Source organism: Phyllobates terribilis, unplaced genomic scaffold (assembly GCF_046119375.1).
Source record: "Phyllobates terribilis strain yellow unplaced genomic scaffold, ASM4611937v1 Scaffold_6__1_contigs__length_29720123, whole genome shotgun sequence".
In the NCBI taxonomy this organism is placed as follows: domain Eukaryota; kingdom Metazoa; phylum Chordata; class Amphibia; order Anura; family Dendrobatidae; genus Phyllobates; species Phyllobates terribilis.
The window spans coordinates 24,275,915-24,348,003 of NW_027362766.1; the positions used below are offsets into that span (position 1 = coordinate 24,275,915).

The 72,089-nt window shown below is 48.0% G+C and overlaps 2 protein-coding genes across 2 annotated transcripts; both read left to right on the forward strand.

Moving 5' to 3' along the window:
• Positions 1 to 17,805: 17,805 nt before the first annotated feature.
• Positions 17,806 to 35,168, forward strand: LOC141152599 (olfactory receptor 10A2-like). Its single transcript, XM_073637154.1, has 5 exons — positions 17,806 to 17,890; positions 20,278 to 20,484; positions 20,846 to 21,180; positions 33,267 to 33,299; positions 34,314 to 35,168. Exons 1-5 carry the CDS (start codon positions 17,806 to 17,808, stop codon positions 35,166 to 35,168), a joined length of 1,515 nt encoding a protein of 504 aa, XP_073493255.1.
• Positions 35,169 to 70,707: 35,539 nt separating this feature from the next.
• LOC141152600 (olfactory receptor 2C3-like) lies at positions 70,708 to 71,652 on the forward strand. The gene has a single exon (XM_073637155.1). It carries the CDS (start codon positions 70,708 to 70,710, stop codon positions 71,650 to 71,652), a length of 945 nt encoding a protein of 314 aa, XP_073493256.1.
• Positions 71,653 to 72,089: the final 437 nt, after the last annotated feature.

The following is a 72,089-nucleotide window of genomic DNA, read 5'->3' on the forward strand; positions in this document are numbered from 1 at the left end:
TCTGAGGTGGAAGGTGGAGATGTGTGAATGTTTATTGGGGCCTCTTGTGGAGGATTCCATCAATACACTCTTCTAGGATCTGTGATACCAAGCGCAGCGGGGCGTCACAGATGCTATTGACGACGAGGTTAGGTTGCGCCTTCCTGGACAGAGACGGAGTACTGGAAGCACGTCAACAACTGCATCCTCAACCACAACTCCGCCTCTGACCACAAGTCGTAGTGGCTCTTCAGGTCGCATGGGCTCTAAGCCTTGCATAGCCTGGGCATTTATTCAGATCGATAAGGATGACCCAACTCGTGTTATCTGTAATATTTGTCACCAAAAGCTAAGTAGAGGCCAAAAAATCCATAGTTTGAGTACTTCATGCATGTACCGTCACATGGATATGATGCATAAGTTGCAGTGGGAAGCTCACTGTGCTACAATGCGGCCTAGCAGGCTGGGCCAACCACCGTCTGCCCCATCTTGTGCATCCGCGGCCTCTTCATCCTCTGTGACTGGGGGGACAGCAGTCACACATGTTTTTGGACGCAGACCTGCCACCTCTTTACCTGCAACAGCCAGTGTGATTGGCAGGTCGTCAGTTCATTGGGAAGTGGAAACACCTGCTGGTGTTGAGAGCTCTCTGACATCGAGAGCACCACCTTTGGATCAAGGCAACCTAACATGTCCGCCTGCATCTTCCTCACAGACCGGCAGTTTGCCAGGGACACCCTACTCAACCCCGTCAAAGCACAACAGCCAGCCCTCGGTCCCTCAGATGTGGACAAGTAAAAGACCATTTCCTCCTAGCCATGAGAAAGCTAAGAGGTTGAATTTCACCATCTGCAAGCTCTTGGCTACAGAAATGCTGCCTTTCCGCCTGGAGGACACAGTGGATTTTTGAGACCTTATGTCCGTCGCAGTGCCCCAGTACCAGATGCCCAGTCGGCACTACTTCTCAAAGAAAGGTGTGCCTGCGCTCCACCAGCATGTCGCACACAACATCACCGCTTCTTTGAGAAACTCTGTGTGTGACAGGGTGCATTTCACCACAGACACTTGGACGAGTAGGCATGGACAGGGGCGTTACATGTCGCTGACAGGGCACTGGGTAACTATGGTGACAGCAGGACAAGGGGCTGCTGTCCAAGTCTTGCCGTCCCCGCGAGTTGTACGTCAATCCTCTTTATCTAGAAGTTCCTCCACTGCTTCTGCCTCCTCAACCTCCTCTCGGTCCTCCACCTGCACCCAAAGCCTGTCTGGTAATGCCACCTGCTTTCTAACTGCGCACCTCCTTACTATGCTGGCAGCAGGGCTCAACGGCATCAGTGTTTACTTTGAAATGTCTGGGAAATGTGAGTCACACAGCTGAGGACTTGTGGTCAGCTCTGGAGACTCAGTTTCATGAATGGTTGTCTCCACTGGACCTGCAACCAGGGAAGGCCGTGTGCGACAATGCTGCAAACCTGGGTGCGGCCCTTCGCCGGGGCAATGTTACACACGTGCCTTGTATGGCTCACGTGTTGAACCTGGTTGTCCATAAATTTTTTGCCCACTATCCCGGACTAGATGGCCTTCTGCAGAGGGCACGGTCGCTGTGTGCTCACTTCTGCCGTTCGCATCCCGCAGCTCAATGACTTACATCTCTACAGAAGTCGTTGGGCCTGCCAGTTCACCGGCTGAAATGCGATGTGTCGACACGGTGGAATTCAACTCTGCACATGTTGCAGCGACTGTGGCAGCACCGACAAGCCCTGGTGCAATAGTTTCTGACGTATAGCCTGGGCCAACGAGATCCAGAGGTGGGGCAAATCACACAGCAGGAGTGGTCTCAGATCAGGGACCTATGAAGTTGACACGCCCCCTGGGCCGTGATGTACCCGGAGCCGGGCCGGTAGACGCTGGGGGTTGTAGTCACTGTGGCGGTGACCCGGTCCGTGACCCAGGGCAGTCAATCCAACGGTAATTTGTATATATGGATTTTATAATGTCCGACTACGCCACCTGTGGAGTGCGGCCAAAGGGGCCGCCGCTGCGGAACAGTCCTCTGAAGCTGGTGGTTTTGCTGCAATGGTATTATTACTCACCACAGGAAGAGTGTAGCTTCAGGGCAGTGTGGGTGGATGATGGTGGTTGTAGTGCAGGGAGTCAGTAATGAACACAGAGTCCGTGTGATGCAGTCCCAAGATCTTTACTCACAGTTGTTGCAGTCCAGATTACAGGTACCAGAGCTATCTCACCCGTCGTGCTGTGCGTACTCAGTGAGGGGCTCAGTCCACCCCCAGATAGCTCCGGAGTACTTAGCAGGACCCCCTTCTGTGTGTCCTTTCTCTGGCCTTCTCCCTGCACCTCACACCCAGTGACACTTCTATCCGGTATCCTCGGGCCTTGGCGGGCGACTTGAGTTCCGTCCCCTGGGTCCTATGTGGCTACCTTCTTAGTGAGACTGGTGTGGACTTTTGCCTGCAGTACATGAAATGCTGCAGCCTCCGGTTTCTAGTTGAGCCTTGCTGTTTCTCCTCTAGTTGAGGGACCGGTTCCCCTTATCTGGCCTGACCCCTCTACCTCCTGGTAGCAGCGGGAGTACAGGTGGCCTTCTGCACGGCCCGTAGCCCTAGGGTCCCTTCGGTTCCTGGAGCCTTCCTGCTCCCACTCCTCTCTTCTCTCCTTCAGTCCTGGGCCTCCCAGGCTAGGCTCGCCTCCGGAGCAGAGCTCATGCCGAGCCTCTGCTCCTGTCACTTTTCCCCCTCTGACTGGCTTGCTCTTTCTAAGATGGCTTCCTATTTATACTCTCCCTGTCATGTGCTCCCCTAAGCTGCTCCCCTAAGCACCCACTACATAGGATCCTCCCACCAGCTAGGGACCTGGGACTGTGCTCTCCCTTAGGAGCAATCTCGCCCTAACCCCACTGCGGGTATGTGTTGGATGCAGGTGTTAGGGTCCCGAGCCATACGCCTTCCTTACCTGAGGGTGAGATACCACACCTCTGGTTGAGATGCAGTAACTCTGTGGTGACTGCACCCTCAGGGGCGCCACACACCTTTCTGCACAGTTTTGAAATGGCGACGAAGATGTTTAGTGCTGACGACGATGCCATTATCAGCATAACTATTCCGGTGATTTACATGCTGGAGCACACATTAAACAGAATTCAGAGTCAGGTGGTCGGACAAGAGGAGGTGGAGGAAGTAGAGGAGGAGTCGTATGCAGAAGGGATAACATCTCCAAGGTCCAGACGGTTGGCAGCACCAAGGAGGCAGGCATGGGAGGGTGGGGGAGAGGGATTAAACAGGGCGCATGGTAGCAGCCAAACTGTTGAGGAAGGTGCAGGAGCCGAGGAAGAAGTGGAGGATAAACTGGCGATGGGCATGGAAGACTCATCAGATGAGGGAGACCTTGATCACATTTCTGTTGTGCGAGGTTGGGGGGAGAGGGCAGAGGAAAGAAGCATGATTCTTACCTCGCTACCAACACAACAAGGACTTGGTCCTCCTGGATGCGCAAGACACATGAGTGCCTTCTTGCTGCACTACCTGCAACATGACCCTCAGATTGCAGAATTCGAAGTAATCTCGACTACTGGGTTGCCACACTCTTAGATCCCCGGTACAAAAGTAAATTTGCCGAAATAATTCCTGCCATAAAAAGGGATTGACGCATGCAGGAGTATCTGCAGACGCTGTTGCAGAATCTTACATGTGCTTTTCCACAAAACACCAGTGGTGCACGAAGTGAATCTCACAGTTCTAACTTGCCAACCGCGGGACTGTCGAGTCTTCATCACTCAAACCGTAACAGTAACACAGTATCTGCTGGTAACAGCAATTTTGTGAAATCGTTTCACCACTTTTTTAGACCATCCTTTGCAAGGCCACAGGAGACAAGAAGTCTGACACATAGTCAATGCCTAGAGAGGATGGTGCAGGAGTATCTCCAAGTGAACATCGAAGCCATGACTGTGTCACTGGACCCTTGCTCATTTTGGTATTCCAATCTGGAAAAATGGCCGGAGCTCGCCACTCACGCCTTGGAGATCTTGTCATGCCCTGCAGCCAGTGTTCTCTCTGAACGTGTGTTCAGCGCTGCTGATGGTGTGCTGACAGATAAGCGCACGCGGCTGTCCACTGAGAATGTAGACAGACTCACGTTCATAAAGATGAACAAATCATGGATTCGCAAGGACTTTTCTAATCCTGTGTTATCCTTGGGAGGCTAAAAGCTTGAGGATTTGGTAATATCACCTCACCAACCATTTTAAGCAACTGTGGGGCAATTGATGCCACTTAACCCTAGAACGCATGACCATAAAAATCTACACTTTCATATACCTGGGGCCTTTTAGGCCCGTGTGCAAATAACATTGAATAACTCAAACTCAAATGACAAACAACTATATACATGAAGAATACCTAGAGTTTCAAAATTCTAACTAAAGTAATCTTGCAGAAAATAGAAAACAATTAACAGGGCGGGACTGCGAGGCCCCAGGTATGCGTTCTAGGGTTAAGTGGTGTCTGTGCCACAATTTTGGGAAAAAATGGAAACTCTTTTTGGAGTCCCCTTGCTGTGTCTTACGTGACGTTGGCATCGTCAATTCCAGGTGGGTTGGGTCACTCCCCCCCCCCTTATAACTGTAAGAAACTACATACACTATGGCTTGGGGTAACACAGATGATTGAGTCTGAAGAGCTGTTTACTCAGAGGTCTGCTCCAAATCTTCAGTGTCTGCTAGTCAGCGTAGAATTTTTAACTGCATCTAGCTTAGGCAATACTTTGGGCGTAGTAGCCCAGCTGCGAAGCAAGCTGCACCGCCTGTGTATCTAATAAGAATTTTTAAATGCATCTAGCCTAGGCAGACTGTGGGGACCCCCAACCAAACCCAGACGCTCAGCCCCCCTACCGCCCCCCTTTCCTTGACAATACAATAATGTAACTCTTACAACTGGATGGGTGAGGATCGGTCACAGCTTTATTAACTCTTTATACTCATTCCATTAGAAAGACATTTTATTTCTAAAATAATTCAGCTTGTTGCAGCATGCCCTGGGTCTCCACTCCGGCAACTTGGCCAACAAGTGTAACTCTCCAACATGTCCTTTCTATTTCCAGGCCACGGAGGATCCTGCGTACTCGTATGCAGGACTCTGACCCCCACCCATCACTCTTAACGCTTGTTCCACTCTACGTCCTGGAGTCCTGACAGGAATATGTCCAGTCCAATATCCATTAAGTGAACACCGTCGGGCCGTATGAGGCCTGCTTTATCTCCTTCCAGTTGTCGGTGTCGTACCACTACACCGCCTCTGTCTCTTCTAAATTTTGCCATCCGAATATTTATTACCCGCCTTGTCCGTTCGATGGCCGTGATGTCTCGCGCACCTTGCCATACCGCTATCGGCACAATCTCTGACCATACTATAGCTAGTTTTGTGAAAAATTCTCTGAAGCGCTCAGTGTCTAGTTTCATTATTGCCATTAGTTATGCGCTCTTGTGATGACCTAGGTTGTTTCCCCCGGCCTGTATAACTAAGATGACCAGACATCTTGCCTCTCTCCCTACCTTGATTACCTCCATTAGTACCTGTGGCCATAGCAGGCCTCTAATACCTCTCCAGTTGAAATATGTGTTATGAAACTCTAATTTCCTCCCGCCTGGGCGGACTTTCGCCCTTTAATCTGCCCAATATATATACGAGTGGCCTATCACCCACACTGTTGGCTTAGCGTCACCTGTAAAAGAAACAAACCACGTTAGGATAACAAGTCCGGTCTTATGTATCTTGCCAAACACGTGGATCACCATCTCTCTATCCTCTGAACTTCCGTTTCTGACAGTCCTGCTCTTGCTGCTTCTGTGGCCGCGCCTATGCGGAATGAGTGTGTCCCGTAATCTTTGGGGTGGTTCCCTGCCGATGTTATGCATTTATTAAATATAGCTTGGAACTGGTATCTTGATAATGGCGTCCCATCAATGTGTGATAGGAACAAATTACTTTGTGATCTGATGGTTAGATATGGTTTTACTATTGTTACCCGACTCAGTGTACCGTTTGTGGGTTGCAGAAGTACCCAAGTGCCCCTGCCCGCTGGAACCATTTTCGATTTGTGTATGCGTAGACGTATTGCATTATTGCATATGACTACGTCCTGGTGTAATAAGCCTCCACTGGTGCTAATTTTGGATTGAGGGACTAATTCGCTTATGCATAGCGCCCCGAAGAAGGCGATCACAAATGCAGTAGACAGTAGTGTTGCTTCAAATTGTGAGTGTCATGTTAATGGTGTTAGGGATATGATGTGAGAAATCAGTTTTAGTGACACGGGACGGGACGTCTACACTCCTGACTTGGCTGACCCCTTTTCCACCCTTTTATGGATTGTCTGATGATGAATCTTTGTCACATCTCCCCAATTCAGTAGTTGGAAGTGAAATGCTACTCCGGTCAGACACCGCTGCGCTGACGCCCCTGATATGCCCCTCATCATTAGCTGGTGGAGAAATTCTATGGTGACTTGTGATCTGGCTTGTTCACATTGGTCAACCCGTCTGCCTGCTACTAGTCGTGTCCACTCTTCCCATGCCTTACCGTATGCTTGCCACGTCGACGGGGCAACTGACGCTCTGATTAATGGCATCAACTATTCGCCACTAGATCCCATAGGGAAGGTGGGCAACTGTTGTCCCGATGGGTGGGCATTGTGGAAGAGCTCTGTGAAAATCTGCCAATTGAATTGTTATAAAGCGTTAGCAGCAGCTTTAGACCCCTCAGCAGAGTGGCTAGCGCGTACCCATACATTGTGTTTTAGGCACAGGAATGCTAGCCTGGGTAGTAGGCCTAGCACTGGGAGAGACGATGATGCCATCTTATTAATGCAGTGCGCTAAGCTGGTGTTTTTTGTTATGAAGCGTATATTTTTGTAAGCCAGGAGCGCGCCCCATATTTCTATTGCTACCACTATTGGGAAGAAAAATTATTTTCAGGGCTAGATGCAGTGAAAAATTTTTATTAATTGAAAAGCTGGTGGAGCTTGGTATAGATGGCCTAATACAATGAGACCCACACACTGCTAGAAGGCCAAATATTTTTTCAGAGTTAGATGCAGAAAAAAATTATATTCAGTTTGCAACCTGATGGAGGTCAGTATAGATGGACTAATAGAACAAGTCCCACACACTGCTAGAAGGCCAAATATTTTTTCAGAGGTAGATGCAGGCAAAAAATTATTTTGAATTTGCAACCTGATGGAGGTCAGTATAGATGACTAATAGAACAAGTCCCACACACTGCTAGAAGGCCAAATATTTTTTCAGTGCTAGATGCAGAAAAAAATTATATTCAGTTTGCAACCTTATGGAGGTCAGTATAGATGGACTAATAGAACAAGTCCCACACACAGCTAGAAGCCCAAATATTTTTTCAGAGGTAGATGCAGAAAAAAATTATATTCAGTTTGCAACCTGATGGAGGTCAGTAGACATGGACTAATAGAACAAGTCCCACACACAGATAGAAGGCCAAATATTTTTTTAGAGCTAGATGCAGACAAAAATATATTCAGTTTGCAACCTGATGGAGGTCTGTATAGATGGATTAATAGAACAAGTCCCACACACAGCTAGAAGCCCAATATTTTTTCAGAGGTAGATGCAGAAAAAAATATATTCAGTTTGCAACCTGATGGAGGTCAGTATAGATGGACTAATACAACAAGTCCCACACACAGCTAGAAGCCCAATATTTTTTCAGAGGTAGATGCAGAAAAAAATATATTCAGTTTGCAACCTGATGGAGGTCTGTATAGATGGATTAATAGAACAAGTCCCACACACAGCTAGAAGCCCAATATTTTTTCAGAGGTAGATGCAGAAAAAAATATATTCAGTTTGCAACCTGATGGAGGTCTGTATAGATGGATTAATAGAACAAGTCCCACACACAGCTAGAAGCCCAATATTTTTTCAGAGGTAGATGCAGAAAAAAATATATTCAGTTTGCAACCTGATGGAGGTCAGTATAGGTGGACTAATAGAACAAGTCCCACACACAGCTAGAAGCCCAATATTTTTTCAGAGGTAGATGCAGAAAAAACTATATTCAGTTTGCAACCTGATGGAGGTCTGTATAGATGGACTAATACAACAAGTCCCACACACAGCTAGAAGCCCAATATTTTTTCAGAGGTAGATGCAGAAAAAACTATATTCAGTTTGCAACCTGATGGAGGTCTGTATAGATGGATTAATAGAACAAGTCCCACACACAGCTAGAAGCCCAATATTTTTTCAGAGCTAGATGCAGAAAAAAATATATTCAGTTTGCAACCTGATGGAGGTCTGTATAGATGGATTAATAGAACAAGTCCCACACACAGCTAGAAGCCCAATATTTTTTCAGAGCTAGATGCAGAAAAAAATTATATTCAATTTGCAACCTGATGGAGGTCAGTATAGATGGACTAATAGAATGATGCTATGCCCAAAAGATTTTACTTCACTAGGTGCAGTAAAAAAATTGGTATTCTATACACAGGTGGTATATCTTGCAACACAGATAGGCTACTCCACTGACTAACACACTCTGCAATAGGCCAAAAAGGATTAGCTTTGCTAGATTCAGCCAAATGCTGTGAAAAAACTTGCACAGCACTGGCACAGACCTGCCTGGCAAAAACTGATAGGAACTGATGTAACCTAGTCCTGAAAAGGACTCCAATTACAATTAGTCTTTACTCCCACAATCTATCTATTTAAGAGCACAGACCTCCCTGATAAAAGTCGTAGGAAATGCTGTAACCTAGTCCTTAAAAGGACTGCAATCACAACTATTCCCTACTCCCAAGCTATCTGTAGATTTGTGCGAAAATTGGCTTGAAATTAACAAGGTATAGCGCACACAGCAACAGCGGTGCCGTCTAACACGCAGCTGCAGCAGTGAGAAAATGGTGGCGACGGGGAAAATGGCTTGGTCTTATAGGGCAAGGACATGTGACATACACTGCCAATGACACATGCCCTTGCTTGTGTGAAAAAAAGCACTTTGCTCAGTGTGTGCGCTGCTGATAGGCTGACAGATTGCACCTCCCCACTGCAAATGCGGGAAAGAGAAAAAAAAATGGAGATCTTCATTGTTCCTGCAGAGATCCATCCCCTGCCCCTCCCCCCACCCCGCTGTACACTCAAACTGCGTATTAACATTAATTTTCATCATTACTGAGAAAAAATCCAGTTATGATTTTGGTGCACGAACAGTTATCGAACATAACCTCGAACAGCCGAATTTTTCTCAAATTGTTTTGTTCGCCGAACGGCTCGAACACCGCCCAAAACAGCTCGAATTTGAGATTGGCGAACAGTTCGAGTAGAACAACGCTCATCTCTAATCATCAGACATGACCCTATATTACTGCTGTAATAATCCTGACATTTTTGGGAACGTGACAAATATTCTACTCTATTTTAAGTCTGCCAGTTGTGTGTTTAAACCTATTCACACTTGGTCGCTGATCAATACTATATCTATTAGGCCCCTGTCTAAAACCGTGGTCATCAGACGTGATGCTATATTACTGCGGTAATAATCCTGACATTTTTGGGAATGTGACAAATATTCTACTCCATTTAAAATGGGCAAGGCACGTGGCAAGTGACTGGGAAGTGGACATGATGGTGCACGCTGAGGCCGAGTCCATGGGCAAGCTGAAATTGTGCCTGCTGAGGGAGCACAACAAGCACCCATATTATGTCGCCCTACCTTCCTGTCTCACTTTGTAGGGGGCCGCGGAACACCACTCTTGAAGCCAGAGCAGTGTGAAAAGTTTGTTGGTTGGATAGCAGATAATGCTTCCAGTCAGTTTGATCCCACTACCACCACCCTGTCTTCCACACGGTCCAGTCTCAGTAGCCGTGAGTCTGGACCACATATATCTCACCCTGATCCTCCTTTATCCCACCAAGCCGAGTGCCCAGAGAAAAGTGATCCCACACTTGGACACTCTGAAGAGCTGTTCACCTTTTCATTTACACACTGCTCAAAAAAATAAAGGGAACACTCAAATAACACATCTTAGATCTGAATGAATGAAATATTCTCATTGAATACTTTGTTCTGTACAAAGTTGAATGTGCTGACAACAAAATCACACAAAAATAATCAATGGAAATCAAATTTATTATCCAATGGAGGCCTGGATTTGGAGTCACCAACAAAATGAAAGTGGAAAATCACACTACAGGCTGATCCAACTTTGATGTAATGTCCTTAAAACAAGTCAAAATTAGGCTTAGTATTGTGTGTGGCCTCCACGTGCCTGTATGACCTCCCTACAATGCCTTGGCATGCTCCTGATGAGGTTGCAGATGGTCTCCTGTGGGATCTCCTCCCAGACCTGGACTAAAGCATCCGCCAACTCCTGGACAGTCTGTGGTGCAACATGACGTTGGTGGATGGAGCGAGACATGATGTCCCAGATGTGCTCAATCTGATTCAGGTCTGGGGAACGGGCAGGCCAGTCCATAGCTTCAATGCCTTCATCTTGCAGGAACTGCTGGCACACTCCAGCCACATGAGGTCTGGCATTGTCCTGCATTAGGAGAAACCCAGGGCCAACCGCACCAGCATATGGTCCCACAAGGGGTCTGAGGATCTCATCTCGGTACCTAATGGCAGTCAGGCTACCTCTGGCGAGCACATGGAGGGCTGTGCGGCCCTCCAAAGAAATGCCACCCCACACTATTACTGACCCACTGCCAAACCGGTCATGCTGAAGGATGTTGCAGGCAGCAGATCGCTCTCCATGGTGTCTCCAGACTCAGTCACGTCTGTCACATGTGCTCAGTGTGAACCTGCTTTCATCTGTGAAGAGCACAGAGCATCAGTGGTGACTTTGCCAATCCTGGTGTTCTATGGCAAATGGCAAGCGTCCTGCACGGTGTTGAGCTGTGAGCACAACCCCCATCTGTAGGCGTCGGGCCCTCATACCACCCTCATGGAGTCGGTTTCTAACCATTTGTGCAGACACATGCACATTTGTGGCCTGCCGGAGGTCATTTTGCAGGGTTCTGGCAGTGCTCCTCCTGTTGCACAAAGGCGAGGGTAGCGGTCCTGCTGCTGGGTTGTTGCCCTCCTACGGCCCCCTCCACGTCTCCTGGTGTACTGGCCTGTCTCCTGGTAGCGCCTCCAGCCTCTGAACACTACGCTGACAGACACAGCAAATCTTCTTGCCACAGCTCGCATTGATGTGCCATCCTGGATGAGCTGCACTACCTGAGCAACTTCTGTGGGTTGAAAAGTCCGTCTCATGGTACCACGAGTGTGAAAGCACAGCCAACATTCAAAAGTGACCAAAACATCAGCCAGAAAGCATTGGTTCTGAGATGTGGTCTGTGGTCCCCACCTGCAGAACCACTCCTTTATTGAGGGTGTCTTGATAATTGCCAATAATTTCCATCTATTGTCTATTCCATTTGCACAACAGCATGTGAAATTGATTGTCAATCAGTGTTGCTTCCTAAGTGGACAGTTTAATTTCACAGAAGTTTGATTTACTTTGAGTTATATTCTGTTGTTTAAGTGTTCCCTTTATTTTTTTGTGCAGTGTAGATTTTGGCCTCTCACTTAGTCCGCTTCAAGTGAGGCAAGAGGAGATCACATGTAGCGATGTCAAAATATTTGAGTAGCCACGGTCACACGAAGGCGACGGTGGGAATGTGCAATTACTGTCGCAAGAAGTGGATGATAATGATGAGACACAATTGCCAGCAAGTCAGGAGGAATCCAAGGGTGCGTACGTGGATGACAAGGTGGTGGACGATGAAGTCACATACCCAACCTGGCAAGGTGACATGCATAGTGAGGACAGCAGCGCAAAGGGGGAGGAAGGAATAGCACCACAACAGGCAGGAACAAACAGTAGGTTGGCCACAGACACAAGGTGGGCAACTGTTCCCCAGAACACCAAATCGAGGGAAATTGCCAGTCCAACTGTTAGGTCTTCCAGAGTCTGGCTCTTTTTTAAAGACTGTCCAGTTAACTCAAAAAAGGCCATTTGCAACATCTGCCATGCCAGCATCAGCAGGGGCAGCAAAACTACCAGCCTGACCACCACTAGAATGCTCAGGCACACTAAGCAAAGCACCTGACTAATTGGGCCGAACGTCAGGGTCCAGAAAGAGTGTCTGCTGGTGCGTGTGACACTATGCCTGTTTTGCTGCTGTGCATGCATGCCAAACCCCTGTCCATGGCACAGGCAAACAGGCCTCCCACCCTGCATCTGTCATTGCACACTTGCAACCACCACCATCAGCAACCACGTTATTGTCACAGTGCAGCATTCAGTTGTCCCCTCCCCAGTCCTTTGAACGCAAGCACAAACACACAGCCAGCCACCCATAGTCCACAATAATAAACTGCCACATTTCTCGACTGCTTGCACTGGAAATGTTTACTTTTAGGCTCGTGGAGATGGAGGCTTTCCGCAACCTGATGGCGGCGGTCGTCCATCTGTACTCAGTCCCCAGCCACCACTAATTCTCCCGGTGCGCAGACCATGCTTTACACAAGCACGTGTCTTAGAACATTAGCCATGCCCTCAACAAGGCAGTTAATGGGAAGGTCCACCTAACTATGGACACGTGGACAAGTGCTTGTGGCCAGGGACGGTACATTTCACTGATGGCACACTGGGTTAATATTGTGGAAGTCGGAATCCAGTCAGACCCTAGGACGAAATCCTCCCGACGCCGAGGATTGCGGTCCTTGGTCGATCAGGATTTCCCCCACATTCTACAGCTCCTGCACCTTGTCTTCCTCCTCCTCGTCTGCCTCCATCTCTGAAATGACCACATCAGTCAAAAGCTGGAAGCACTGTAGCACTGCCTCAGACAAGAGGCAACAGGCTGTGCTGAAGCTAATATGTTTAGGTGACAAACCGCAAACCGCTGCAGAGCTGTTGAAGCTGTAACAGATCCGTGGCTCTTATTGATGAACCTACAGCCAGGCATGGTCATGTGTGCCAATGGCCGGAACCTGGTGGCGGCTGTGAAGCTTGGCAACCTTGCGCACATACCATGCCTGGACCATGTGCTCAACCTAGTGGTTCTGATGTTTCTCAAAATCTACCCAGATCTGCCTGAGCTGCTTGTGAAAGTATGCCACATGTGTGCCCATTTCAGAAAGTAAGCTACAGCTTCCGCCAACCTCGCCGTGCTTCAGCAGAGTTTGCAGCTTACAGCTCACCAACTGGTGATGTTCCCACGCGTTTGAACTCAATGTTGCAGATGTTGGGAAGGATTTGTGAGCAGCAGAGGACAGTTGTTGAGTACCAGCTTCAACACACCCGACAGTATTCAGGTCAGCCTCCGAACATAAGAGCTGCTGATTGGGCATGGAAGTCTGATGTCTGTGGCGTCCTCCAAAACTTTGAGGACTCGACCAAGATGGTGAGCAGCGATGACGCCATAATTAGTGTCACCATCCCGCTTCTCTGTCTACTGAAATACTGGCTGCTCACAATTAAAGAGAAGGCATTCCAGGCAGAGCACGATCAGATGGAGCAAGGAACTAATCCGGGTTGATGCTACACAGTCCAGCCTCATCTCAATGCGGATTGAGTGATAATGAGGAGGAGGAAGAGGAGGAGGAGGAACAGGATCTGTTTTCCTGCACTACAGATGGTACTACCCACACAACATGCTTAGTGCCTGTTCAGCGTGGATGTCCTGAGGAGAGGGAAAATGAAGGAGGTCCAGGAAGAGTATGAGGAGGAGGAGAGCATGAACAGTCGTCTTCTTGGTCGGGACAGGGAAGTCTTGGCTGTTGGCAGTCTGGCACACATGGCTGACTTTATGTTACGTTGCTTTTCCCAAGACCCTCGCGTTATACGCATTTTGGGCAACAGTAGTTACTGGTTGGTCTCACTTCTAGACCCACACTACAAGGAGAACTTTCTATCTCTCCTTCCCATGGCGGAGAGGTCTAATAAAATGTTGCAGTACCAGAAGGCCCTTGTTGAAGAATTATTAAAAAAAATTCCCATCTGAAAATGCTGGGGGCAGAGGTCACAGTTCCTTGGACAATCAAGGAGTACAGGCTAGGGAGACACAAATCAGATGCGGCAGAGGCAGGGGAACACTACTGTCAAAGAAATGGGAACGTTTTCTCAGACCCTCCCAGCGCCCAAGCCCTGATTCATGGGGTACCCTGACAAGGAGAGAAATGTTTTGGAAGATGCTGGAGGAGCATCTTGCTGACCGTACCAGCATCCTCTGTGATTCCTCTGTGCCTTATAACTATTCGGTATCCAAGCTGGGCAAGTGGCATGAACTGGCTCTGTACGCCATGGAGGTCTTGGCCTGCCCTGCAGCTAGCATTTTGTCAGAGCGGGTTTTTATGCCGCCGACGGTATTATAAATGATAGGCGCATCTTACTGTCAATTGAAAATGCTGACAAGCTGACTCATCAAAATTAACAAAGACTGGATTGTGCCAGACTTCTTGACAACACCGGATGAAAGCAGCGGAACATAAAGTCAAATCCAGTGTTTTTTGGGAGTAGTCTATTCCCATGCACCTCTTCACACCCAGACATAGGTATATGCTTCATGATTTTGTCTATTTTATGTCACCCTCCTCCTTCTCCTTCTCCTCATCCTCCACCACCATATCAACAGGGTGACCATCATGCAACACCCGCATAATATTTTTTTACTGGTGTTTTTGATGCCCGTAGGAAATATTTTTAGAGGTCTACCTCAAATATTCTGTATGTTATACAGTATGTTCATGCATACAGTATGTTCATGTATACCCCCTAGGGGTAAATGTTTTTCAGCCCATGCACTTAGTGCATGGGCATTATCAGCATAGAAGACCCACTCCTTAATAATGGGAACAATTTTTTTAATGAGGCCCTCCTCTACGTCTCTTTAAAGAGGTATTGGAGTGTGTCCTAATTTTTTGCAGCCCTTGCAGTCACTGCATACGTAATAATAGTTTAGGAGACCCACTCCTTTATAATGGGAACATTTTTTTAATGAGGCCCTCAACTATTTGGCTTCAAAGGAGTATTGGAGCGCCTCCTCATTTTTGAGAGCCCTTGAACTTGCTGCATATGTAATAACAGTATAGACCCACTCCTATGTTGTATGTTGCAGTACCCGATGGCCCTTGTTGAAGAATTATTAAAAGAAATCTCATCTGACAATGCTGGTGACAGAGTTCACAGTTTCTTGGACAACCAAGGAGTACAGGCAAGGGAGTAAAAAAGCAGATGCAGCAGAGGAAGTGGAATGCTCTTGTGGCACCCCTGAGGGTTCAGTCGCCACAGGGGTACTGCACCTCAGTACGGGGTGTGGTATATCCTCTCCCAGGAAAGGATGGAGTGCTACACAGGACCCCAACCACACACTCAACACTACACCACTCCAGTTCTGAAGGGGGCCTAAAGCACCATAGTGCTGCCTGAATGGAGGAGTAGGGGGGAACCAAAGCTAGGGGCAATCACGTAGTGAGTGAGGGTGGAGGAAGCATTTACCTAAGCACTTTACTAGAATTATATATAACTGGAGGCCATTTTAATAACAGGGTCTTTGGTCGTGGGTCTTTGGGACGGCAAGTCGGCACAAAGCTGCAGCCGGCTGAGGGTCCACGGTTCCCGGTCTAAGGCCTCGAGATGGGGGGTCGGGGCAGTGTTATAACCGGCTCTGTCCCTGGTCAGGGTCCAAGCAAGAAGGCTCAGGAGGGGAGCAGAGGAGATAGGCTCCACAGGCGAAAGGATCTCAGGGGGTGCAGACGGAGCGGAGTCGCCACCTGCATACCTTATTCTGGCCTAGCCAGAGAGACCCTGCCGTAAGAGGGGGTACCGGTCTCCGATTATCTGACTTTGCACTTCACGTCTCTGTCGGAAAAGTCCGGAGGCTTATGTGGATCCCAGGGGGATATGGACGGAGCGGAGTCACCACCTGTATGTGTAGCGCCCCTGAGGGTTCGGCCGTCACAGGGATGATGCACTTCTTTAATGGAGTGTAGTGTTCCTCCTCTGAGGTAAGAACAGTGTGATGGTCAGGACCCAACCTCCACATCCAACACCACACTTCTCCGACCAGAGGGGGCTATTACGCACCAGCTGCTGCCCCTACTGGAGTTGGGAGACAGGGGAACCAAAAGATAGGGGAACCAACTAGTGGGTGAGGGTGGAGGATTCACATTTTAGTGACACTTAATAATTGATATATAATACACAGCCATTTTGTGGCTTGGTCCCTCTTTTATGATGGTTCTTTGACTGTTCTTATCGTGACCTGCCTCCCTGAGCGTGGATCCTGTGTGGACCTGCGGAGGATGGAGGCACGGCCCTTGAATCCCGGCCTTGGGTCGAGGGGCAGGCTGCAGACGATGTATGTCTCAGCCCGGTCAAGGACCATGACCAAGAAGACCCGGAGCTCAGGAGTGTAGCTCCACTGCAAATGGATCCCGGGGAGGATGCAGACGGAGCGGTATATGCCACCTGTCCTTGCCTAGCTGATCTATTCAGAGGGATTCCGGCTGCAAGAGGGGTATCGGTCCCAGACACCTGGCCTTGCTACTTCTCGTCCTGGTCAGGAAAGCCCGGTAGGCCCAGAGGATCCCACTGGGTAACGGAAGGAGCGGAGCTGCCACCCGTACCCTTTTTCTGAGTGAAGTTCAGAGGGAGATCCGGCCTATCTACACACACATAGACAGGAAAGGACCCAGTCTGAAGTCTAGGAACACTCCGGTGCAGGGTCCTAATTGAACACTTCACTTACTTGGAGATTGTCGGACCCCCGTTCCTGGTGACCGCAGAAGTCCGTGAGGAGCAGGGAGAAACCTTGCAGCTGTACTCTACACCGTGAGTAAAAACCCTGGAAGTTGACCCCTATGGCCTCCGGACTCTTTATTCTGCACTACACCGCATTACGCAGCACAGGACCTCCTAGACTACAACCCCCTCCATCCTGTCTCTCTGCCCTGAGGCCCTGCTCCGCCTGTGGGGAGTAGTAACAAAGACGGCTGTCACAACATCCCGCCTCAGAGAACTGCAGCAGTGCTGGTGGCCTTCACCAGGTACCACAGGTGGCGTAGTCGATAGCAACCACTCAACCCTGATAGCCCTTACATCCTTTTTAATGTGACGGCCCTGGGCACAGAACGGGTCCAGGCCACGACTGCTTCCCCTCAACATCTGACCTGGCTCCGAGTACCCCCATCTCCCAGGGTAGGGTTGTGAGTGTCACATACTTGGCGCAGTCGGCAGGATCGCGTGCCCGTAGCAAAGGAAGGAATTACCCATTGCTACCGGGTACTGTGTGCCTTACACCTTGGACTGTCATTTTCCACTTAAAATGGCGCCCGCCCAAGAAGAACAGACGTCATAGTGTATCAAAAAGACAGTCTCCTAGCACCTCCTAGCGTGGGCCAGGCTCCCACATGGCGCCAAAAGTGCGGCCCGCCCCTTCCATCAGAAACTGTCCGCGGGGTAATGCCCGTCAAAATGGATGGGCTGAACGAAGGCGTGCCTGTCAGCATACCGCCCTGGAGCCGCACCGAAAGAGGAGGAAGAAGAAAACAACAAGGTGCGGCCATTGCAGTAGGAGTTTGGCGACCTTCAGGAGCGGACATGGACGCTGCTGGAGCGCAACAAACGGAGCCTTCCGGACCCGGTCCAGGTCCTTCCCCCGGCAGGGAGCGAAGCGGCACCAGACTTACAACGGGAGATATTGCATTTCTCCACCAGGAAGCCCCGGGTCTTGCACGGAGACTGGATGAGGCCCAGAAGGAGGCGTCTGCTGCGTGGCGCGAAGAAATGCTGCTGCACATCCGGACCCGTCGCCAAGGAGCCGAAGCTCAGGGAGAAACGGTGAAAGACGTCGTGAGCTGCCAAGAGGCGGGTGAGTGTGCTACCCCTGCCCCGGCTGCTGAACCTACCGTACCCGTACTGGACCTCATGACCGAGTATCTCCTGCCCGGCGCGGTCACCTGGGAGCAGGTCTTTGCCCCGGAGCTGCAAGCTTCAGCCATAGGCGGAGATCTGCATTGCCGCCCAACTCCCGAATCGGAAGCGCCAGAGGCTGCTGGGGTATTCACCGACCCCAACCCGGACTGGTCCGCACTTGCAGAGGACCCGCAGCAACCCCTGCTGACACCGCTACCCGCACCAACAGTCACCTGGCCGGAGGCTGAGGAGTTGGCCTGTGACAAACAGGGGGGGGACCAGATGGGCTTCCCCCGGGAGACCCGGGCTGAAGCGCAGAGGAGGAACGAGTGGTGCCGTGAGCAGATTCTCCAACTCAGCCGGGAGCAACGCCAGAGGGAGATTCGCTGCTAGCGCCTCGAGGTGCGCACCAAGGCTGCAAAGTCCCGGGCCCGACAGGAGGAAGCTACCTGTCCAAGCCCCCGTGTGGAAGGGCAAGTTGTCCTCTTCCACCATGAGGCGGGGTGGGGGTTCATAAGGAGTCCCCAGTATCAGGATGGCGTCTTCGTCAGCAGGCGGGACATCGAGCCACGGCTGAAAAAGGACACCCTGGCCGGAACCTTTTCCCAGGTGACATAGTTACTTACACCCGCCACCATGGGGTGCAAGGGTAGTACGCCCTGGATGTCCACAAGGTGTCCGGGAGCGATGCCCCCTCGCGCTCAGCTTCAGGGGACCAGTCAGCCTCCGTCGGGAGGAATGAGCCTATTCCCAAGAGGGAACCTGAGAGTTAAGCAGCCCCGGCGGCTGTAACTTGTTTAAAAGTTGTACTGTTTATGTTATGTTCTAATTTAAATCCCCGGTTTCTAGAGACATTTGTCCCTGGGGACTTGCAGCAGACAGACTCCTACCCTGTAAATAGTTTGCATCTCTTTAGGTGCTCCTTATTGGTTTTATATAAAACCGCGGCTATTTCTACCTCAGACCTCAGAAGAAAAACCTGTCTGGAGTGGCTCTCCTGGAGGTCCAACTCGGGATCTTCTTGCCCTGCAGCCACCCCAGGGCCTATGTTGAGGGTTTGGGACAGGTCCCTCATCCTTCTGAACAGACTCCTAGTCCTTGCACTTTAACCCGTCTGTCTATGCATAAATGTCTCTGGATGATTATTGTATTTTTATATTTTTATACCTTTGTACTTTTATATTGTTATATTATGTTTGAAACGTTTAAGAAGAAGTGCCTCTCATAAAGGGAAGATAGTTTATTGTTATATATAAAAGAAAACTGTAGCAGGTATTGCTCTTTTGCAGCCCGCGGACGTGCTGTGTTTCACCAGGGGGGAATGTGGCGTCCCTGAGGGTTCGACTGCCACAGGGATGCTGCACTTCTTTAATGGAGTGTAGTGTTACTCCTCTGATGTAAGAACAGTGTGATGGTCAGGACCCAACCTCCACATCCAACACCACACTTCTCCCACCAGAGGGGGCTATTACGCACCAGCTGCAGCCCCTACTGGAGTTGGGAGACAGGGGAACCAAAAGATAGGGAACCAACTAGTGGGTGAGGGTGGAGGATTCACATTTTAGTGACACTTAATAATTGATATATAATACACAGCCATTTTGTGGCCTGGTCCCTCTTTTATGATGGTTCTTTGACTGTTCTTATCGTGACCTGCCTCCCTGAGCGTGGATCCTGTGTGGACCTACAGAGGATGGAGGCACGGCCCTTGAATCCCGACCTTGGGTCGAGGGGCAGGCTGCAGATGATGTATATCTCAGCCCGGTCAAGGACCATGACCAAGAAGGCCCGGAGCTCAGGAGTGTAGCTCCACCACAAATGGATCCCGGGGAGGATGCAGACGGAGCGGTATACGCCACCTGTCCTCGCCTAGCTGATCTATTCAGAGGGATTCCAGCTGCAAGAGGGGTACCTGCCTCTGACACCTGGCCTTGCTACTTCACGTCCTGGTCAGGAAAGCCCGGTAGGCCCAGAGGTTCCCACCGGGTAACGGAACGGGCGCCATTATGTGCAGGGAAAATAACAACAACTTAAGACCTCCCATCATGGGCTAGGTTCTCCAATGACGCCAAAAACACAGACCGCCCCTTACATCAGAGACTGTCCGCATAGTTGTGTCCATCAAGATGGATGGGACGTCCCAAGGAGTGACCGTCTACGAGCAGCCACTGAACTGCCCCCGAAAGAGGAGGAGAAAGAGAGGGAGACAAGGTGTGGTCTGGGCAAGTCTAGACAGACCACACCTGGCAGCCGCAATGGAAGGAGAACAGGATATGCACTCCGTCGCTGGCCCACCAGCAGCCACCTCCCTCACCCTGGAGGGATACAGAATTCATTTAACAGCGGAGGAGGCCGAGTTCCTCCGCGGCGAGACGCAGGACCTGACCCGTCGAGTTGAGGAGGCCCAGCAGAAAGCGGTCGCGGAGTGGAGAGAGGACCTGCTGGGGAAGCTTGCGGCCCGACGCCAAGATACGTTGCGCCCCACCAGCGATGCCCCAGCCCAGGTGGAAAAGGAAGAAAACCAGGAGGCTGCATGCAGCCTAGGAGCTGGTAAGAAAGAAACCCCTGTCCCGGGCGCTGAGTGCACCGACCTGCTCCTGGACCTCCTACGTCACCTCCATCCCCGGGCGCCACTGTTTGGGAGCAGTTATTGGCCCCAAAACCTGAGGCCCAAGCCACCGCAGCCTCCGGAGGCCTGCTACCCCTCACGCTCCCGGAACCTCCAGCACCTGCCCTCGCCTGGGTGTACAGTACATGCACCCGAACCCGGACTGGTCCGCGAAGGTGGAGGACCAACAGCGGCCCCCGTTAACGCCGTTGCCAGCACCCCCGGTTGCTTGCCCAAGAGGGGAGGAATTTAGATGGGACAACCAGGGGCGGGATCTAATGGGGTTTCCCCGGGAGACCCAAGCTGAAGCTCGACAGCGGGAGGAGTTTTGTGAACGTGAGCTCCTCCAGCTAGAGAGGGAACGACGTGCCCAGAGGGTCCGCTGCGAACAACTGGAGGTGCGGTCAAAAGCCGCCAAGGCCAAAGCCAGACAGGCGGAGGCCTCCCGTCCCAGCCCCCTGGAGGATGGACTTATCGTCCGGTTTCACCAGGAAGCGGGATGGGGCTTCATCCGCAGCCCCCAGTTCAAACATGATGTTTTTGTTAATCGGCGGGACGTTGAGCCCCACTTGGAGCAAGGCCACCCTGACCGCAATCTCTACCCTGGAGACTTGGTCTCATACACCCACCACCACGGGGTACGTCGGTGGTACGCCCTAGAGGTGCACTGGGTGTTTAAGCCACGGGTGACCGGTCAGGATCCGTGGGCAAGCACGAGCCGTACCCCCGGTGGGGATACCTTCACTAGTGCGGCACCGGAGGCTGGACTTCCTTACCTCCCAGTTATCAGCATGTTTTATTAAGACATTGTACCTGCGGACAGTGAGCAGTCAACAAACTCAATTGTATATAGTTTGCACCTATTAAGGTGCCCACTATTGGTTTTATACGCACAACATCAGACCTCAGAACAAAAACCTGTCTGGTGTGGCACAAGTGGAGGTCCAACTTGGGATCGCCGTGCCCTGTAGCCACTCCAGGGCCTACGTTGAGGGTTTGCTTTGGACAGGTCCCTCATGCTGCCGAACTTGCACTTATATAATATTTTCTACTGTTTCCTATATATACAATGTTTTTATATTTCTCACATATAACCTGTAACATTTAAGAAAAGGGCCTCCCATAAAAGGAAGATTGTTATGGTTTAAAATTTTTGAATGTCTGAAATATACAATGTCTTTGCTCTATTGCAGCCCGCGGACGTGCTGTGTTTCACCAGGGGGAATGTGGCACCCCTTAGGGTTCAGTCGCCACAGGGGTACTGCAGCTCAGTACGGGGTGTGGTATCTCCTCTCCCAGGTAAGGATGGAGTGCGACACAGGACCCCAACCACACACTCAACACTACATCACTCCAGTTCTGAAGGGGGCCTAAAGCACCATAGTGCTGCCTGAATGGAGGAGTAGGGGGGAACCAAAGTTAGGGGGAACCACGTAGTGAGTGAGGGTGGAGGAAGCATTTACCTAAGCACTTTACTAGAATTATATATAACTGGAGGCCATTTTAATAACAGGGTCTTTGGTCGTGGGTCTTTGGGACGGCGAAAGGATCTCAGGGGGTTGTGGACGGAGCGGAGTCGCCACCTGCATACCTTATTCTGGCCTAGCCAGAGAGACCCTGCCGCAAGAGGGGGTACCGGTCCCCGATTATCTGACTTTGCACTTCACGTCTCTGTTGAAAAAGTCCAGAGGCTTATGTGGATCCCAGGGGGATACGGACGGAGTGGAGTCTCCACCTGTATGCCTGAATCTGAGTTTATCCAGAGGGACCCGGCCTTACGCCACGTTCTCACCACAAGTCACCAAAAAGGGCACCCAGTCGGTCCGGAAACTACACGTTACTCACAAGGGACATCGCAGTACCCGCAGGGGACTCATTGGGGGACACAAGGCGGGAGAAGTTCAACAGGAGAGGAACACTCTAGAGTGGGGGTCCTGTCAAGCGCTCCTGAACTACCTGGAGTGTGCTGAACCCCACCCTGGCGGCCGCAGTTCGCCGTGTGAAAGCAGAGAGAAGCTCTGAGCTGACAATGCACCAAAGTGAGTAAAGACTTGGATGACTTCAACTACCGCCTCTGTCTGTTCTTTCCTCCGCGGCTCTGCACCCGCCGACGCTCTACTCTACACCCTCTCTACACTGCCCTGAGGCCCCGCTCCACCTGTGGGGAGCCGCACCATCCAAGCTGCCTGAACACCGGCCTCAGAGGACTGTCGCAGCACTGGTGATCCTCACCGGACACCACAGGTGGCGTCACGAACATTCCCTTTCCCATACAACTTCCTCCCTTCTTTTAAGAGTGACCCCAGGGTACAGGCCCAGGAGCCGGCCACCGCGACATCCCCCAAGATCAGGCAACAGCAAGGCCCGGGCGCCAAGTCGTCCCCATCCCCCTGGGCGTGTCACTGTCAAAGGTCTGGGACAGTTGTCTCAGACCCTCCCAGCGCCCAGGCCCTGATGCCCGGGTTACTTTGACAAGGAGGGAAAAGTTTTGGGAAATGCTGAAGGACTACCATGGTGACCGTACCAGTATCCTCCGTGATTCATCTGTGACTTACAACTACTGGGTATCCAAGCTGGATACGTGGCATGAACTATGCCTTGGAGGTCTTGGCCACTAGCATTTTGTCAGAGATGGTATTTAGTGTCACCGGGGGTATTATAACATATACGCAATTACAGTGTAATAATGGGAAGGCCAATTCAAATCGATACTATAGTCTAAAATATTACCTCTCTTATCTAAAAAATTGTTTACGGTTGGGCTATCACAATATGGATAGCATATTACACCAATTCAGCCAGGTATTATTCCCTTATACTGCATACTGCTGCTGCTGCTGCTGCAAAAAAAAAAAAATCTATTCTATTCCCTATTGATACCGCTGTTAGCTGCATTTACAATATGAACAGGAGCAAGGTATCATCAGCTGAAGTTGAGTGTTGTTCATTGTTGTCAAAATACATCTCTTCCACAGTGCATTATTTGATATGTTCCTTCCTATGTTGACCGATTCATATTTTTTAACGGTGATCTTTGCTCACAAATTCATGAAAGCAGGCAGGGTTGCTTGCGCTCCTTCACAGTTTGGTGGTGCAACGTACCAAAAAAACCTCTTCGGAGCTGGTTAAATTCTATTTTCTATTGCACTATATTACCTCTCTTATCTGAGATTCGTGTACTGGTGATCTATAGCAGTTGGGATAGCGTCTTACAGGCATCTAGTCAGGGATTATTTTATTATACTCAGTGCTGAAAAAACAAATCTAGTCCCTATTGATAAAGCTGTTAGCTGCTTTTAAAAAGGACAAGTCCTAGATGGTATTATCAGCTGGAAATGAGTGTTCATTCTGGATGTGTCTGATCATGTCTCACACACCACATAGCAAGATAGGTAAAATGTTAAAATTACATTTACTGGTGAATGTTTTTTGCACCTTTGAAAGAAATGCAAAAGTGCAAAAACTCATCAAAAAGTCTACGTATGAACATACCCCAAGGTGTGGAGGATCATTTTTGTTTTTGGTTATTTCTTTTGCTTTATAATGTTTCTTAACATTCTTTCCAGGAAAATCCATTTTTGCTTTGTTTTTGTATGTTATTGTCAGTCCGTAAAAGCGGCGTAATACTCTGACAACATTGTTCACAGCAGTGACCTGGAAGTCAGAGATGCATCCAGGGGTCTTCACCCATGCTGTTCCCATGTCATTTGAGCACTGTTTCCATCAATTTGACCAATTTTTATGCGAGTATGGGAGTTTCCCATTAACTTACAATGGGATCATTACTTGGGTCGAGCACCCGAGCATTGCGATTTGCTCGACCCGAGCAACGAGCACTCGAGCAGTTTAGTGCTTGCTCATCACTAATTGTGACCAAAACCGGTACCAATAATAAAGTCAACTCGTCCCGCAAAAAAAACAAGCCCTCATATGACTGTTAGCAGAAATATATGAAAATGATAGCGTTCAAAATATGGCGATGCACAATAAAAAGTGTCTTTTAGTGTGTGACAGGAGGCAAGCATAAAAACCCAACATAAATCTGGTATTGCAGTAATCACACCAACCCGAAGAATAAAGTTGTCTATTCTTTTTCCCACATGAGGAACGGCGTAAAAAGTAAATAAAACCAATTCTTCACGTGCTGTTGATTTTTTCATTTTCCCTCCCAAAGATCACAGTAAGGCTCGGTGTACAAATATCTTGCACTCTACGCTGAGCACTTACACTGGGGTTTCCATGTAAATCTCTGAAATATGTGTTTCAGACGGAATTCCCTATAATGAGGCAGATGGGACAATGTGGATGCTGTCTGGCCTATGTTCCGATGGTGTTTGTCTTTTAAGGTGTGCATAAAAGAGTGGTTGAACACATTTTTGTGCTCTTCTGAAAAGGACACTGCTGAACAAAGGTCAGATGGAATCCAGAGTAACTCTGCTGCCTCATTATGGTGAATGGATCCCTCAGGGGTTTCATCTGAATCACATCACTTGGTGATTTAGATGGAAATCCGAAAGAATATGCTCATCGTAGCGCACAGGATAAATGTGATCCCAAATGTTATGTAAAATGTTCCCAATAAAAGTTTCAACTCAATCCACAATAAAGCAAGTCCTCACTCGGGTCCATCATTTGTCATTGAAAATATAGGGGGCTTCCTCTCAGTAGGAAGGCTCTGGAAACTTCTATGGCTCCTCACCCCTCCAAAAGAAATTCAGCAAATTCTGCACTCTCAAATCCAAGTAACCCTCTCCCTTATGAGCCCCACAGTGTGCCTACACCACATTTAGAATCCATATGTTTGGCGATAAGAGCTTGCCTAATTTATGGGTGCATTTCTTCAGAAGCATAAGCTGGGCATAATGTATTGGGCACTACAATGTACAGGGCACTACAATGTACGGGCACTACAATATCAAATTTGCTATTTTCACTCAGCAATATCTACTGCTGATTGTTTCTGGAAAACACCCATGGAGTTAAAATTGTCACTACATCTGTAGCTAAATTTCCAAATTGGTATAATTTCCAAAATGGGGTCACTAGAGGGATGATTCTGCTTTTATAGCACTTTGGGGCTCTGTAAAAGGAGTCCGCAAACTATTCTAGGAAAATCTGTGCTCTAGGAGGCAAATAGCACTTGTGCCTCCTGAGTCTCACTGTGTCTCTAAACAGTACTGTACAGCCACATATGGGCAACTTACATGTTCATTTTTGTGGTAAAAATGTAATTATTTTTTCTTCACTACCCAAAAGTATACAATTTTGTGAAACACTCGTGGTGTCAAAATGATCACTGCATCCTTAGATGAACTTATTGAGAGGTGTAGTTTGTAAAATGGGGTCCATTATGGGGGGTTCTGATATTCTGGCACCTCAGGGGCTCTCCCAGTGGGCCATGGCACCCTCAAACCATAATAGTAAAATATACACTCTAATATGCTGCTCCTTCACTTCTGAGCTTTGTACTGTGCCTGAAAAGTAGTTCCCGATTACATGTAGGGAATTGACACACTCAGGAGAGATTGCACAACAAACTGAGGTCCATTTTTTCCTATTAGCCCATAAAAAAATTTAAAATTTGGGGCTAAAACAACATTTTAGTGGTAAAAATGTAATTATTCTTTCTTCGCTGCCCAATGGAATAAAATTCTGTGAGGCACATGTCAACATGCTCACTGCACCCCTAGATGAATCCATTAGGGGATGTAGTTTGTAAAATAAGGTCACTTATGGGGGGTTTCTACTGTTCTGGTACCTCAGGGGCCCTGCCAACGTTACATGGAATCCTCAAACCATTCCAGCAAAATCTGAACTCCAATAAAGTGCTTCTTCCCTTCTGAGCTTGCACTGTGCCTCAAAAGTAGTTTTTGACCACATATAGGGTGTCGGTGTACTCAGGGGAAATTGCAAAACACATTTTGAGGTCCAATTTCTCCTGTTACCCTTGTGAAAATAAAAAAATTGGGGCTAAAAGAAAACTTTTTTAGGAAAAATGTGATTTTTATTTTATTTTCATGGCTCAATGTTATAAACTTCTGTGATGTGCTCCCCACACATCTAGATAAACTCCTTGAGGGGTTTAGTTTTTCCAAAATGGGGTCACTTGTAGGGGGTTTACATTGTTTAGGCGCATCAGGGGCTCTCCAAACGCGACATGTCTTCCGCTAATGATTTCAGACAATTTTGTACTTCGAAAATTCAAATGGCCCTCCTTCTCTTCCGATCCCCTCCGTGCACCCAAAAAGTGGTTTTCTTCTACATATGGGGTATCATCGTATTCAAGACAAATTTCACAACAAATTTTAGGGTGCATTTTCTTCTGTTACCCTTGGGAAAATGCTAAATTCGGGGCAAGGTATTATGGTGATTCTCTTCTGAGCACACCTGAGGTCACGGATTTCTTCTTTGACCATGCTCACTCCTCTGTTTTGCTGGCTTATTACACAAAGTGCATGCTGTGATTGTGCACAGTGCACAGAAAGCATCACAGTCTCAAGACATAGTACAAAGAACAAGACATAGTCAAAAAATATACAGTATATATTGTGACTACGTTTTTTCAGGTTTATGATGCTATGCAATTTTTTTTTTCAATGTACAAAAAAAGACATTAAAGTCTTTAATTGCCTGTAAAAACAAGTGTATAAAACTCACAGTTTCCTTTGAAATGTATCACTTTAATTAGGGAGACAAAACAAGTGTACCGCATTGAACAAGTTTGAAAAAGTAATTGTTTCTCAACTAGGATTAAAAAATTGCCCCTTTTTTGGGGACTGCAACTGGTTTGCTAATCTATATATATAATTGTCTTATCCCGTCTGTCTGTCTGTCTGTCTTTCTGTCTGTCTGTCTGTCTGTCTGTCCAGGAAATCCCGTGTCGCTCATTGGTCCGGCCGCTGTCTGTCAAGGAAATCCCGCGTCGCTCATTGGTCCGGCGGCGGCCAATCAGCGACGCGGGATTTCAGAAAAAGATGGTGGCCGTTAGCGGCTCATCTGCCGCACGGAGGTCAGCGGTGATGCAGCCGGGAGATGAGCGGCGCTAGCCGCTCATCTCCCCGCTGCTGGCAGCACAAGTACCCCGACAGACGGCGCCGCTCACCTCCATGCAGCTAACGTCGGGAGATTAGCGGCTTGGCCCGCTGATCTCCGGACGGAAAGTGTGAACGGAGGACCTGGGAGCGGCGCCGCCAGTCGGGATGCTTCTGCTGCGAGCAGCCGCTCATCTCCCGGCTTCTCGCAGCGGAAGTAGCCGCACAAGCAGCGCCGCTCCCCGGTCCTCACTAATACGATGCTGATTGGTCGCGGTCGACGGCCGCGACCAATCAGCGATATGGAAGGAAAATTTAAATGCCGCTCTGCTGATTGGTCGCGGTGGCCGGCCGCAACCAATCAGCATTATTGGCGCCAAATTTAAAGCCTGCTCTGCTGATTGGTCACGGCCGCCGGCCGGCTGCGACTAATCAGCGATTTTTACGCAAAATTTAAACACCGCTCTGCTGATTGGTCGCCGCCGCCAGCCGCGACCAATCATCGAGATTGGCGCCAAATTTGAACACCGCTCTGCTGATTGGTCGCGGCCGCCGGCCGGCTGCGACATATAAGCGAGATTTGCGCCAAATTTAAACCCCGCTCTCCTGATTGGTCACGGCCGCCAGCCGCGACCAATCAGTGAGATTAGCGCCAGATTTAAACAACGCTCTGCTGATTGGTCGCGGCTGCCAGCCGCGACCAATCAGCGATTTTGGCGCCAAATTTAAACCCCGCTCTGCATCGTTCTGGTGATTGGTCGTGGTCGCCGGCCGCAACCAATCAGCATTATTGGCGCCAAATTTAAACCCCGCTCTGCTGATTGGTCGCGAACGCCGGCCGCGACCAATCATTGATTTTGGCGCCAAATTTAAACACCCCTCTGCTGATTGGTCGTGTTTGCAGGCCGCGACCAATCAGCATTATTGGCGCCAAATTTAAACACCGCTTTGCTGATTGGTCGCGGTCGCGACGATTTTGGTGCCAAATTTAAACACGCTCTCCAGTCCCCACTAACACGGTTCGCTGATTGGTCGCGACCGCCGCTTTGCTGATTGGTCGCGGTTGCCGGCCGCGACCAATCAGAGATTTTGGCGCCAAATTTAAACACCACTCAGCTAATTGTGCCCGGTCGGCCGCATACATATTCTAGAATACCCGATGCGTTAGAATCGGGCCACCATCTAGTTACAAGTAATTAGGCAATTGCAAAGGATTTTTATCAAGCCATCTAAAAAAGATGCTCTTTTTTAGTGAGACCGAACAGGGGTACTATTTTCAAAGTGCCAGGGCTCCAAATGTAGGGCTCCAATGCCATGGGAACAGGATGGGGAAGACCCCTGGAAGCATTTCTGACTCCCAGGTCACTGCTGTCAACAACATTGTCAGATGCATTACACCACTTTTACGGACTCACATAGAACATACAAAAAATGAAACCAAACTGGATTTTCCTGGGAAATATGTTAAGGAACATCCTTTCCAGGGTAATGACTTGTATATAAGGCAAAATAAATAACCAAAAACAAAAATTCTCCTCAACACCTTGGGCTATGTTCACTCGTAACATTTTTGATGCTTTTTTGCACTTTTGCATTGCTTTCAACCAAGACAAATGCATTCACCAGGAAATTTAATTTTAACATTTAATAACCTTAACTGGCCATGTGGTGTGTGACACATCATCAGACACATCCTGTTTCATTTAAGATGGAAGGACTCTGAAAGGCGCAAGACTATTTTTATAAGTTACTATTATTAAAAGGCCAGCAGTCCGCCTTCACTATCGTTAGTGAGCCATCAGCCGGCTATGCTTTGTTGTTCCCATTATTAACGAGTGGGTCTCCTTTACTGTTATTGCATATGCAGTGATTGCAATGGCTGCCAAAAAATTGGAGGAACTCCAATGCCCTTTGCAAGAGATGTAGAGGTCGGAGGGCCTCCTGCAAAAAATGGTCCCATGATTAGGAAGTGTGTCTCCCATATTGTTTGCCTATGCAGTGAAGTAACAGCTGTCAAAAATTTGGAGAAACTCCAATGCCCATTGCAAGAGACGTAAAGGTCAGAGGGCCTCCTGCAAAAAATGCTCCCATGATTAGGAAGTGTGTCTCCCATACTGTTTCCCTATGCAGTGAAGCAACGGCTGCCAAAAATTTGGAGGAACTCCAATGCCCCTTGCAAGAGACGTAGATATGTTGATATGGTACAAATGGTGGTGATATGGTGGTGGAGGATTAGGATGCGGAGAAGGAGGGGGGCAAGAGCAAATAGACAAAACCAGGAAGCGTATACTCATTTCTGGGTGTGAAGACAGAGGTGCATGGGAATAGAGTTAGACCTCCCAAAAAAAAAGACACTGTATTTGAGTTTATGTTACACTGCTATCATTCGGTGGTGTTGTGAAATCTGGCCCAAGCCAGCCCTTGTTCATTTTTATAAGAGTCATCCTGTCAGCATTTTCATTTGACTGGTGGATGCGCCTATCGGTTATAATTCCACCAGCGACACTAAAAACCCGCTCTGACAAAACACTAGTGGCAGGGCAGGGTCTCCAGGGTGTAGAAAGCCAGTTCATGCCACGTGTCCAGCTTGGATACCCAATAATTGTAAGGAACAGAGGAATCACGGGGGATGTTCCGGCCATTGTCACACACGACCATGCCTAGCTGTAGGTTCAGCGGTGTCAGCCACAGATCTGCCTGCTCTTTCAGAGCTGTCCACAACTCTTCAGCATTGTGTGGTTTGTCACCGAAGCATATTAGCTTCAGCACAGCCTGTTGCCGCTTGGCTGAGGCAGTGTTACAGTGCTTCCAGCTTGTGACTGATGTGGTAATTTCGGAGATGGAGGCTGAAGGGGAGGAGGAAGATGAGGTGAAGGAGCTGTAGAATCTGGGGGCAAACCTGATTGACCTAGGGCCTGCAATCCTCGGCGTCTGGAGGACGTGTTCCGTCCCAAGGTCCGACTGGTTTCCCGCTTCCACTATGTTAACCCAATATGCCGTCAGCGAGATGTACCGCCCCTGCCCACAAGCACTTGTCCACTTGTCCGTGGTTAGGTGGAATTTCCCAGTAACTGCATTGTTGAGGGCACGGCTAATGTTGTGGGACACGTGCCTGTGTAATGCGAGGACGGCACACTGGTGAGAAAGAGTGGCGGCTGGTGACCAAGCACTGAGGGATGGCAGCCGCCATCAGGTTGCGGAAAGCTTCCATCTCCATGAGCCTAAAGGCAACATTTTGAGTGCAAGCATTCACGAAATGTGTGCATTTAGTAGTGACCTGTGGGGCGTTGGCTGTGTATTTTCACTTGTGTTCCAAGGACTGGGTAGGGATAACTGAATGCTGCACTTGGACAAGGACATGGAAGTGCTTGCTGATGGTGCTATTTGAGAGTGTGGACAGGTGCAGGGCAGGAGGCATCTTTGCATATGCCATGGACAGGGGATTGGCTTGCACGCAGAACAGCAGAAGAAGCAGTGGTGTCACCCGCAGACACTATTCCTGGATCCTGGGGTTCGGCCCACTTAGTTACATGCTTTGCTGCCATGTGCCTGATCATGCTGTCCGTGGTCAGGCTGCTAGTTTTGCTAACCCTGCTGTGGTGCTGCGCCTCCCTCCTCCTGTTTGCTGCTGTCCTCATTCTGCATGTCACCTTGCCAGGTTGGGTCAGTGACTTCATCGTCTACCACCTCGTCTTCCACTTCCGCATCCTGGTCCTCCTTCTGACTATCTGGCAATTGTGACTCATCATCATCCACCTCTTGTGACACTTTCCCACTGTCGCCTTCATGTGACCGTGGCTGCTCAAATATTTGGGCATCGCTACATGCGATCTCCTCTTGCCTCGCTTCAAGTGGAGCGGGCAAGAGGTCTGAATCTATAAATGGAAAAGTGAACAGGCCTTCTGAGTGTCCAAGTGTGGGATCAGTTGTATTCGATTACTCAGCATGGTGGGAGGAAGGAGGATCAGGGTGAGGAATATGCAGTCTAGACTCACGGCTACTGAGACTTGACCGTGTGGAAGACAAGGTGGTGGTGGTAGCTAAGTGACTGGAAGCATTTTCCGCTATCCAATCAACAATCTTTTGACACTGCTCTGGGTTCATTAGTGGTGTGCTGCAGTTCCCTAGTAATTGGGACAGAAAGGTCGGGCGACAAGATGTGGGTGTTTGTTGTGGCACAATTTCAGCTTTCCCATGGCCTAGGCCTCGTCCTTTTCATGCACCATCACATAACGTCCACTTTCCCGTTCCTTGCCACGCGCCTTACTCATTTTAAATGGAGGACAATATTTTCCTTGTTCACTACAAATGGCTGGATTTGAACCGCAGTGATATGTGATACGTGTGATGGAAAACCACAGTTTTAAATAGCTGGCCTGTACGTTACTGTTTTTCACAGCGACCTCGTGTCAATAACTTCACTGACACACTGCAACAAAATTTAAATGAAGGCCATGTAAATACTTTTATGCCAACAATGACAAAAGTATTCTCGGAGTGATACCTTTATTGGCTTACCAGAAAAAAAATATGTATAGGCTCCTTCATCAAGCAAGATTACAAATGAATTCATAAGACAAAAGGCACAACATTTGAGAGATGTTACAACAAGACATTTGTTCATGAGGTTTAAGTTGTGATGCCTCCTACTGATAAATCAGGGAGATCAAATTAGTTTTTTTTGTTGCAAAATGAGATGCCTTGGGAATGTTTAATTATCTGGAGGTGTGAATTGTATCCATGTAGTGAGTCATAAACCCAGGTGTTATATTTAATCCTGTTGTCAGTGAATTGAACATCCTTATCAATTTGAATTCCCAAATTTTTCTTTATCTGTTGCCCTTTTTTAGTATTAAAACCTTTAGATATTTCATACAGTATCCCCGGCCAGAGAAATGTTTTCCCACAAGTGTGTCCAGTTCATTCTTAATTGTGTGTCTGTGTAAATTCATTCTCGTTTGCAGTTTTTGCATCATTTCTCCAATATAAACTCCTTCCGGGCACCTTGTACATTGTATCATGTACACCACATTTAAAGATGTACATAAAAAGACATCCATGATTTTGTAGTCCTGATTTGTGTTAGGTATGCCGACTGTATTTGATGGTAATAGGTGGGTACAAGTTTTGCATTTTTTGTTATACTCTAGTACTATGGCTTCTGGGGCTGCTGTTGCTGGCCCAAAATTGCCAAGCACCTCTTTTCTTGCCGCCGTCCTAACTCTCTATCGTGCTGCTTTTGCTGCAGACACTGCACAGTCCCACATCTCCTGGCTGCCCACTGTACTGCTGCTGCTATGAAATGTGCTTTCTCGAGGGCACACATTCATGAAATAGCACCAACAATAGGGCAAATTTTTAGAGAAGCTTGGTGTTTGAATTTGAATGGAACCGCAAATTTCAGGAAATTTGACTTGAACTCGTTCCTCTGTGGATTGATCTACTAATCTTTAGTTGTTAACATATGTATCCAGTGCATACGTCTTATGTCTGTAGACGTCCAAATGAGAACATTTGATTATAGTAATTTAGAAATTAGAGACCAAATGCTGTACACGTCATTGTTCAGAAACATACAAGCACTTAGACACTGCTCTGATTATTTTTTCGGATGTAATTTTCTCGGCTGTTATTAGGCAGCTACTGCATTGTCAAAGGACATGTTATTCCCTCTTGTCTTCCTCTTCTTTTAGAATAAAGGATATAAAAGAGGAATCTATTCTACGGTATGTATGGTATAAAATAGTTAGTTGCTGTCTGTAGCCAGCACGAGCCAACTGTGACATGCAATTGTGTAAAGCTTTAAACTGCGCATTCAAACGAATGATACCAAAAACTATATTAAAATTTGAGGAGCTTAAAACCTATAACGCAACTCAAAGCAAGCCCTCGTTATCCCCCCCAAAAGTAGTACAGGACCAACTGCATCACACTATAACTTATAGGCTTGGAGATAAATCAATAGTTAACGACTGGCTATTTCTCACACTAACAGTCTTTGCACTCCCCCAATTGTTCTCACCACTCCTCATCGGGAACAATTTTTTTTTTTTTTTTTTTAACTGAGAATTTTCTCCCCTCCACACTATTTTAGACTCCAAATAATTCTTAATCCCCTCATAGTCCAAGTCAGCACAATCAAATGGATATACACTTATCTTCTTATCTCCAATCAATTTTTACAGAGGCTCCTTTGGTCCAAAAGATTTCATCTGTCACAGCTGTAGTGATGTTTCTTCTAAATGTTATTGAAGTCTTATTTTGAGCAACTATGGATTATTAAAAGCTGTGCTGGGCATGTGGAAGACTTCTGTTATTCTTACAGGATATATAATTTAAACAAGGATATATGACCCGATAGGTTTCGCCTCATCAGGCTTTTTCAGTGGTTCCTGATGAAGACTGGTAAGAACTATTGTTGACCACTGACTAATATACTTTCTGACACTAGCCTTTAGGTTATAGTGTTATTCCTATGAATAAGCTTAGTTAGTGATCACCATAGCTAGGCATATTGATAATATTGATAATCACTAACAGGTTATTTCTTTTTCTTTAGAAAATAGGATAAAATGCTATAATATTTTGTGCATAATCCTTTTGTGCTACATAAAATGTATTATTGTTTTACTTTCTGTCATCCAATACAGGTTGTCTTTAAATCCAAAATGCAGCGTATTAACACAACCGTTGTGAATGAGTTTTATCTTTTGGGTTTCACCCATTTGCACTCATTTCAGAATTTACTCTTTTGTGCTGTTCTTCTGGCCTATATCATTTGTGTTTCTGGAAACTTTACTATTATTATGTTAGTTAGAACGGAGCCTTCTCTTCATTCTCCAATGTATTTTTTTATCAGTATTTTTACTGTTTTAGAAATAATTTTTGCCTCGGTAACAGTTCCAAAACTGCTGGCTATCCTCATTCAGACTAAGAAGACCATTTCGTTTTTTGGTTGCTTTATCCAGATGTATACCTTTAATGCTTTGGGAGAAACTGAGTGTTTCCTATTGGCTTTAATGGTCTTTGACCAATATTTAGCCATTACTAATCCATTACGGTACTCAGCCATAATGAATAGTCAGTTCTGCAGTAGATTGTCTGTCCTGCCATGGTTTTTTGGTTTTATTACCTCTTTTATTCCTAGCCTTTTTACTTTTCTATTAGACTTTTGTGGACCAAATGAAGTTGACCACTTCTTTTGTGACTTGGCACCGTTGCAAAATTTATCTTGTTCAGACCCATCTCTTAGTAATATGACGACTAGTTTGGCAGCTGTTCTGGCAACTGTTTTACCCTTTTTAACCATAATGGGTTTCTATATTCATATCATATATACAGTGTTAAAAATTGAAACTTTAGAGGGTAAAACAAAAGCATTTTCAACTTGCTCATCCCATCTCATTGTAGCATCTCTGTTTTATGGTTCAGCCATCATTGTGTACGTCAGGCCAAAGGGTAGTCATTACGACAAGTTCCTTGCTCTCATATACACTGTTATCATACCAGTTCTGAACCCATTTATTTATACATTTAGGAATAGAGAGGTAAAAAGTTCTTTAAGGAAAATTATCAGACAGTTCATTAAGTTTTGAAGTTGATAAGTCATGTTGCAAACTTTTAAGTTTTAACCCTGCTAGTGATTTCTCTCCTGGTAAACTTGACTTGTAGCCCTAACAATTAGCACGATTCATTATTAGCTTTTTTTTTTAAGTCATTTTTCTTTTTTTGCTTTGTGGTATTCTTAGACATTTGGCAACAAAACTCTTCAGAATGTGTTGTTGAATTTTGCATAAACTAAAAAATACTCTTTATTTCTTGTCTTTTACTTTTTTCACGTCTCTTTAGAGCCAAAACTGCACATTACACTAAAATATTGCACATTTTGTTGAAAATAATTCCAGGCGAACATGAAATCTGCTTGGGGACTGAAGCACATTTGCGCTTTTGTTATTGATTAGTGATGAGCGAGCACTAAAATGCTCGAGTACTCGTTGATCGGGTCGAGCACTTTGGAATACTCAGGTGCTCGACCCGAGCAATGAGCCCAATGTAAGTCCATGGGAAACTCGAGCATTTCTCAGGCGGCTCCCCCCGGCGGTCTGCAGAGGGCCTAAAAATTGCCCAAATCGATGGGAAAAGTGCTCAAATGACATGGGAACAGCATGGGGAAGACCCCTGGAAGCATTTCTGACTCCCAAGTCACTGCTGTCAACAACGTTGTCAGTGTATTACGCCACTTTTACGGACTCATAATAAAACATACAAAAACTAAACCAAAATGGATTTTCCTGGGAAATAAGTTAAGGAACATCCTTTCCAGAGTAATGACTTGTATATAAGGCAAAATAAATACCCAAAAACAAAAATACTCCTCCACACCTTGGGCTATGCTCACACATAGTGTTTTTGATGCATTTTTGCACTTTTGTATTGCTTTCAACCAAGACAAATGCATTCACCGGTAAATGTCATTTTAACATTTTACAACCTTATCTGGCCATGTGGTGTGGGACACATCATCAGACACATGCATACAGTGCTGAAAAGACAAGGGAACAGCATGGGGAAGACCTCTGAAAGCATCTCTGACTCCCAGGTCACTGCCTAAAAGTGTGCCCATCATAAGTGATCCTTGGTGCATGTGAAGATGCCTCCCGCCATGCACCTGTCATTGCAGACTTGCAACAATCACTGTCCACGTCCTTGTCCCAGTGCAGCGTTCAGTTGTCCCTACCCCATTCCTTGGAATGCAAGTGCAAGTATGCAGCCAGCCACCCACCAACCCACAGGCTGCAATACAATACTGCCAAATTTTTGACAGCTACTTACACTTGAAAATGTGGCCTTTTAGGCTTGTGGAGGTGGAAGCTGTCCACAATCTTATGGCGGCAGCGACCAGGTATCCATACTCGGTCCCCAGCCGCCACTATTTGTCCCGGTGTCGTCTCTGCCTTCCAGAAGCAAGGGTCCCACAACATTACCCATGCTCTCCCCAGTGCACTTACTGGGAAGGACCTCCTAACCACAAACACATGGACAGGTGAATGTGGCCAGGGACGGTACGGAGCCAGTCCACAGCTTTTTTTTGCTGAGTTGTATTTCACCACAGCCATATTATTTACCTTGCTGAAAGGACTTGGGAAACCATATCTACCCAGCTGTCATTTCTCCCAGGAAGTCCTCTAAAGCTTCTTTCACTTGAAATGTGGCCTTTTAGGCTCATGGAGGCGGAAGCTTTTCATAACCTCATGCTGGCGGCGGCCGGGTGTCCATACTCGGTCCCCAGCCGCCACTGATTCTCCCGGTATCGTCTCCGCCTTCGACAAGCACAGGTCCCACAAAATTACCTGTGCCCTCCCCAGTGCACTTATTGGGAAGGACCGCCTAACCACAAACACATGGACAGGTGAATGTGGCCAGGGACGGTACGGAGCCAGTCCACAGCTTTTTCTGCAGAGTTGTATTTCACCACAGCCATATTCTTTAGCTCGGTGACATGACTGCCATAGATGGAAACCGTATCTACTCTGGGTGTCATTTCTCACAGGAAGTCCTCTAAAGCAGCTTGTTGCAGAAGCAATGGCAGCCCGTCCAACATCAACTCGCACTTCTCGGTGGTGCTTTGACACACACACATCTTTCTTTGCGTTTTTAATTTCATGACTACAGAGTTGGGCAATGGCCTGATCTGCAATGGTGTTTGAGAAATAACATGCATATGCATGTCCGATCCACGTTAAAAAAAACAGCCATAGAGTGTCCGGGAACCTTCCCCCACACTTTTCTTAGCCAGGGCTGCTTCTCGGCAGGGTTGGACGGACCCACCAGAAAACCGGAGACTCCTCTGGTGGGTCATGGCTTCTCTTTCAGGAGAGTTCATAGTGCCGAGGTGAGGCCATGATGATGATACAAGCCACCATCTGCTTAATTGTCTGTTACTTGGAATGCAAGCGCAAGTATGCAGCCAGCCACCCACCCACAGGCTGCAATACTAAACTGCCAGATTTCTGGGCAGCTGCTTGCACTTGAAATGTGGCCTTTTAGGCTCGTGGAGGCGGAAGCTTTTCACAACCTCATGCCTCGTGTCCATACTTGGTCCCCAGCCGTCACTATTTCTCTCGGTGTTGTCTCCACCTTCTACAAGCGCGGGTCCCTGAACATTACTGCTGGTACTTTTCTGTGGGAATTTGCTTGCCTCCTACCAGCCTGGAATATTTCCAGTGAACTATGGTACGACACCATGGTATTAGCACTGCCCCCAGTAACAGTAGCGAAGCCATCCTCAATTTCCTTCTTAGGAATTTTATTTGGTAGACTGAGTGGCTGCCCAAATACATTAGTTTTTCACAAAGGAGCTGAAGATAGAGTGTCAGTAGGTGCACGTTTCTCCAGCCTGTTAGATATTAGAGGGTGAATGGCAGCACATTGGATCAGTGGTTAGCACTGAAGCCTTGCAGTGCTGGGATCCTGGGTTCAAATCCCAGCAATGACAACATCTGCAAGGATTTTGTATGTTCTCCCTGTGTTTGCGTGGGTTTCCAACTCAGTAAAAAAACAGCCATAGAATGTCCGGGAACCTTCCCACACACTTTTCTTAGACAGGACTGCTTCTCGGCAGGGTTGGACAGTCCCAACAGAGAATCCACTGGTGTGCCCTGGCTTCTACATCAGCAGAGTTCATATTAGCCCTAACTTTGCAGCTGCTATGGGGATTTTGAGCAGGGGAGAAAGGTGAGCCCTCAGACTCAAATCCTCTGGTGGGCCCAATGTTTTTCATTCTGAAACAGCTTCTCAGTGGGAGTTGTATTTCACCACAGCCATATTCTTTAGCTCGGTGAAAGGACTGGCATAGAGGGAAACCGTATCTACTCCTGCTGTCATTTCTCCATCACCAGGTTCCGCCCATTTTCACGCACGACCATGCCTGGCTGTATGTTCAGCGGTGAGAGCCACAGATCAGGCTCCTGTATTACAGCTTTCAACAACTCTGCAGCGCTGGCCGGTTTGTCAATTAAGCATTAAGCATGTTATCTTCAGCACAGCCTGTTGCCGCTTGGCCAAGGCAGTGCTGCAGTGCTGTCAGCTTGTGACTGATGTGGTCATTTCGGAGATGGAGGTGGAGGTGCTGAGCAATGTGATTTTTTATAATAAAGAAAGATCCTACTGTTTTTTGTTTTTTTTTTAAGACAAATGCATTCACCGGGAAATATCATTTTAAAATTTTACAACCTTATCTGGCAATGTCGTGTGTGAAACATCATCAGACACATCAAGTTGCATTTATGATGGAGGTTTTATGAAAGTCACAAAGCCTATTTTTATAGGGCCATCTGGCGGCCCTTACTATTTTTCATAGGCCAGCTGTTAGAACCCTACTGTTTGTTTTTTCCACCTTGTGTTTTGCGGTCACGTGACCATCTGCCTATATATTCCAGCTCCGCCCTTTTGGCTGTGCTGGACTTCAGTGTTTGACAGTTTCTCTAGCCAGGTGCTTCTGTGCCTTTCTCTGTCAGCTCGCTTTGTCCTCCTGGGACCTCTAGTACCTTTTTATCAGTTTGTCTTTTTGTGTTCTGCAACAACTTCTCTGTTTAGGAGGTGTCCCATTTTTTGTCACAGTCCTTAGTTCTTTTAGGGACCCCTCCCCTTATGCTATAGGTCTTCGTTCAGATTAGTCGAGGACTAAGGCGGGTCTGTTTGCTAGGAACAGGCACCCCAATACATTGTAGGGATTCAGCTTAGTCTTACTGTAGGGACAGATTTCCCCTATCGTTCCTTAGTTCATGTTGCAGATCATAACACCAGCATTCGGCCCTCAGTATTCTTAGAGAGCCATCAGCCGGCTATGCTTTGTTTTTCCCATTATTAACGAGAGGGTATCCTATACTGTTATTGCGTATGGGGTGACTGCAAGGGCTGCCAAAAATTCGGACCCAACCCAATACCCCTTTGAACAGACATAGAGGAGGGTCTCAGTAAAAAAAATGTTCCCATTATAAAAGAGCGGGTCTCCTATACTGTTATTGCTTATGCAGTGACTGCAGGGGCTGCCAAAATTTGGGAAAAACCCCACTAACAATTTAAAGACACATAGAACAGGGCCACAGAAACGAGTACGACATGTTCCCATTAGAAAGGAGAGGGTCTGCTATACAGTTATAGGGTATGCAGTGAATCCAACGGCTGACCAAATTTAGGAAAAACCTCACTAAGAATTTAAAGACACATAGAGCCATGCCACAGTAACGAGTACGACATGTTCCCATTAGAAAGGAGAGGGTCTGCTATACAGTTATAGGGTATGCAGTGAGTTCAACGGCTGACCAAATTTAGGAAAAACCCCACTAACAATTTAAAAACACATAGAGAAGGGCTACAGTAATGACAAATTTGCATTAGAAAGGAGAGGGTCTCCCATAGTGTTGGCCTATGCAGTGAATGCAAGGACTGCCAAAAATTGGGAAGCACTCCAATACCCCTTAGAAGAGACGTAGAGGGCCTCATCAAAAAATGTTCCCATTAGAAAGGAGCGGGTCTCCTATACTTGTAATGCCCATGCACTAAGTGTATGGGCTGACAAACATTTACCCCTGGGGGTATACATGAACATACTGTATAATTTTATTTTTTTTACGGGCATCAAAAACACCCTTTAAAAAAATTATGTGGGTGTTGCATCACGGACCACAGTCACCATGGTGATATGGTGGTGAAGGATGAGGATGAGGAGGAGGAGGCAAGAGCAAATAGCAAAAATCAGGAAGCGTATACCCATGTGTGAGTGTGAAACGGTCCATGAGAATACATCTCCCAAAAAAAGACACTGGATTTGAGTTTATGTTACGCTGCTATTATTCGGTGGTGTTGAGAAGTCTGGCCCAATCCAGCCCTTGTTCTTTTTTATAAGAGTCAGCCTGTCAGCATTTTCAGTTGACAGGCCGATGCGCTTATCAGTTATAATTCCACCAGCGGCACTAAAAACCTGCTCCGATAAAACGATAGCGGCAGGGCAGGCCAGGACCTCCAAGGCGTAGAGAGCCAGTTCATTCCACGTATCCACCTTGGATACCCAATAATTTTAAGGCACAGAGGAATCACGGAGGATGTTGGTACGGTCGGCAAGGTACTCCCTCAGCATCTTCCCAAACTTTGCACTCCTTGTGAGAGTACCCCGTGCCTCGAGGTTTGTGCGATTGGAGGGGCTGAGAAAATTCTCCCAGAACTTTGACAGTGTTCCTCTGCCTCTGCTGGATTGGAGTTGTGTCTCTCTCGCCTGTAGTCCTTGGTTGTCCAGCGAACTATGACTTCTGCCGCCAGCGTTTTCAGATGGGAATATTTTTAATAGTTCCGCAACAAGGACCTTCTGGTACTGCCCAATTTTTGTAGACCTCTCCGCCTCAGGAATAGGAGATATAAAGTTCTCCTTGTAGCGTGGGTCTAGAAGTGTCACCAACCAGTAATGACTGTCACCCAAAATTTGGGAATGGCAGCATAAAATAAACTCAGCCATGCGTGCCAGACTGCTAACAGGCAAGACTTCCGTGTCCTCAAAAAGAGGACCAGTGACCATGCTCTCCTCCTCCTCCTCTCTGTCCTCAGGCCATCCACACTGAACAGACGGCATGACAGCTGTGCAGGTAGTACCATCTATAGCGCATGAAACTAGCTCCTGTTCTTCCTTCTCCTCCTCCTCTTCCTCATTGTCACCCAATCCACGTTGGGATGAGATGAGGCTGGGCTGTGTGTAATCACCCTGTATGTTTCCCTGCTCCATCTCATCGTGCTCTGCCTGCAATGCAACCTCTTTGATTGTGAGCAGAGAGCATTTCAGAAGACAGAGAAGCGGGATGGTGACGCTAATTATGGTGTCATCGCCACTCACCATCTTGGTGGAGTCCTGAAAGTTTATAAGGATGGTACATATGTCTGACATCCATGTCCACTCCTGAGGCCTTATGTGTGGAGTCTGGACTGAATACTGACAGCCTCGTTGATGCTGACACTCAACAACTGCCCTCTTCTGCTCACAAATCCTTCCCAACATCTGCAGTGTAGAGTTCCAACGCGTGGAGACATCACACACCAGACAGGCGGCGTACTTTAACAAGCAGATCTGGCAGCTCCGGGTAGGATTTAAGAAATCGCTGAACCACAAGGTTAAGCACATGGGCCAGGCATGGTACGTGTGTGAGCTCTCCTCACCTCATAGCCGCCACCAGGTTCCGGCCATTGTCACACATGACCATGCCTGGCTGTAGGTTCAGTGGTGTGAGCCACAGATCGGCCTGCTCTTTCAAAGATGTCCACAACTCTTCAGTATTGTGCGGTTTGTCACCTAAGCATATTAGCTTCAGCACAGCCTGTTGCTGCTTGGCCGAGGCAGTGCTGTAGTGCTTCCAGCTTGTGACTGATGTGGTCATTTAGGAGATGGAGGCTTTAGAGGAGGAGGAGGCTGAGGAGGATGAGGTGCAGGAGCTGTAGACTTTGGGGGCAACCCTGATTGACCTAGGGCCTGCGATCCTTGGCGTTGGGAGGATGTGTTCCATCCCAAGGGCTGACTGGGTCCCAGCTTCCACTATGCTAACCCAGTGTGCCATCACCAAGATGTACCATCCCTGCCCAAAAGCACTTGTCCACATGTCCGTGGTTAGGTGGACTTTCCCGGTAACTGCGTTGTTGAGGCCACGGCTAATGTTTTGGGACACGTGCTTGAGGTTTCCACTTTTGACCACATGGACCCATAGAAGCTCTAGCTTAAGCGTGAAACAGCTGTCGTCCATTCCTTATCCCCACTCTCCCTGCTTCCCACTGATTTTACCTTCACGATGAAATAAAGGACTATTGATTTTGTGAAATGGTGAGTGCAGCTTTCATTGTTTTTTCCCTTGGATTAATAATTTTCTTTTTAAAGCTGGCTACTCAAGTTGATATATTTTTTGCATTGAGCCCATGAGAATCAGGTGGGGTCTTCAGCTGCCGATTAGGTGGTGCAGGCATACTCCTCAGTTGCAAGATATAACAGAATAAACACGAAGATCAACAGATACTATGAGGTGTGAGGGGTCTGCTGCTCACAAGCTACAATCTATGAGGAAATTAGGGAGACATGAGAGGTAAATGGTAAAAAGTGCTTATATTGTATGGTCCAGCCATCAATCTAATACATATGGAATTCACATAATACTGCATGAACCGGTCACCAGCCAGTAGCTGTTTAAATATAGAAACAGATGATATGAAGGACCAGATTTGGAATATAATTTTGAAAGGGGGAAATTGGAATAGGTACATAAGTGAGATGAGGTGATAGGCCAGCCAAAAGAAGTGTGTCTTTAGGGCACACTTACTGTGGGCATTGGGAATTAATCGAATTGTCCTGAGTAGTACATTCCAGAAAATTGGCATAGTTCGCAAGAAGTCATGGAGATGACAGTGAGAGGTTCAGATTTTTGAGGATGTTATTCTTAGGTCATTAGCGGAATGGAGGGCATGGGTAGGGTGATACACAGAGAAGAGGGACAAGATGTAGGGTGGTGCAGAAATGTGAAGATATTTGTGGGTGAGAGTGATAAGTTTATATTAGACTCTGTATCAGATGGGCAACCAGTGCAATTGAAACGTGGATGAGGTACTGTCACAGGATGAGGGGTACAGCAACAATCAGCAGACATGCACAAAGATTAAATAGTATAATACAGTATGAAGATTTATTAACCAGTTTATAAAACAAAGGATGGTAGGTATACAGTGTATACTGTAAGTAAGAAATACAGTGACAGCAGTAATTCTCAATAACACTGATTAAGAGTATACGCAGGTACTGTACACTTAACCAGAATTAAAAGTTATATGCAACCAAACTCAACGTGATTAATTCTTTCTATGCATAAATCAATAAAACGACAGTGTTGTGCCAATACTTTAGTAATCGTCTACTTGGAGCAATTTCTCTTACAGAAGAGGCCTTTTTTCCTAACTAACTGAACCTCTATAAGGTTATTTATATATGCGCATATACAGTACAGACCAAAAGTTTGGACACACCTTCTCATTTAAAGATTTTTCTGTATTTTCATGACTATGAAAATTGTACATTCACACTGAAGGCATCAAAACTATAAATTAACACATGTGGAATTATATACTTAACAAAAAAGTGTGAAACAACTGAAAATATGTCTTATATTCTAGGTTCTTCAAAGTAGCCACATTTTGCTTTGATGACTGCTTTGCACACTCTTGGCATTCTCATGATGAGCTTCAAGAGGTTGTCACCGGAAATGGTCTTCTAACAATCTTGAAGGAGTTCCCAGAGATGCTTAGCACTTGTTGGCCCTTTTGCCTTCACTCTGCGGTCCAGCTCACCCCAAACCATCTCGATTGGGTTCAGGTCTGGTGACTGTGGAGGCCAGGTCATCTGGTGTAGCACCCCATCACTCTCCTTCTTGGTCAGATAGCCCTTACACAGCCTGGAGGTGTGTTTGGGGTCATTGTCCTGTTGAAAAATAAATGATGGTCCAACTAAACACAAACCGGATGGAATAGCATGCCACTGCAAGATGCTGTGGTAGCCATGCTGGTTCAGTAAGCCTTCAAGTTTGAATAAATCCCCAACAGTGTCACCAGCAAAGCACCCGCACACCATCACACCTCCTCCTCCATGCTTCACGGTGGGAACCAGGCATGTAGAGTCTATCCATTCACCTTTTCTGCGTCGCACAAAGACACGGTGGTTGGAACCAAAGATCTCAAATTTGGACTCATCAGACGAAAGCACAGATTTCCACTGGTCTAATGTCCATTCCTTGTGTTCTTTAGCCCAAACAAGTCTCTTCTGCTTGTTGCCTGTCCTTAGCAGTGGTTTCCTAGCAGCTATTTTACCATGAAGGCCTGCTGCACAAAGTCTCCTCTTAACAGTTGTTGTAGAGATGTGTCTGCTGCTAGAACTCTGTATGGCATTGACCTGGTCTCTAATCTGAGCTGCTGTTAACCTGCGATTTCTGAGGCTGGTGACTCGGATAAACTTATCCTCAGAAGCAGAGGTGACTCTTGGTCTTCCTTTCCTGGGGCGGTCCTCATGTGAGCCAGTTTCTTTGTAGAGCTTGATGATTTTTGCAACTGCACTTGGGGACACTTTCAAAGTTTGCCCAATTTTTCGGATTGACTGACCTTCATTTCTTATAGTAATGATGGCCGCTCGTTTTTCTTTACTTAGCTGCTTTTTTCTTGCCATAATACAAATTCTAACAGTCTATTCAGTAGGACTATCAGCTGTGTATCTGACTCGCCTGCTGGGCCGTGGGGCACTCGGATCCAGGCAATAGGGGAACGATGGGGGTAGTAGTGGCAACCCGGTTCCGTGGCTCAGGGTGGTCAGGCCAGTGGTAGTCCGTTATGTGTTAATGATTATGTCCGACTACGCCACCCGTGGATTTGCGGTTATTAGGAACCGCCGCTGCATGCAGACCGCTGGGGCTGATGAGGTGTGCAGCTATGGTAGTGTGACTCCCCACGGGAAGAGTGCGGCCCCAGGGCAGTATAGTGGATGTTGGGAGTGATGGTAGTGAGAGTCCCAGTGCTGATAGTGCTGGAGGAGCAAGGAGCACACAGACAACAGGTTGCAGTCCAGGGTCTTTACTAAAACAGGTAAATTGACCCACAAACAGTCCCGGCTAGGAGGGGACCTGGATGTCTGAGAGCAACGGGGAAATTGGCCCTGGTCAGGGTGAGGGTGTAGGCCTACCGTGCTTACTGCGCTCCTTCTGGCTATCTCCTCTTTATAGGGTAACAGCCCACGTTTCCAAGCTTTCCGTGTATTCTCGCCTGTATGGCCTGCGACGTGGGTTCCTTTCTGCTCCCAGCCTTGTATGGCTTTACTGGTCCCTTCGGTTGTGGCAGGGCCTCCAGGCTTCTTAGGCCAAGGAATGTACAGTCCCTTGCGGACTGGTTCTCTGCTGGGGGATGTGGAATCCTTCCAGCCTCAGACACCAAAGTCTGGTAGATTAAGTCTGTTATCTGCCAAGACAGGCTCTCTTCGCCTCTTGTCTCTGGCTTGTGGCTCTCCTTCTGCCACACTTCCTCTTAGGTGCAATCAACTTTCTGTCCCTGCTCCACTCTGGGACACGTCTCAGTGCTGAGGCAGGTCGTCCAGCTCTCCCTAACCCTGCCCTCAGTACCAGCTTTTATAGGGACAGCCAGCTCCCCCTACTGGCCTGAGACAGGAGGCATTGCATGCTAATGTTCCCCTGACTAGAGAACCTCCCCCTTGCTCTCAGACACAGCTTTAATTACACTTGTGGCATCCAGGTCAGGGTGACACATTCCCCCCTAGTGAAATTTAGTACTCCGGGACTAAACAATAAACAAAAAGAATATGCATAACCATAAAACATTAATAGACAGATGACGCACAAATTGAGTTCTTAAGGTCACAGTGTGGCCTGTGACCGGGTGTCCATATCACCAGCACAACGGGGAGCCTTAACCAGGTGGGGGTCTGTCCTACCCCAAGTCCTTTACAGTCTTAGTTCATTCCTGGGTTAGGCTCCGAACACAGTCCATACAAGGTCCTGGTTATAAAAAGTCCATAACCTGTGAGTCCTTACGGTAGCTGCAAGAAACTGAAACACACTATTAATAAACATGCAGGTAACTTGGCAAACATTTCAACATTTTGCAACAGGGTTATTCACAATTTTAGTACACTCTATATTCTCCAGCGAGCGGGTATCTGTCCCTTTGTGCTCCTGGTTGACCTACGTAGCCCACTGTCTGGTGGTGGACCAACTTGGCTTTCCCCACTAACGTTAGGGGTACAGCTACCAGCTGGGTGTACAGGTAAGGCAGGCAGCTGTCTGCGGGTTCTTTGGCTTACCGCAGGCATGGCAGGCTCACTGTCAGCAGAGGGTTGACTCTCCTGGGCTGCTGGAACAGGCTCTTCTGCCTCTGGAACCGCTTGCTCCTCTTCACCTTCCGGCTCTGGTGTTGGTTGTTGCTGTGCCGGTTGCAGGAAATGCAGGACGGGTACCACTATGGCATCATTTATGCGAGTCCAGGACTGAGGGAACTCTCCGAGAACGGTGCTGATCATTTCTTCCTTGTCCTCTGCGGGTTCAAGGTCACTCTGATCCTCTTCTGCACTACGGAGTTGCTCGGGGCACCTTTTGAGGTGGTCTCTAGAGACAACACTAGTGGTTTCTCCTCCGTCCTTGGTGATTACGCACACCTTTGGGTTGTCGTGGTCAGACTGCAGTACGGTGTAGGGTTCCCTTTCCCACTGGTCGTCCAACTTATGTAGCCTTCTTTTTCGCTTTAGGACTTGCTCACCAGGTTCTAGGGGACCAGCAGGGGCGTGTTGATTGAAGAGTCTTTCTTGCTTCTCTCTCACCTGGGCCAGGCTCTTCTCCACACTCTCCTGTACCTTCTTGTACTGCAGTTGCCTTTCCGTATCCCAGTCCGCATCCGGGGAGGTGTCCTCAGGTATTAGGACTCCCATCTCCAGGTCTACGGGCAGCTTACCTGGGCTAGCTCGCATCAGGTAAGCCGGGGTGCAGTTTGTCGCGTTCACCGGGATATTGTTGTACATGCCTACTAGGTCCGGCAATTTTTCTGGCCACAGGCTGCGTTCCTCCAGGGGCAACGTCTTCAGGAGATCAATGACTATATTGTTCATCTTCTCACACATCCCGTTGGTTTGGGGGTGGTAAGGCGTTGTCCGAATCTTCTTACAGCCATAGACAAAAGACAAAAGACAAAAATATATCTCATACCCTACCATCATTATATATAAATGTAAAGCAAAGTTGCATAATAAATATAGGGTACTTAGTGAACTATTTTTGATCAAAAAAAGTATACAAGCCGTCCCACCAGCGGCAAGGTGACCCTAAATTGGGACGGTACCTATACTGCCTATATTAAAAACCTTACTGTATATCAAAGTTGAAGCAATGCATATAAAAGGGTAGACAAATAGGACCGGGTCCCAACTCCAGACCACCCAGGCCCGTGGTAAGCTACATATATACCAGTCAGCTCAACAAAAGGGAATGCCACACCCTTAAATTGCACAGAATGCAAACAAGATAAAAAACCAAGCAATGTGAACTGAGGTCTAAGATGGTAGACATGCAAGAATTAGGAGCATGTTCACACTAGCAAAAAGAAGCAAAACCTGCAAAAGACAAAAGACAAAAGACAAAAATATATCTCATACCCTACCATCATTATATATAAATGTAAAGCAAAGTTGCATAATAAATATAGGGTACTTAGTGAACTATTTTTGATCAAAAAAAGTATACAAGCCGTCCCACCAGCGGCAAGGTGACCCTAAATTGGGACGGTACCTATACTGCCTATATTAAAAACCTTACTGTATATCAAAGTTGAAGCAATGCATATAAAAGGGTAGACAAATAGGACCGGGTCCCAACTCCAGACCACCCAGGCCCGTGGTAAGCTACATATATACCAGTCAGCTCAACAAAAGGGAATGCCACACCCTTAAATTGCACAGAATGCAAACAAGATAAAAAACCAAGCAATGTGAACTGAGGTCTAAGATGGTAGACATGCAAGAATTAGGAGCATGTTCACACTAGCAAAAAGAAGCAAAACCTGCAAAAGACAAAAGACAAAAGACAAAAATATATCTCATACCCTACCATCATTATATATAAATGTAAAGCAAAGTTGCATAATAAATATAGGGTACTTAGTGAACTATTTTTGATCAAAAAAAGTATACAAGCCGTCCCACCAGCGGCAAGGTGACCCTAAATTGGGACGGTACCTATACTGCCTATATTAAAAACCTTACTGTATATCAAAGTTGAAGCAATGCATATAAAAGGGTAGACAAATAGGACCGGGTCCCAACTCCAGACCACCCAGGCCCGTGGTAAGCTACATATATACCAGTCAGCTCAACAAAAGGGAATGCCACACCCTTAAATTGCACAGAATGCAAACAAGATAAAAAACCAAGCAATGTGAACTGAGGTCTAAGATGGTAGACATGCAAGAATTAGGAGCATGTTCACACTAGCAAAAAGAAGCAAAACCTGCAAAAGACAAAAGACAAAAGACAAAAATATATCTCATACCCTACCATCATTATATATAAATGTAAAGCAAAGTTGCATAATAAATATAGGGTACTTAGTGAACTATTTTTGATCAAAAAAAGTATACAAGCCGTCCCACCAGCGGCAAGGTGACCCTAAATTGGGACGGTACCTATACTGCCTATATTAAAAACTTCTTACAGCCATAGAGGTTGGAGAACTCCTGGAAGATTTCAGCTTCGAACGCTGGACCCTGGTCTGTCAGGACCTGTTCCGGATACCCGTGAGGATGGCAGAAGTATTGTTGGAAGGCTCTGGCCGCTGTTTGGGCTGTCAAGTCCTTTACCGGGACCACCACTAGAAAACGGGAATAGTGGTCCACGATTGTCAGGGCGTAGATGTATCCAGACCGGCTTGGAGCCAATTTGACGTGGTCCAGAGCTACCAGCTCAAGAGGCTGCGTGGTGACGATGGGCCTCAAGGGTGTCTTCTGGCTGGCACGGTCCTTCCTCCTTAGGTGACAAGGGCCACAGTCTCTGCACCATTTTTCCACAGCTCCTCTCATGCCGACCCAAAAGAACCTTCCTTTTAGTAGGAACCCCAGTTTCTTCCAACCGAAGTGTCCCGCTCTGTCATGGTAAGCCCCCAGGACCATAGCTGCATCCCGCCTTGGGACCACGACTTGCCAGGTCAGCTCGTGCGTCCGGTGGTTGACAATCCTTCTGCACAACTTGCCTTCGTAGAGGAACAGCTTGCTCTTCTCCTTCCATAGCTGTTTGGCTTCCTCTGGGGCATCTGGATCTAGGCGGGCGTCTTCCCAGGTCAGCAGATCTTTCACCAGGCGGACTGCAGGGTCACTATCTTGGGTCTCGGCCAAGCTGTGGTGAGGTAGGGGATTCATCATCAAAGTTGTTAGATCCTCCTCCTTCACGCGGTGAGAGTGTTGAGCGGCTCCATACCGGTGAAACGCGGGGAGTTCTACCTCCTCCAGCTCTTCTGGGTCTTCGTCACCTTCAGGTAAGTGAGGCATCCTTGATAAGGCGTCCGCGTTGGCGTTGGTTTTGCCTGCCCGGTACTTGATCACGAAGTCATAGTTGGAGAGACGGGCCATCCACCGCTGTTCCAGGGCACCCAGTCTTGCATTGTCCAGGTGTGTCAACGGGTTGTTGTCCGTGTACACGGTGAACTTTGCAGAGGCCAGGTAATGCTTGAAGCGTTCCGTCACGGCCCACACCAACGCCAAGAATTCTAGCTTGAAGGAGCTGTAATTCTCCGGGTTCCTCTCGGTAGGCCTCAGCTTCCGGCTGGCGTATGCGATCACTCCTTCTCTGCCCTGTTGGTTTTGGGACAGTACGGCTCCCAGTCCCATATTACTGGCGTCGGTGTGAAGAATGAAAGGCTGGCCATAATCAGGGTAGGCCAGGATCTCATCCCCTGTGAGGGCCATCTTAAGCTGGCGGAAGGACTCCTCTTCTGGTTTATCCCACTTGAAGGGTGGCTTTTGACTTCTGGACTTGGACTGTCCGATCAGGAGGTCCTGCATAGGAGCTGCCACCTTAGTGAACCCGGGGATGAACCTTCGGTAGTAGCCTACCAACCCGATAAACTGTCTCACCTCTTTGATGTTCGAGGGGCTTGGCCAGCTCTTGATTGCCGTGACCTTTTCAGGGTCGGGGGCCACTCCTTCCGCGCTTACCACGTGCCCTAGGTACTGGACCTTTGGTTTCAGCAGGTGACACTTCGATGGTTTTACCTTCAGGCCATAGCCTGCCAGGGCTTCGAACACCTCGGCCAGGTGCTTGAGATGGTCCTCGTAGGTCTTCGAATAGACGATCACGTCGTCCAGGTAAAGGAGGACCGTCTCGAAGTTTCGGTGCCCTAGACAGCATTCCATCAGCTGCTGGAAGGTCCCTGGTGCGTTGCAGAGCCCGAAAGGCATACAGTTGAATTCGCTCAGTCCCATCGGGGTGGTGAAGGTGGTCTTCCCCTTGTCAGCCTCTGCCACAGGAACCTGCCAGTACCCGCTAGTAAGGTCCAAAGTAGAAAAGAAGTTAGCAGATTTTAGTGCGGCTAAAGACTCCTCTATTCTAGGCAGCGGATATGCGTCTTTGTGGGTGATACGGTTGATTTGTCTATAGTCCACGCACATTCTCATGGTGCCGTCTTTCTTTTTCACCAGAACCAAGGGGGCTGCCCAGGGGCTACAGCTATCTCTAATGACCCCAGCTTCTTTCATCTCTCTTAGCATGCCCTTGGCGTTCTGATAATGTGCAGGGGGTACAGGCCTGTGTCTCTCTTTTATTGGTGGGTGGCTCCCTGTGGGGATGTGGTGTTCTATCCCCTTTACTCTGCCGAAGTCTAGCGGGTGCTTACTAAAGACTCTCTCGTACTCCTGTACCACCCGGTAGACTCCTTGTTTTTGGTGCAGGGGAGTGGAGTCAGCACCCACGTGGAGTTTCTGGCACCAGTCCTCCTTTTGTTTCTGGGAGCCATTACCCTCCGCTTGTGGGGATGGAGGCAAGGGTACCACGGCCCTGATAGCTTGGTGTTCGACAACAAACAGTTTGGCGAGTGTAGCGTACCTGGGTAAGTGTACTTCCCTCTCCCCAATGTTGAGGATGCAGACGGGCACCCTCCCATGACGGACATCAACCACCCCCCGGGCGGTCAAAATGGTGGGCCTGCTGTCTGAGTACATGGGTTCTACCATGGCTTGGTAGTCTCTACCTCTCAACCCGATTGCAGTCCGACACCAGATCATCATTTCACTTTTGGGAGGCATGGAAATGGGGAATGGGTCACTCAGTCTTACGCTACCGATCTCACCACCAGACAGTTCTTCCTGCTGCCGTCTCATCAGGGCTTTTATCTCCTTGTTGAGGACTCTCTGTTGGCTGGAACTAGCATTCACCGCCACCTGTTGTAGAATTACAATTACCTCTGAAAGACAATTTTCAATTATGTTAGTACCCACAGTTATTTTAGGGTGACTTTCATGACGGTCAATGTCCACAATAATCATCCCCTGTGCCGGCAGTTCAACTTTACCAATTTTAATGGTCATCTCCTTGAACCCCATCTGCGGCACGGGTAAGCCATTACTGGCGATGATGCTCAAGTTACTGTCTGGATACCGTGTGATATCAGCATCAGTCAAATACTGCTTAAAAAGTACATAAGGGATTGTGGTTACTTGCGACCCAGTATCCAGCAAGGCGCTCATGGGGATACCGTCCAGCACCACGGGTAAAACCGGGCGCCCCCCAACGTACTTATCACGCCAATTATAAGGGCCTGGTGATCTTATGCCTGGGGGTCGGCCCTCTGCCCCAGGTTGGACCCGTTTAAATTACAGTACCTGGAAATGTGTCCGGGCTGGTTGCATCGACGGCAAATGGGCTGTCCATCCTCTGCGTAGCGGTCCATGGGCCTCCCTCGGAACGACGGGATCCTCCTCTGTCGACGCCACGGGACATCCTCCGGACTTGAAGCCAGCTCGATGGGTCTTGACGGGTCTACTTGCAACGCCTGGACGGTCCTGGTCAACGCCGCGACGCTCCTGGTCAGCTCCTGGACTTGGTGGTGCAGGTCTTTCGACGGGGCTTGGTTCAGGGCCTGTGCATCAGCCCCCACGGGGTCCATAGAGGAGGGTGTTGCCTCCCGGTGGTAGGTGAGAGCAGGGCGCCGGGGGTTCATAGCGCCACTGGTTGCAGATTCACGGAGCACCCTTATGGCCCTGTCCTTAAATTGGGCAAAGGTCAGGTCGGGGTTCTGAAAGAACATGAGGCGCAGTTGGGCCCTGTGGGCGCTGGACAGCAGACCTTCTATGAATTGTTCTGTTAGCAGCTTATCCGTTTCCTGCACACTGCCAGGGTCAGTTTGTTGGATAGCCCTCAAGGCTTGCTGCAGATTTAGGGCATAGTCTCTGATGCTGTCCTGTGCCCGCTGTTTACATCCATAGAACCTCATTTTAATCTCAGCGGAGGTACGTGTGTCAAAGGTACCCCGCAGCCGGGCCAGAATACCCTTCACAGTCCTTTTCTCCTCAGTGGGCCATGATTTTACCTCCCTCTGGGCTGCGCCAGTTAACTGCCCTGTTAATATGCTGACCTTCTGTTCCTCTGTCAGGGGGTAAACGTGGAACAAACTGTACAGCCTTTCCTTGAAGTCAGTTAGGGCATGGGGCTCCTCTGAGTATTTGGGCAGCCAGGCAGCTCCAGGGATGTAGGGCAGGGAAAAGGGCATCACCGCTGCTGCAGCTGCGTTGGTGGTAGTGGGCGCCTCTGTGTCCGACATCTTCCTCCCCCCTAGTTAAGCGTGGCCTACCTTCCGACGATCCTCTTCTGTAGGCCGCGGCTCCGCTGCTGTTGCTCTGGACGAGGACCTGGCGTCGCGTCTTGATGACGTCAGCGTCGCTCTCTCTCCCTTCCAGGACCTTGCGCAGCGTCGATGCGTGGGGCGGAGCTTCGGATCTCACGCGGTTTTGACGTCCACGCCCCTCTTCTTCCCGCGCGGCGTCCTGAAGATGGCGTCTGATGGCGGGAATCGGCTCCGGACGGCGGGTAAAGGTCCAAGATGGCGTCTGATGGTGGGAATCGGCTCCGGATGGCGGGAAACGACTCGGGACGGCGGGAAACTTCGCCACAGGTAAGTTACAAAAGTCTCTTTCAGGCACGCAGTACCCGGTGGTTGCGGGCACGAAATCCTGCTGACTACGCCAAAGCTGACTCGACCCCTGGGCCGTGGGGCACTCGGATCCGGGCAATAGGGGAACGATGGGGGTAGTAGTGGCAACCCGGTTCCGTGGCTCAGGGTGGTTATTAGGAACTGCCGCTGCATGCAGACCGCTGGGGCTGATGAGGTGTGCAGCTATGGTAGTGTGACTCCCCACGGGAAGAGTGCGGCCCCAGGGCAGTATAGTGGATGTTGGGAGTGATGGTAGTGACAGTCCCAGTGCTGGTAGTGCTGGAGGAGCAAGGAGCACACAGACAACAGGTTGCAGTCCAGGGTCTTTACTAAAACAGGTAAATTGACCCACAAACAGTCCCGGCTAGGAGGGGACCTGGATGTCTGAGAGCAACGGGGAAATTGGCCCTGGTCAGGGTGAGGGTGTAGGCCTACCGTGCTTTCTGCGCTCCTTCTGGCTATCTCCTCTTTATAGGGTAACAGCCCACGTTTCCAAGCTTTCCGTGTATTCTCGCCTGTATGGCCTGCGACGTGGGTTCCTTTCTGCTCCCAGCCTTGTACGGCTTTACTGGTCCCTTCGGTTGTGGCAGGGCCTCCAGGCTTCTTAGGCCAAGGAATGTACAGTCCCTTGCGGACTGGTTCTCTGCTGGGGGATGTGGAATCCTTCCAGCCTCAGACACTAAAGTCTGGTAGATTAAGTCTGTTATCTGCCAAGACAAGCTCTCTTCGCCTCTTGTCTCTGGCTTGTGGCTCTCCTTCTGCCACACTTCCTCTTAGGTGCAATCAACTTTCTGTCCCTGCTCCACTCTGGGACACGTCTCAGTGCTGAGGCAGGTCGTCCAGCTCTCCCTAACCCTGCCCTCAGTACCAGCTTTTATAGGGGCAGCCAGCTCCCCCTACTGGCCTGAGACAGGAGGCATTGCATGCTAATGTTCCCCTGACTAGAGAACCTCCCCCTTGCTCTCAGACACAGCTTTAATTACACTTGTGGCATCCAGGTCAGGGTGACACATATCCACCAGACTTCTGCACAACACAACTGATGATCCCAACCCCATTTATAAGGCAAGAAATCCCACTTATTAAACCTGACAGGGCACACCTGTGAAGTGAAGACCATTTCCGGTGACTTCCTCTTGAAGCTCATCAAGAGAATGCCAAGAGTGTGCAAAGCAGTCATCAAAGCAAAAGGTGGCTACTTTGAAGAACCTAGAATATAAGACATATTTTCAGTTGTTTCACACTTTTTTGTTAAGTATGTAATTCCACATGTGTTCATTCATAGTTTTGATGCCTTAAGAGTGAATGTACAATTTTCAAAGTCATGAAAAAACAGAAAAATCTTTAAATGAGAAGGTGTGTCCAAACTTTTGGTCTGTACTGTATATTCAGATGTAAGATGGTACCTGTACATCCTGAGACTGAAGGGTCCTTGCTGGGCTGACTCCTGAATAATCAGAAACATTGTTTTGAAGCTCTTAGGGAATGCAAGTCTCTCCAACACAGGGCTTCCCTAGGTCTTTAGAGATAAGGCCTCAAGTGGCCTAGCCCAAGATGCTGCGTACTTGGTTGTCTTCACCGAGTTGGCTCATGCAATGCTGAACAACGCGTCTCAGAGTCACCAACAACAGATCCAGAGTAGCACTGATCTATCCTTAGTCCAAGAATACGTAGCTTCATTCCCACCCGGACTCTCCTTCAACTCTGCTTCAGTTGCCCACCAACCACCAAACCTCCACATTGCAACTCCGGCCTCTCGCCATTGCCCTCTGTTGGCCAGATCATATATTACATTACAAATCTCCAATAACACAGTAAACTGTGATTAACCCTTACACAATGACTGGCACATGGTTGAGGCATCAGAGTAGCGGTTGGAGAGGAATATGATCCTGGCTGCTGCATTGAGGATGGATTGGAAAGGGGAAAGGTTATTAACAAGGAGATCGATTAATAGAGAGTTGCAATAGTCCAGGCGAGAATGACTAAGAGCAATAGTAACAGTTTTTACAGAGTCAAAGGTAAGAAAAAGTTGAATTCTAGAGATGTTTTTGAGGTGAAAGTGACATGAGAGTGTGAGTGATTGGATGTGGGGAGTGAATTAATGATCTGAGTCAAATATTGCCCCAAGACAGTAGGCATGCTGCTGGAGAATAATGATTGAACCACACATGGAAATGGTAATATTTGGCTTGAGAAGGTTAGTAGCAAGAGGAAACTGAAAGAGTTCAGTTTTGACAGATTCAATTGTAGATTGAGGATATGATGTTAGAGACAATAGACAGACAATCTCTGTTATTTTGTAGTAATGGAGGGGTGATGTCAGGAGAAGATGTGTATAATTGGGTGTCATTAGCATAGAGATGGCACAGAAAACCAAATCTACTGATGGTTTGTCCAATAGGGGCAGTATATTCGGAAGAGAGGAAGAGACCTAGAACTTAACCTTGAGAAAGCCCGACAGTAAAGGGAAGATGAGAGGAAGAGGAGACAGCAAAAGGTACAGTGAATTAGCGGTCAGGGAGGTAGGAGGAAAACCGGGAGGGAACAGTCTCCTTAAGCCCGATAGAACGGAGCATAGTGAGGTAGAGCTTGTGATCCAAAGTGTCGAATGCTGCAAAGGAGAATCAACAGGGAGTTGTGTCCATTAGATTTAGCTATTATTAGAACATTAGAGACTTTAGTAAGGGCAGTTTCAGTAGAGTGTAAGGAGTGGAAACCGGATTGTAAAGTGTTAAGAAGAGCATTATCTGAGAGATAGCGGATTAGACAGGAGTGGACCAAGCTTTCCAGAAGTTTAGAAATGAAGGGGAGATTAGAGACAGGTCTGTAGTTGGCAGCGCAATTCTGGTAGAGGGATGTTTTTGAAGTAATGGGTGTATGCTAGTGACGCGCCCTGGGCCTATGTGATGTAGCGTTGCGCACGCAGGAACTACCCGGAGCCGGATCTGATAGGGGTAGTAGTCTCGTGGCGGTGACCCGGTCCATGCCCAGGGAGTCAGACTAAGTGGTGGTATATTAGCAGTAGATGTAGGACGACTACGCCACCCGTTGAATGCAGCTATGGAGCTGCCGCTGCAGGGCAGACCGCTGAGGCCGGTGGAAGGATGGTGCAGCGTGGATGGTATAACCCCCAACGGGAGGGGTATGGCCTCAGGGCAGCCGACGTGGATGATGGGGGTAGCAGGAATCACTCAGAGACGATGCGGTGTAGTTCAGGGTCTTTACTGGTGACAAAGATAGACCCTCCCGGAGTACTGGCTAGCGGTCGGGGCCTGGTCAGTCCTTGAGCTGATGGGATCCCCCTTGGCCAGGCGGAGTTGTAGGCCTCCCCAACTAATTGTACTCTTCTGGCTACCTTGCTAGAGGCGGGTAAAGGTAGCCCACGTCTCTGAGTGTACCGTGTGGTGCTCACCCGTATGGCCGGTGACTCGGGGCCTTCTAGTGGCTTCCGCTCCACGACGGCGGTGCTGGTCCCACGCGTGTGACCGTGCCTTCGGGTTTCTTGGCCAGAGGACCTGAAATCCCCTGCCGGGCGGTTTCTGCTGCTGGGTCTGGGTTAATCCCCACAGCCTCGGACTCCGGGTCCGGTGGTAACTCTTCAATCAGGGTGAGCTCTTCAGCTGCCAGCCCCTGATTCCTTTTAGCACTGCTCCCACAGAGCTCCTGATCTTTCTTTCCTATGCTGTTCCTCTTCTTCTCTCTACTCTTCTCACTAACCCTGCCTCAGCCCCAGCTTTATATAGGGGAAGTTCTTCCCCTCCCAGGACTGGGCAGGAGGTGTGGCATGCATAGGATTCCTGACCAAGAGACCTCCCACCTGCTCTCAGACATAATATTGCTATTACTGTGTAGACCAGACCCCTGGGGTGCCACATTCCCCCCTAGTGAATTTTAGTACTCCGGGACTAAACATACTTTTGTAAACATAACAAATTATAAACAAAAACAGTACAATAAAGAAAAATACATTATGATGGTCACGGCGTGTCCGCAACCGGGTGCAGTTTTTCAAGAAAACAAGGGTGTCCATTTCACCAACACAGGGAGACGTAACCAGGTAGGGGTCTGTCCTGCCCCGAGTCCTTAACAGTCTTTAGTCCATTCCTAAGTTACGCTCCAACCAATTGTACAAGGATTCCCGGTAATCCACCAAGGACTCTTAAAAATAACTAGAAACACATAATTATTTACAAGTAACAGACAGGTGACCACAAATAAAACAATTTAAACACTTCAAATCCTCCAACGTGCGGGTAACTGGCCTCTAGTGGCCCTAGTGGACCTACGGAGCTGACTGTCTGGCCCTGAACTACAGGGTGTAGGAGCTGTCAAGGATAAACTGGGCAGCTGTCTACGGGCTCTTTGGCTCACTAGGGGTATGGCAGGCTCACTATAAGCAGAGGGTTGATCCTCCTGATCTGCTTGTGTGGAGTCTTCTGCCTCCTGGACCGGCTGTTCTTCCAGCTCTACCGGTTGCTCCGTAAGTACTTGGGATGCTGGTTGGAGGAACGTGAGGACGGGTACCACAACTGCACCATTGACTTGAGTCCAGGACCGAGGGAAGTCTCCGAGCACAGTACTAACCACATCTTCCCTTTCCTCTACGGGTCGAGGGTCTTCTTGTTCCTCTTCAGGGTTCCGTAGCTGTTCGGGACACTTCTTCAGGTGATCCCGGGATACAATGGTTGTGGTTTCCCCTCCGTCTTTACTGATGGTACAGACCTTTGGGTTGTCGTGGCTTGAGGGCAGTACGATGTACGGGTCCTTCTCCTACTGGTCGTCCAACTTGTGGAGCCGTCTTTTCCTCTTCAAGACCTGCTCTCCGGGTACCAAGGGAACAGCGGGAGCATACTGGTTGTAAGTTTTCTCTTGTCTTTCCCTAGCTAGACAGAGACTTCGCTCCACGCTCTCCTGTACTTTCCGGTACTGCTGCTGCCTCTCTGTGTCCCAGTCTGCTTCCGGTGAAGTGTCCTCGGGTGTCAGGACTCCCATCTCCAGGTCAACAGGTAGCTTACCGGGTCTTGCCCTCATTAGGTAAGCCGGGGTACAGTTGGTGGAACCTACAGGGATGTAGTTGTATAGGTCCACCAGGTCGGGCAGCTTCTCAGGCCACAGACTGCGTTCTTCCAGGGGCAATGTTTTTAGAAGATCTATCACCACCTGGTTCATTTTCTCACAAAGTCCATTAGTTTGCGGATGATAGGGTGTCGTCCTGATCTTCCGGCAGCCATACAGAGTACAGAACTCTTGGAAGACCTCCGCTTCAAAGGCAGGTCCCTGGTCCGTCAGCACCTGCTCTGGGTAGCCGTGTGGACGGCAGAAGTGCTGCTGGAAGGCTCTAGCTGCTGTTTGAGCCGTTAAGTCCTTGACGGGGACGACAACCAAGAACCGGGAGTAGTGATCCACGATGGTTAATGCGTAGACGTAGCCACTTCTGCTTGGGGTCAGTTTTACATGATCCAAGGCGACCAGTTCCAACGGCTGCCGGGTGACGATGGACTGAAGGGGGGTCTTCTGGCTGGCACGGTCCTTCCTTCTTAGGTTGCATGGGCCACAGTCTCTGCACCACCTCTCGATGGTCCCTCTCATGCCTACCCAATGGAACCGCCCGCGCAGCAGGAACTCCAGCTTCTTCCATCCGAAGTGCCCAGCCCCATCGTGGTATGCCTCCATCACCATAGCTGCGTCCCTTCTTGGCACCACTACTTGCCAGATCAGTTCATGCGTCCGGGAGTTAACCATTCTGCGGCACAACTTCCCCTTGTAAAGGAACAGTCGACTCTTCTCTGCCCACAGTTGCTTGGCCTCCTCCGGAGCGTCTGGGTCAAGGCGAGCTTCTGGCTGAGTCAGCATCTCCTTCACCAGCCGGACGGCAGGGTCACTGTCTTGCGTTTCCGCCCAGTTGTAGTGAGGTAAGGGGTTGAACGTAGCGGCTTGCTTACCCCTTACACGGTGGGAATACTGGATAGTCCCATGACGGTGGAACGCAGGGAGTTCGACCTCTTCCAAGTCTTCTGAATCCTCACCCTCGTCCGGTAGGTTTGGCATCCTGGACAGGGCGTCCGCGTTGGTATTGGAGCGTCCTGCCCGGTATTTGATTGTAAACTCATAGTTGGACAAGCGGGCCATCCATCTCTGCTCTAGGGCACCGAGTCTTGCAGTGTCCAGGTGTGTCAACGGGTTGTTATCCGTGTACACGGTGAACCGGGAAGAAGCGAGGTAGTGCTTAAAGCGTTCGGTGACTGCCCACACCACTGCCAGGAACTCTAGCTTAAATGAGCTGTAATTCTCAGGGTTTCTTTCGGTGGGTCGCAGTTTTCGGCTGGCGTAAGCAATTACCCGTTCTTTCCCCTGCTGGATCTGGGACAGTACGGCTCCTAGCCCGATGTTACTGGCGTCGGTGTAGAGGATAAAGGGCTGGCTATAATCAGGGTATGCCAGGATTTCATCCCCCGTGAGGGCCATCTTCAGCTGACGGAAGGACTCTTCTTCCAGCTTCTCCCATCTGAAGGGTGGCTTCTGGTTCTTGGCTTTCCTGGACTGGCCTATCAGGAGGTCCTGCATAGGGGCTGCCTTTTTGGTGAAACCGGGAATGAACCTTCGGTAGTAGCCTACCAACCCGAGGAACTGCCTCACTTCCTTTACACTGGAGGGGCTTGGCCATTCCTTAATTGCGGTGATCTTATCAGGGTCGGGAGCCACTCCGTCCGCACTCACCACGTGTCCCAGGAACTGCACCTTTGGCTTCAGGAGGTGACACTTGGAGGGTTTCACCTTTAGGCCGTAGCTTGCCAGAGCTTCGAACACTTCCGCCAGGTGTTTCAGGTGGTCCTCATAAGTCTTGGAATATACGATGACATCGTCCAGGTGCAACAAAACCGTCTCAAAGTTTCGGTGTCCCAGACAGCATTCCATCAATCGTTGGAAGGTTCCTGGTGCGTTACAGAGCCCGAACGGCATGCAGGTAAACTCACTAAGTCCCATCGGGGTGGTGAATGCAGTTTTCTCCCGGTCCGCCTCTGCTACAGGAACCTGCCAGTACCCGCTAGTGAGATCCAAGGTAGAGAAGAAGTTAGCAGATTTTAAAGCAGCCAAAGACTCCTCTATCCTTGGTAAGGGGTACGCATCCTTGTGTGTGATACGGTTGATTTTCCGGTAATCTACACACATTCTCATGGTGTTGTCTTTCTTTTTGACCAAGACTAGTGGAGCTGCCCAGGGGCTACAGCTATCTCTGATTACCCCAGCCTCCTTCATGTCTCTAAGCATCCCCTTGGCGTGTTGGTAGTGTGCAGGGGGTACGGGTCGATACCTCTCTTTTATGGGAGGATGGTCTCCCGTGGGGATGTGGTGTTCTACCCCCTTGACTCGCCCGAAGTCTAACGGGTGTTTACTAAACACTCTCTCATACTCTTGAACCACCCGATAGACTCCCTGTTTCTGATGTGAGGGAGTGGAGTCAGTACCCAAATGTAGTTGCTGACACCAATCCTCCATTTGTTGTTTAGAGCCGTTACCTTCCTCCGGAGAAGATGGAGGCAAGGGTTCTACGGACTGTATGGAATTCTGATTGATAGTATACAATTTGGCTAGCGTGGCATACCGGGGCAGGTACACTTCCCTCTTCCCGATATTTATTATGCGAACGGGCACCCTCCCATGGCGTACATTGACCACCCCCCGTGCTGTCAAAATGGTGGGCCTACTGTCTGAGTAAACTGGTTCTACCATTGCCTGGTAATCTCTACCCCTCAGACCAATAGCCGCCCGGCACCAAATCATCATTTCACTTTTTGGGGGCATGGCAATAGGAAAAGGGTCACACATTCTCACGCTACCAATCTCACCGCCGGAGAGTTCCACCTGTTGCCGTCGCATCAGTGCCCGGATCTCTTTTTGGAGCACTCGCTGCTGGCTGGAGCTGGCGTTCTTGGCAACCTGCTGTAAAATAAAAATCACCTCTGCAAGACAATTTTCAATTACATTAGTTCCTAGAGTTATCTTAGGGTGACTCTCGCGCTTGTCAATGTCCACAATGATCAGTCCCTGGGCTGCCAGCTCGACTCTACCGATTTTAATGGTGACCTCTTTAAATCCGATCTGTGGCACGGGCTGACCATTGCTGGCGATGATACTCAAGTCGTCGTCAGGGTAGCGGGTTATATCCGAGTCATTCCAGTACTGCTTGAAGAGCACGTACGGGATGGTGGTGACCTGTGACCCAGTGTCCAGTAGGGCACTCATAGGAATGCCATCCAGTACCACAGGCAAGACTGGACGTCCTCCCACATATTTGTCACGCCAGTTCGATGGGCCTGGTGATCTTTTTCCTGGGGGTTGGCCCTCTACCCCAGGTTGTGCCAGTTTAAAGGACAGTACCTTGCCATATGTCCGGGTTGATTGCAGCGGCGGCAGATAGGTTGTCCGTCCTCGTTGTACCGGTCGCTGGGTCTTCCTCTGGCCGGTGGGGTCCTCCTTGGTCGACGCCACGGGATGTCCTCCGGTCCGGATGCCAGCTGGATCTTCCCTGGAGTGGAAACCTGTAAAGACTGCACAGTTCGGGTTAGCGCAGCAACGCTTTTAGCTAGCTCTTGGACCTGATGGTGCAGGTCCGGAGCCGGGTCATTGTTCAAAGCCTGCGCGTCAGCTCCCACAGGCCCTGTCGACAAGGGCGCCACCTCCTGGTGGTAAGCGGTAGTAGGGCGCCTGTGGGTCACAACGCCACCCGGTGCCGGTTCTCGGAGCACCCGGATGGCTCTGTCCTTGAACTGTGCAAAGTCCAGATGAGGATCCTGTAAGGCCATTGCCCGCAACTGGGTTCGGTGGGCATTGCAATATAGTCCCTCTATAAATTGTTCGGTCAACAGCCTGTCCTCGTTTCCCACGCCGTCAGGGTCGGTCTGCTTAATGGCTCTCAGGGCCTCTTGTAGGTTTAGTGCATAGTCCCTTATATTCTCATGTGCTCGCTGCTTGCACCCATAGAATCTAAGCTTAATCTCGGCTGAGGTGCGGGTATCAAAGGTGTCCCTCAGCCGGGTTAGTATCCCTGCGACAGTCCTCCCCCCAGGTGGCCAGGACTTTACCTCCCTTTGGGCTGCCCCAGTTAATTGGGCCACCAGGATGCTCACTTTTTGCTCTTCTGTGAGGGGGTACACCTGGAAGAGGCTATCCAGCTTTTCTCTAAAGTCATGCAGAGTATGTGACTCCCCTGAGTACTGGGGTAGCCAGGCCGCTCCCGGGATATAGGGCATGGTGAAAGGCATGACTGCAGCAGCGGTGGCGCTGGCGGGGGTTGAGGCAGTGAAGCTCTCCTCCGTATCCGACATCTTCCTCCCCCCTAGTGGACCGTGGCCTACCTTGCGATGATCCTCTTCCGTAGGCCGCGGCTCCGCAGTGGATCGTCAGGGTTGAGGACCTTCCGTCGCGCTCCTGTGACGTCAGCGTCTGCTGGGCTCCTTCCAGGACCTTACGCGACGTCTGGACGTGAGGCGGAGCTTCAGTTCTCGCGCGCTTTCGGAGTCCACGCCCCTCTTCTTCCCGCGCGGCGTCTTCAAGATGGCGTCCAACGGCGGGAAAACTCCACGGATGGCGGGAATCTTCACGGATGGCGGGAAGAAGGCTGAAGATGGCGCCGGATGGCGGGAATCTTCACCACTGGTAAGTTTGAACAGTCTTTTTCAGGCACGCAGTACCCGGTGGTTGCGGGCACGAAATCCTGCCGACTACGCCAAAAGTTGACGCGCCCTGGGCCTATGTGATGTAGCGTTGCGCACGCAGGGACTACCCGGAGCCGGATCTGATAGGGGTAGTAGTCTCGTGGCGGTGACCCGGTCCGTGCCCAGGGAGTCAGACTAAGTGGCGGTATATTAGCAGTAGATGTAGGACGACTACGCCACCCGTTGAATGCAGCTATGGAGCTGCCGCTGCAGGGCAGACCGCTGAGGCCGGTGGAAGGATGGTGCAGCGTGGATGGTATAACCCCCAACGGGAGGGGTATGGCCTCAGGGCAGCCGACGTGGATGATGGGGGTAGCAGGAATCACTCAGAGACGATGCGGTGTAGTTCAGGGTCTTTACTGGTGACAAAGATAGACCCTCCCGGAGTACTGGCTAGCGGTCGAGGCCTGGTCAGTCCTTGAGCTGATGGGATCCCCCTTGGCCAGGCGGAGTTGTAGGCCTCCCCAACTAATTGTACTCTTCTGGCTACCTTGCTAGAGGCGGGTAAAGGTAGCCCACGTCCCTGAGTGTACCGTGTGGTGCTCACCCGTATGGCCGGTGACTCGGGGCCTTCTAGTGGCTTCCGCTCCACGACGGCGGTGCTGGTCCCACGCGTGTGACCGTGCCTTCGGGTTTCTTGGCCAGAGGACCTGAAATCCCCTGCCGGGCGGTTTCTGCTGCTGGGTCTGGGTTAATCCCCACAGCCTCGGACTCCGGGTCCGGTGGTAACTCTTCAATCAGGGCGAGCTCTTCAGCTGCCAGCCCCTGATTCCTTTTAGCACTGCTCCCACAGAGATCCTGATCTTTCTTTCCTATGCTGCTCCTCTTCTTCTCTCTACTCTTCTCACTAACCCTGCCTCAGCCCCAGCTTTATATAGGGGAAGTTCTTCCCCTCCCAGGACTGGGCAGGAGGTGTGGCATGCATAGGATTCCTGACCAAGAGACCTCCCACCTGCTCTCAGACATAATATTGCTATTACTGTGGAGACCAGACCCCTGGGGTGCCACACTAGCATGTTTGAAGGAGGAGGGAACGATACCAGATGAGAGAGGTTAAATATTTTAGTAGGTCAGTGGTGACAACCGGGGAAAGGGACAAGAGGAGATGTGAGGGAATAGGGTCACTGGTGCAGGTACTAGGGCAAAAAGATGCAAGGAGCCTCATAACTTCTTCTGTGACCGGATCATAGACAGAAAGTGAGCTAGATGGAGTGCAGAAATGAGGAGAATGCATGATATTAGAAAATTTCTTGTCGGTTATGGTAATTTTTTCTTTTTTTAATGATTGGACGGCTCATATGCGCTGAGTTTAGTGGTCGGGGCCTGCACTCTTGGACTGAGGAGGGAATGAAAAGTGTCAAAGAGTCGTTTAGGATTGCTGGATAGGGGGGGTGATGAGTGCAGTTAAGTAGGTTTGTTTGGAGAGGTGAAGGGCAGAGTTGATTGTTTTATGGATAAACTTAATGTGGTTGAAATCTTCTGCCAGTTTAGATTTTCTCCACAGACGTTCATCGCACCTGGAGCACAGATTGAGAAAAAGTATTTGCAACATATGCCAAGGTTGTCGCCGCCTGCACCAAGTTGTTCTATGTAACAACAAAAGAGGAAAAAGAGTGATTCATATCAAGAGTATTATTTTATTACATATCGAAACTTTACATGATTATGTCAAAGTGATCATAGCAATTAATAGCACTAGAAAATGGGGAACACACAAAGAATCCAGGGGATAGTAGCACTAGATAATATGCAGAGACACAATAATGACCCCATTCGATTGTCTTGTATAATGGTGATTTATCTGTGGCCATAATGATATCTGGGAGCCATTCCTAATCCCGCTTATAGGGCTGGTCTTTTGTAACATCGATATACGCTGCGCGCATGCGCGCCGTGTGGCTTCCCTCTGGAGCGCGTGCCCCGCTATCTGTCGTCTCCGGCATTGTGTTGTCCACACGTGCTAGGGGGCGTGACGGCCTGGTCACGCGCTTACGACAGGTGGCCCACAGCGCATGCGCCAACATGCGGAAGTCGTGTTATCGGGACGATCACGTGACACGTCACGTGATCCTCCAGTTCTCCATATTTAAGGTCCTCATGCACATCCAGTGATCCGCCTCTTGAGAAAGCCTTACGGTTGAGGGCGAAACGCGCGTCGAGGCGTTTTTTGTCCACATGGGCATTTGGCACTGAGCACTTTAAACCTCTGCATCCTTGGTAAGATGGCTCCTCTTATAATATTGAGCGAAGGGAACATTTCGGTGGTTTTATTGTCTATGATGATGTGATTCTACATACTGTCTGTTCTGCTACAACTGTTCCTTGAGTCAGCCTCTTGCCTTAAAGGTCCCCACTGCATTATTTTGATACCTGACATCCCCATGTGGGGTCATTATTGTGTCTCTGCATATTATCTAGTGCTACTATCCCCTGGATTCTTTATGTGTTCCCCATTTTCTAGTGCTATTAATTGCTATTATCACTTTGACATAATCATGTAAAGTTTCGATATGTAATAAAATAATACTCTTGATATGAATCACTCTTTTTCCTCTTTTGTTGTTATATTGTGTTTGGAGTGGAATTTATGCTGACCGTATATTATTGCACAGGGTTTATCAGCTATGTTTCTATGTATTTACATAGGGCTTTTGTCTGTTTGCTAAGTTGTTCTATGTGTAGTTGCAGATGTTTTGCTTGTAATGGCTAAAATAAAGGTTTTTATTTTTTTTAAAGAAGACAAAAGAAAAAATCTGAGAAAATCTGAACAATCCAGTAACTTAAATGCAACTTTCTACTATACAAAGTGTGGGCCTTTTATTTAAATATGTCCAATTTTGCACACTTGTAAATAGTTCAATATTACATCTATACACTGCATCTCAAAACAGTGGCCTGATGCAGGGGCTTGCTTTTGGGATGTGAACCTACATAGCTTTTCTTGTCACATCCTCCCGATAAAGTCCAAATATTTTTTTCTTCATTTTTTTTATTTTTTTTTTGCAGGACACATTAATTTTTGATTAACTCTTTTACTAGTTAAATTTAATAGCTGTACATGGCACAGCAATATAGTGGCCATGCAAATCATCAAGATCCAATGCTGGCTTCTCCCTTTGCAATTGCCGACCAATAATGTTCTTGACGTGCTCAATGGAAGAAAAGTCTGGAAAAGCTGAAGCCATGGTAGCACGTTTAGGCCACATAGGACTCCCACAGTAGACCAAGCAACATGAGGCCTGGCGGTGGGTTGAAAAATGACTCCTGGGACACTTTAGAGAAATTGCGGTACCGCTGGTTTCATGACCAAATTAATGTAATGCTGAGCTGTTAGTGGACCTGGAATGAAGAATAGCAATAGAGTGATCCGGCTACCGTATATTACGCTACCTCACATCATAATCAGCTGTTAGTGGACCTGGAATGAAGAATAGCAATAGAGGGATCGAGCTACCGTATATTAGGCTACCTCACATCATAATCCTGGGAATAGGATCGGTGTAATGTTCCCTCGTGAAGTCCTTTTTATAGCATTGCCCTTGTGGTCTAAAGACCAATCTTTAGCTATTATTGCTTACAAGACAAAACTCATTGCTGAACGAGATAAACCTCCATTCCAGCTTCCATTGTGGTCTTCTTTGCACCCTTATAACCTTTGAGAGTGGTGGCATGAGGTCAATGGGATACATGTAGCTGGATGTTTGGCTCATAGCCCAATGTCATGCAAATGCCTTCTGATAGCTTGTGCACTTACAGTTAGGATGCCTTAGGCTTGGTACGTGACTTCCACTTTCACAGAATACATCAATTGTGGAACCAGTGGTAGGACCATTTCTCCTAAGAGTCAGTATTTAACATGACAATGCCAGACCACATGTTGCTCATGCTCCTGAAAACAGTGTGTGGCCTAAATGTGTTATTGTGGCTTTCAGGGTCTCCAGACTTTTCTCCCATCAAGCACCTCCGAGACGTGATTCGTCAGCAACTTGCAAAGGGAGCTGCCACCAGTGGATCTTGATATTTGTACACAAGTGCAATCATAGCAGCAGAACATTGATAAGACGACCATTATTAAGTTCATTGATAACAGCCGAAGCGTGTAAGTGCCGGGATTTATGTGCCTTGCACTCATACGCAATAAAGAATATATCAAGGTGTTTAGAAAAAATTGTTTTCATTTCTTCATCACTTGCATATTATAAAAATGTCTATCAATCCTGTGATTTCCATAATTTCAAGACTTTTTTCTTATTGATATTGCAATTTCAATGTTGAGAAGTAATGTATTCTGTATGTTACTTCTCATCATTCTTCACATGTTTTTCAATAATTTATATGCTCCAAAAATAGTGCCCTTAAAATGCTTCTTGCTTTTCCAAAAAACAGGAAGTCCCATTTTTTATCTTACAAAAAGCCCCATACGGTGATGGTAAAATAAAAAGGGTAAGGCTCTTGGACCACAAGATAAAAGGATTAAAAAATATCATAATTATGAAAGTTGATAAGTCAGTCTGTGGAACAAAGCGGTTGAAGTTTATCTCCATTTGTGATTATTCCCTAATCTGATGTGAAGAGATCCTACTATTTTTTGATTAGCACAGGCAACAATATTCTGTAAAATGTAGGGCATAGGTCCGATTAATTAGAATAAGATATGTGCAGTGGTGTTATGTCTCATCTAGCAAGGTGAATCCTGAAAGTTTGTGGTCCGGATGAGGCTAAATTGTTCAGCACGGACTGGTGGCGCTGGTTCAGCAGCGTGGAATAGCTGGCACATCGAACTGATGTATTAGTATGTGTGGCACCCTGCTGCGCATTAGTGCCACAGATCCCGGAGGGGTACATGGACGGATTCCCCCACAAGAGGCCCTCGTAACATTCACACACCTCCACCTTCCACCTCAGACCACCAGATGGAGCCTGGATAGGGATATAAATAGGGAAGGTGGAGCTAGGCAGTCTAGTCAGTCTGGTCTGAAGTCAAGTCTGTAAGGAGTTCAGTTACAGTCTAGTCTGGAACCTATAGTCTGTGAGGAAGGCAGTCCGGCTCAGACTCAGGGAGCTCAGGTTAGTGAGCCTAAGGTGTGCCAACGCCGTAAGAGCGATGAAGAGTAGCGAGGCCTACTGCCAGAGTGAAGCCTAGTGGGGCCCTGAGTAGCCGAAGGCAAGTGGAGTAAGCGAGCTACATAGGGGGCAGAGGAGCTTAGCCAGCTCACCCCAAAACCATATACTGGACACCAGGTCCGTGTCTGCAGGGATCTCTACGACCAGCAGAAACAACCGGAACCCCTGGCGAACTATATGTCCGAGGAACACCAAAAGCTGACTGTCTTACCAGGGTCAGGAGTCACTGAGGCCCAAGAGACTGGAGAGTGTGATCTCCAACAGAAGGCCCTACCACCAGGTCAGCAGGTGCAAGACAGAGACCAAGTTAGGCCTAGCTCCAGGCAGGTCATAAACTTATCAGGAAAAGGCAGGACACAGGAGGCCCCACACCCGCTCATTGGGTAGAGTCCTGATATGCACCCTTCACCCTGAAGTACCCTGGACCGTGCCAGAAACACCACCAGTAAAGGTACTGAAGTGAACTGTCGTGTGTGTGCCTATTCTTCCTCTGACCCAGCTGGGTCCCCTCTGTCCTGCACCACCTGTGGGGAGCCGCAAAAACTTAGCTGCCTAAACACCGGCCTCAGAGGACTGTCGCAGTGCTGGTGATCCTCACCAGACACCACGGGTGGCGTCACAAACATTTCCTATCCCATATAACTTTCCCCCTTCTTTTTAAGAGTGACCCCAGGGTACGGACCCGGGAGCCGACCACCGCGACTTCCCCCCCAGAGCCAGGCAACAAGGCCCGGGCGCCGAGTCGTCCCCATCCCCTGGGCGCGTCAATGTGCAGTTGTGGCTCTCCATGTCTAAAGTCTGCACTCATTTGATTGACGCTAATATGATAGGATAACCACACATTTTACTTTATGAAATTAAATTAAATATGAATTTTAAAAAAATTGAGTATTTATTTTTGTTATTTTTGCTTTCATAAAATCAATGCAATCAACTTATCATTTTACAATTACCGGACCTTATCTTCTGAGAATATTCTTTATTTTTCCTCATGTAAATCCTTTGAGGTTATGTCATGTGAGAAATTAGCCCAGCTTATATATACAGTGTTTGTCATTTATTATGAAAGAAACATTTATGATAATGTATTTAGTATTGCAGTTACAATATTCTCAATCTTTGATGTTATCTTTGTAATATTAAAGCTCTTATTGAACTTAGCAAGTAAGTGACTTTTTATCGGAAATAGCAAGATCCAAATGCTGGGGTTTGAAAAATGAGGAATTGGGGGGGGGGGGGAGTAGTAAAAATCTACGCACACACAACCGAAATCATCATATAGTATTGATTTGTGCATTAATTGAAGACAAAGCAAGTGATACTCGAACAAAACTCATGCTCCATTAGATCTCATATTATCGATAGCCCTTTTACAAAAAAACATTGCATCTACGGCAAAGTTTCTCTTCGATACTGTGCTGTAAGGAAATATTTGGACTCTGCATGCCACCATACAAGCTCTTCTGTATGAATGATGCCTTACTAAAGTACTATAACAGATTAAGGGGCTGTAATTCCCCCAAAATATATGCGACACTTTTCATACTTTGATGCTTAAACATCTCAACATTTCTTGATGGCTTAGCCTATTCAGCCACATAGGGACCCAAGAGATAAGGGGGCCACTATCATGTCCAAAGCAAGTGGATTATGATGAGATCTTGGACTGCAAAGGACCCTATATTGTTATTGAACAACAGCCCCCTTCTGTCTGTGTCCGCTACTGGACTGAGCAGACCAGGCAGAAGCACTGCACAAGTCTATGTTTATAGTCTTCCATACACTGTATGTGAAGATGAATGCAAAGAGCTCTCCTCTAAGAGGAAATAGTTGGTAGTTTGGTGCATCCATTGGAGGTACCTCCCTCCTATAAGTGAATGTCTGACCTATTTGCAAGATGGATACTTAGTCAAATCAGAGTCTTTAAGAACCCAACAATGAAAAGACTTTGGATTGGTGAAATATCAAGTCATGTGGCAAGGATCATGAGAGACTAAAACTAAAAAGAGCAATCCCATTATTTTCTTATTGGCTAAATCTATGAAAATGTCTTAAAATGTGAAAATGTATGACTGCAGATTGCTAAAACATGACAGTGTGCAATGTGCACACTGTCAGGATCCCCTCGATTTCTAACTTGAGTGGGCAGTCACATTCTTTTAGCTGTGGCCACTTTTTGTCCGCTTCTCTCAGTAGAACATTGAGAGAAGCAGGAGAAGTTGCTACTCAGCATATGATCACAAACATGCAAATTGTATACTTCCAGTCTCGTGACCACCCGCTCAAGCTGGAAATAGAATCCTGATATTGTGCATATTGCACACTTTCATGTTTAGTTGAAATTTAGATGAAGCCTTTGAAAACTGCAATACATTTCCATTTTTATGAGTGATTATCACAATCCCTCCTGTTACAACCTGAACATAAATGTGAAATGCCAAATAATAATTTGACCCTTCCTTATAATCAAATAATAAAGCGTTGACCATATTTTGCATTGCTTTTTGTTTCCATAAAAGTTTTTCATTGCAGGCAAAATGGAAGATGTTAATAAAACTAAAGTGTCAGAATTTGTTCTGTTGGGCTTTACCACCTTTGATACATTTGAGAACATCCTTTTTTTTGTTGCTCTTCTGGCATACCTTGTATCTATATCTGGTAATGTTGCTATTATCATATTAGTGCAACTTGAACTTTCTCTTCATACTCCTATGTACTTTTATATCACTATTTTTGCTTTTCTAGAACTAATGCTTGTCTCCGTAACTATTCCAAAACTCTTAGCCCTCCTTCTGCAGGCTACCGAGACCATATCAATGTTCGGCTGCTTTGTCCAGATGTATGCCTTAAATGCCTTGGGCGAGACTGAGTGCTTTCTTCTTGCCCTCATGGTCTTTGATCGATATTTGGCTATCATCCACCCCTTACATTATTCGACTGTGATGACCCCTATATTTTGCTGTGCATTAGCAATTCTTCCGTGGATGGCTGGATTCATCATTTCTTTTACACCTACACTTTCCACTATTCTTCTCGAATACTGTGGTCCTAACAAGATCAATCAGTTCTTCTGCGACTTGGCTCCATTGCAGAACTTGGCTTGTTCTGACCCATTTTTCAGCAACTTGGCCACTCAGTTTGCCGCCGTTCTTTCTGTTGTGCTTCCGTTTATCGCCATTGCAGCATTATACACCCACATTATAAGGGCAGTATTTAAAATGAAGAGTGCAGAAGGCAAACAGAAAGCGTTTTCCACCTGCTCTTCCCATCTGATTGTTGCTTGCCTGTTTTATTGCACAGTTTTTGCCGTATACATCAGGCCAAAAGGGAGCGAGTATGACAAATTTCTCGCACTCATGTATACTGTGGTGACTCCACCATTGAACCCATTTATTTATACTTTAAGAAATAGAGAGGTGAAAAACTCTGTAAGAAAATTATTTAGGCAACTTCTAAACGGACATTTTCTCTTGTCTTTGTAAGCAATTTTCATTTGGACAAGCTTTTAGATTACATTTTTTTTTTTGCACAGAATTTGACATTGTTGTATCATATTATTGCACTATAAAAATAGCATAACATAGTATTATCAAATAATATAACAAAATAAATTTTTAATAATCATTAATCATAAAAATCCTTTGAGAGAGTCACTCTCACTCTCGGGGAAAAAGAAAGGATCGGCAGTCTGATATCAGACACATCGGATCCTTACCACCCATACAGTTAATTGTCTGGGGCCGCCAAACACATTAGACTGTCAGCTATATCGTCTAGTTCAGACTACATTAGTCTAATGTATATGGGGGGCTTATAATGAGCTAAGATCTTAAAGGCAGGTAGTTGCCAACTTGTACTGCCCTATAACAATCTCTCCTGACTCAGAGGGGTCACCGGCAATTCCATGCTTCTGTTGAAG

Excerpts from the sequence above, each read along its gene's own strand:
- LOC141152600 (XM_073637155.1), top strand. The coding sequence starts at position 70,708 with ATGGAAGATGTTAATAAAACTAAAGTGTCAGAATTTGTTCTGTTGGGC.
- LOC141152599 (XM_073637154.1), top strand. The coding sequence starts at position 17,806 with ATGCTGCTGCACATCCGGACCCGTCGCCAAGGAGCCGAAGCTCAGGGA. Across the intron at positions 20,485-20,845 it reads TGCATGCAGCCTAGGAGCTG|CTGAAGCTCGACAGCGGGAG; the intron begins GTAAGAAAGAAA and ends GGGAGACCCAAG. Across the intron at positions 21,181-33,266 it reads CATACACCCACCACCACGGG|AATAAAGGATATAAAAGAGG; the intron begins GTACGTCGGTGG and ends CTCTTCTTTTAG.